Source organism: Camellia sinensis, chromosome 4, assembly GCF_055761805.1.
Source record: "Camellia sinensis isolate YWXY chromosome 4, ASM5576180v1, whole genome shotgun sequence".
NCBI classification, from domain to species: Eukaryota; Viridiplantae; Streptophyta; class Magnoliopsida; order Ericales; family Theaceae; genus Camellia; species Camellia sinensis.
This window is the reverse complement of record NC_138964.1, coordinates 153,053,068-153,114,015: the sequence shown is the minus strand read 5'-3', so window position 1 is coordinate 153,114,015 and position 60,948 is coordinate 153,053,068. Positions and strand designations below refer to the sequence as shown.

The 60,948-nt window shown below is 40.9% G+C and overlaps 2 protein-coding genes across 2 annotated transcripts; both read right to left on the bottom strand.

Annotated features, from left to right (window-relative positions):
- Window positions 1–298: 298 nt before the first annotated feature.
- Window positions 299–31,180, bottom strand: LOC145824139 (uncharacterized). The gene is made up of 5 exons (XM_082923737.1): window positions 30,882–31,180; window positions 1,210–1,679; window positions 962–1,129; window positions 776–839; window positions 299–350 (listed from the first exon to the last, which is right to left on the bottom strand). The coding sequence occupies exons 1-5, from the start codon at window positions 31,178–31,180 to the stop codon at window positions 299–301; spliced, it is 1,053 nt and encodes a 350-aa protein (XP_082779863.1).
- A 1,437-nt stretch (window positions 31,181–32,617) lies between these two features.
- LOC145824138 (uncharacterized) lies at window positions 32,618–33,166 on the bottom strand. The gene has a single exon (XM_082923736.1). It carries the CDS (start codon window positions 33,164–33,166, stop codon window positions 32,618–32,620), a length of 549 nt encoding a protein of 182 aa, XP_082779862.1.
- Window positions 33,167–60,948: the final 27,782 nt, after the last annotated feature.

Below are 60,948 nucleotides of genomic sequence, written 5' to 3'. Positions count from 1 at the left end.
ATCCCTTGCCTTTCTCTCCTTCTTCTTCTCCGCTTCTTCTCCTTACGGCAACGGCCTCTCCCGCAATCGCCGTCTCTACCGTGCAAGCCCTAGTCCGATGAATCTAGTTTCCAATTTCTTCTCCAAGAATGATCATCTGTCTCTCTTTTTTTTTGAACGGCAAAGAAAGAGATTTATTGATGAGAAATAATAAACTATACAACAATAAGAGAGATGAATGCACAGACATCATAGCTAAGTAATATGATCCCAACTAGGTTGGCACCATAGAACAAGCACAATCCTTTGTAGCATCACATCAGGTTGATGAGTAACCAACCAAAACCAACAAAAGACAAGCAAAAACTTCCCTGCCATCAGAAGCAGTAGAAACAACCATACACAAAAAGCCAACTCTTGTAGCCACTAACAGCACTAACATCTACAGTTGTATGTGTACACCATGAGGTAATACATCACTTCTCAGCACACAACAGAGCAGCATTCCATTTCTGATGCATCATTCTTGATTACTAGCAGATGAACAACTGAACAGAGGCACACTCAAGACCATTGTCCACTGCACTCTAGCATATGAGTAGCATAACAGATGAAAAGCACACTAAGGATTGCCCAAGCACTCTAACATATGAACATCCTCCAAAACCACTGTCCTCTGCACTCTAGCAGATTAGCAACCAACAGACAGCAACAAATAGCAGACAACAACATAATGAACTTAGTGAATGCATTAAGGCAGCAACATACAGCCGACAGCAACATTCATCCTCAATACCACTGTCCAGTGAATGCATCAAGACAGGTTATACTCAGCTCCCCTGCCTTAAACAATAATGAACCTGGTGCAAATTAAAAACTACATCATTAATGGAGAACTCTACTTTGGCTGGGGAGGATTTTACCCACAAAGCGATTCTTACTTTGACAACCTCACATAAATCTTCTAAATTTGGTTAAGCACCATTAAAGATGCAGTCATTCCGATGCTTCCAAATGGACCAAAGGACAGCCAAAGGCACAACCTTCCACATCACTTTCTCAAGTTCTTCATCTTGCAAAATGACCACCACTGCAATAGCCCTTCCACTGAGTTTGGCATCACCCACTGAACACCCCACCACTTCATAATCTGAGACCACAGTAGCCAGACAAATGGGCAAAAGAGCAAGATATGGTTGACCGATTCCACCTCATTTTGACAGAAAACACAGCTAACATTGGCAGCCTCATCTAAAATCCCAATTCTTTGGAGATAGCTGGATGTTTTCACCTTGCCTAACCAAGCCAACCACCCAAAGAATTTAACTTTTGGTGGTGCACAGTTGTTCCATACTTCTCTTGCCACTTTCCTATCAGGACCCAATAGTGATTCACATCTTCTATAACCTGAAGCAACAGAATACATCCCAGAGGAATCAGCCCTCCACATCCATATATCGGGCGACATGACCCTCATAGCCGGTGCACTCCTGAGTAAGGTATGTAACCTGTTCACCTCCTCCTCTTCCCAAGCCAACAGAGGTCTCCTAAACTCGAAAAGCCAGTCCTGGATCCCTCCACTACTGGTATAGAAGTCAGCCACTACTCTATCTTTGACATTAGAGAGAGAGAACAGTCTGGGAAATTCATCCTTTAAACACAACTCCCCTGCCCATTTATCCCTCCAGAATTGTGCTCTCCTACCATTCCCCAAAATAATTGCAGAGTTTTCAAGATAGAAATTATGTAATACAGGCTTAGAGATAATTGCAGTAACTATGTCAGACCAAATTTTTGAGCCTCTACCTCTTCCTTCCAAATCTGGCAGCCATCTTCCACCCTGTAGACGTCCCCGAACGCCCCGAGAGGGTGAGTCCCGTTCTGTTCGTATTGGGGTGAACTACAGTTCAGGACTCTCAAATTGTCACGGTTCTAAATCTGAACCAAAGAGTCCAAATCCGGCAAATCGTTTTGAGAAAACAGATTTTGAAAGAAGTGCCAAACATGGACTGCTTTGCCAGATACAGAGTCGCCACCTAAATGTTTTATTTTGGGAAAATTTAGGAAACCCTGACTCGTTGCCTAAGGCCACGTGTCCGTCATCACCAAAGTTGCCTCGGCTCGGGAACTTGGGTACGATTGGGGAAGGTCACTTCGTGAGCACCCCCGCTCGCCCGATCAAAGATCGGCCTCTACTAACCGTGATATCTATTTTTGAAAACATTATGCGTTCTTATTCCGGTTATTAGCCTAGATTTACTATGTGATGCGCACAACATACAAGTATAGACTGGATCGCCTGAATTGGAACAAAATGTTTCATGTTTGTTTATTTGAAATGGTTTGATGGTGCTACTCGCAAGTAGGCTAAGACGTGAATTTGCCACCCTCAGGTGGGCTTAGAAAAACATGATTTCGCCACTATCTAGTGGGCTTAAAACACACATTTTAACGAATTGCTCCAACTCAAATAACCCAACCTTCACCCACAGGCATTCAGACAGTTATATCATATAAGCACATAGCCTCATGGTAAGCATGCTATCATGGCAGTCACTCACACGCATGAAAGGATGCTAAAGCATAAAACTTACCGAGTACTCCAAGTCAAAATAGAAGCTAATTAGAAATCCATGCATGATCCTAATTATACAGAAATGCCTAATGCAACACATGTAAAAATGCAACTATAGCAGGCTCGGCTATTCTAGACATGGCATATGAAATGCTACAGCTAACATGTATTCAACTTGGAATTGAAAATACAATGCAGTTAGTATGATGCGCCGAGCCCGGTGTATGCAAGACAGATGAATGAATGCAAACATGCTATCATACTGTATGCTAATTGAAACATGCCCTAATCTAACCATCATAAGCGGGTAAATAAAAGGGAGAAAGACGTGGGGTTGGAAGACATACATCACACACACGCACGCTTATTACAACATTGCCCTCGCGCAGAGGGTCCGAATAAATAATATACAGTCCCAAATAATTACAGTCCAAATATGTACAAAACCCTAATTAATTAACAAATTAAATTAGGAAAGCAATAAATTGGCATGCAAGCCAGGGACTGCCTCAAATCTGCTCCGGATGACGAATGATGCATGCTCGGGTTGCCTTGGGCGGAGAATCCCTCGCGATACCCCGGTTTGCCTCTGTTTGCAATTATTCTTGGAATGCGTGCCAAACTCTGAAAGGCTGCCGATTTCTGATCTGCTGCAACAGAGAGCAACAAAGGGGCATGGCAAAATATTTTCACATATGTATGCATGACTACTCTTCGGGGAGTGTAGTCCTCGATCCTCGTGCCACCAATCACGCATCTCGATACATGATGGCCGAGGAGTCAAATTGCACGACTAAATATGAAATGAATGTACATATAAACACAACAAGACCTAAACTCCATCATGGATTATCCGGAGTGTCGGTGACTGGAATTGAGACACGTTCCGTCACTCGAAGTACGAAACGTTCATCGTTTCCCGTGTTCAGGCTAACTCCTATCCCAAACACAATGCGATATGCATGACATGCATGAATGTAACTAACATACAACCCAGCATGCACGATGCTATGAAATGGCATACACGATGCACAAGGTAACATGGCATACACAATGCGCTAACATACAACCTAGCATACGCAATGCTATGAAATGAAATAGCATACACAATGCACAATGGGCTTACAACAACATGAGTGGACCTCAGCCACACTCACATCAGTAGCCATGAGATGAAAATGAGACACTCGAAATGCGTGCACACATGCACGCAAACCGATGACCGATCCTAAGGCACAAATGCCACTCTAACAAGGCATGGCAAGGCACGAAATATGGCATACAAGCATGTAATTTCAACACTTAAATGTGATACAAAACAGCCCCGAATCATGGAAACATGACATCCGATGCATGGAATGAAGCCCGAAATACAAAACTAGGCATACGCATTGGCCTATAGCTATACAAAGCATGCATTATTTGATCATGAAGCATGAAGACAGATGCAAGACAGTCCCAAAAAATGCATATTTCCAGTTTATAACCAGTCCCAAAAATGAATGCAAATAGGGCTAATCTATCATGCAAAAATGGCCTCAAAAGAGAGATTAAACACAAAGGGACAGCAGATGGCCCCAAATGGAAAAGATCCCTTCAACAAAGTTGAAGAGGGGCTCAAAATAGGGCACTTTACAGTTTACATCAAGCCACTAAAATAATCACAAAGAAGGCCAAACTATCATGCAAGAAAATGGGTAAAGAGACAAGTGGCAGCTTCTGTTCTCAAACAGAGGAGAGCCCTTCAAAAATGTTGAAGAGGGGCTCAAAACAAGATATTTCACAGTTTATGGAAAGGTCCGAAACAGCTCAAAAATAGGCCTAAAATACTATGCAAAAATTGGCCTAAAAGAGAGATGAAGAAGCAAGTGATAGCTTCTGGCCTCAAACAGAGGAGAGCCCTTCAACACTGTTGAAGAGGGACTCAAAAAAAGTTATTTTACAATTTATAGAAAAGTCGGAAACAGCTCACAAATAGGCCTAAAATACTATGCAAAAATGAGGCCTAAAAGAGAGTTAAAGAGGAAAGTGATAGCTGCTGGCCTCAAACAGAGAAAGACCCTTAATCAAACATGAAAAGGGACTCAAAATATGACTATTTAGAGTTTGGGTCGGAGTCCAAAAATGCAAGCAAGTACGGCTTAGATACAAAGTAAGAAAAGACTAGAAATGGGAAGAAAATGACTCACCCTTGTAGAACCAAACTTCAGCAGCTTTTGGACCAAGGAAAGGTGCTCCTAAACTCTGAAAAACAGCCTCAAGTTGCTGGATGTGGAGTGTGGGTTGATAGGCTATGAGTTGGTGTAGAAATGGTGTAGGAGCAAGGGTATTTTGAGGCTTGGAGTAGAGAGAGAGGGAGGCTTCAAAAGGGCACCCCCCCAGATATAGGGTCTGGGGGAAAACAAAATACACAGCTGGAAGGAACCAGGTGAGGGGATTCGGGCCGACCAGGTTCAGAAGGCTCAGGTGGCCGGCCGGCCACCTCCCCTGGTCGGCCGACCAGGGGTCAAAAGGGTCAATCACAATTACTGGTCGGGCTACCCAGAAAGGTGGCCTCCCATGTGTGCACAACACAACTATGTGGTTGAAACCCAGAAAAAGTGAACCAGGAGAGAGAAAAGACCATTTTTGAGAGGGGGTCAAAAGGGTCAGGAACAATTACTGGTCGGCCACCAACTATTGGTGGCCTCCCAGGTGTGTACAACACAAATATGGGGTTTAGGGTTCAAGAAAGTGGCCCCGGGGTGGTCAACATTGGCTTTTCAGTGAGGAAAACGGGTGTCGGAGGGCGATGAAGGAATAAAGCTGGCTTTTCAAAACAATTGCTGGCCTCCCACCCTCCTACAAGCTTCCTAACTATGAAAATAAGGTCTCCGCCAAAAATGAACCAAAACGGATGCAAAACGGAGGTTCGGGGGACCGAAACGCGCGACCCGGGGCCCCGAAAATGGACTGTTAAGCACCGGAGGTGGCGTTCGACCACGAAGTTGGTCTCTCGGGCCACAGTGTTCCTCAAAAGGGAGGAAATAAGATGTATGCCAAAAACCGGTGCAAACGAGGTGGTTAAGCGGTCCCGAACCGAGGCACACGGCCGTCGGCTCCGAAAAACCGGAAACCGGGCTCCAAACGGGAAAAATGGCCTACGACCACAAAACGTAGTCTACGGCCACTGAGAGATGATCTACGAGACCTCTCCCTCCCTTCGGGAAGAGAAAACAGAGAAAACGGAGCCTGGTTCACAAACCGCAGCAAGGCACGTAATAGTTCGGAAGTCCGGAGGCAAGGCTCGTAGCCGGGACTCTGAAACTTCTGAATGAGCACAATATGCAATATCACCGAGCGCTCAACTGGTGACGTCTGAGTCTTAAGGTCGGTAAAAAATGGGGTGTCTACAGTTGCCCCTCTTTGACAGAACTCGGAAGTCATAAGTGACGGGAGTGAATGTCAAAGCCTAGAGACGACCCATTTTTGACAAGGCCGAAGACTTAGACAAACAGGTAAGACAAACAGAGATGTGCCCGCAGGCAGGGGCAAAATGCAACCGACAATGCAAGAAGCTGAAGGTAACTCAAGGATCATGCAAATGTAGCAAGCTGTAATGAAGCACATATTCACAATGGATGCAACAGTTTTAAGCAAGGATGCAAAGCAATAACTACATTCCATGCAGTTAAGAATGCGGGGAATTATTCAATTCTCGTCACGTCTCACATGGAGAAGATACAATACCTGCGCGGTTTGTCTGGTTGCACCAGCCTCAAATGAACCGTACATACAATATCGTGCCTGCAAAAGAAAAAAACTCGACAAGCACAACATAATTAGCAACACATGTTCAAAGCGATATTGAACGCAGACAATCGCGGCGTCGATAGAAAAGTGCATCGCAATGCGAGGAGTAATGCGCGTGACAACGCGGGTTAAGCCCGAGGATTTTACAACACCTGAGAAACGTGCACAATAGCATGAGTGGTGTGCATGAGAATGCAAGTGATGTGCATAACAATGAAGAAAAACTGTGAATTCGAATGCGAATTTGTCGCAAAACGACGAGCAAAGAAATGCGCATTTTTTGATGAGGGTAACTTAATTGCGACCTCCGGTTTACCTCCCGGAGGGGTCGCAACATGTTCAGAAAGGATACATCTCACTTTTTGATGAGCAATGATGACAGACGCACTGAAAATTGGAGTTGACGTTCCGGCGGCGCGATTTTGCGGCGGAAAGTGCACTTTTCTTGTACTTTTTCAGGTCCCGGGGACTCCAATCCTTCCTAAAATTTGCAGAGAGCTTGGTGGGCACTTGGGGAACACCACCGACCAAGTCTTGTCCTAGGGAGAGGCCACCGACCAGCTTTTTACAAAGGGGGTGGTCGGCCTGCCACAAAAGGTGGTCGGCCGACCACCTAGCCCAAATCCGGGGCAGTTTAGTCTTTTTGCTCCCATTTCTTTAAATACACTCGGCCAAACACTTTTTCCTCACAAATCCAACTCCGAAATCAGTCCCTCTCCCTTCCTAGAGCATTCTCCCTCTCAGATCTGTGCTCTATACGCGTTTTCCAACACTCCACGCAAGTTGTTTTCGCAAAATCTTTCAGTTTTCATCACTTTGGACCGATTAAATTTTGATTTCGGTGCTTCTTTTCTCATTTTCACCACTTGAGGTAAGTTTGTCTCAACATTTGGAAGATTTTCTCAGGGGTTGACTTTTGTTGACTTTTTTATCTTCCGAGAGTTGACTTTTGTTGACTTTTTTCGATTTTGGCTCATTTCGCTCATTTTTGCTCCTTTTTGCAGATTTCCTGAAATGGCCGGTTATTTTCCTCACGGTGGAGGTCCTCCGGGCGCTGGGGATGATTATGATATTATGGCTCTGCCCCCGAGGGTTCGACCTTTCATACCCGAGAGGTACGCCCCTCGGGCACATATCCTTCCGCGGGCTATTTTTTATCACTTCACTGACTTTGACGATCGAGCGCCTGGGGATCTGCTCTTGCGAGAGCCGGAGTCTCACCTTTCTCATGAGGCACGAGAGGTATTTACTTCGCCTTTTTTACATTTCTGCAACGTATTCTGCATTTTTGTATATTTCATGCCTCTTGCTATGCATATCTGCTCCTTTTAGCATGTAGCTTGTTCCGACGCTTAGCCTATGATATAGTATTCTGTTTGCGTTTTGAACGCTTGAATTTCTGATCACGTAGCCCATAACCTGATGGTGAACACACAGCACACATATATGTTGATAGTTGAACACACAGCCCAAACTTTGAATTTCTGAACACGCAGTCCATTATTGAAGTGAACACACAGCCCACTGATTTGTTGAGAGAAGAACACACAGCCCAAACTCTGAATTTCTGAACACGCACCCCAAGTTAAAGTGAACACATAGCCCACTGATTGAGAGTAGAACACACAGCCCAAACTCTGAATTTCTGAACACGCAGCCCAAGTTGAAGTGAACCCACAGCCCACTGATTTGTTGAGAGTAGAACACACAGCCCAAACTCTGAATTTCTGAACACGCAGCCCAAGTTGAAGGTGAACACACAGCCCACTGGTTTTGAAATCTGAACACACAGCCCAAATTGAAGTGAACCCACAGCCCACTGATTTGTTGAGAGTAGAACACACAGCCCAAACTCTGAATTTCTGAACACGCAGCCCAAGTTGAAGGTGAACACACAGCCCACTGGTTTTGAAATCTGAACACACAGCCCAAACTCTGAATTTCTGAACACGCAGCCCATTGTTGAGGTGAACACACAGCCCACTGATTTGTTGAGAGTAGAACACACAGCCCAAACTCTAAATTTCTGAACACGCAGCCCAAGTTGAAGGTAAACACACAGCCTACTGGTTTTAAAATCTGAACACACAGCCCAAATATTTTGATGTTGAACACTCGGCTCGAACTTTGAGGTGAACACACAGCCCACTGGTTTTGAAATCTGAACACACAACCGAAATTCTGATGTCGAACACTCGACTCGAAGTTTGAGGTGAACACAAAGTCCACATGAATTGAGAGTTGAACACGCAGCCCAAACACTTGAATTCTGATTTGATTTGCATATAGCTTATACATTTCATTTGCACGCAGCTTGTATATCTCATTTGCACGCAGCTTGTTTATTTTATTCTAAAACTGAATATATGTATTCACTGTGAATGCAGGTGTCCTCCTGTGTTACACGGGGATACGGCTCCATCGTTGCGAGAGAGTGGTACGCGGAGCTCCTAGAGGCCGTCCGCGATTGGGTTGATCTAGCAGGATTCGGGCCCTTCTGTGCCGGGATATCTCGTTATCCAGCTAGCAGGACGTTGATGGGCGCCCTGGTGGAGAGGTGGTGGGACACCACCAACTCCTTTCATTTCTCATCCGCCGGGGATATGACCATGACCCTTTTTGACTTTGCCGTATTGACTGGCCTTGACGTGGGAGGCTGGGCGATCCCATATGACGAGGACATGGGCCAATGGTGTAGACACCCCATTTTTGACCGTCCTCAAGACTTGGACGTCACCGTTTGAACACTCGGTGATCATCTATGTTTGTGTTCGTTTGGAGTTCCCGGAGGTCTCGGCTATGCGCCTTGCCTCAGGATCTCCGAACTCGACCGTTTAGTGTATGGTTTTGCACCAAACACTTGTGTTTTGCCTTTGAGAGGCAGGGTAGGGCTTGTAGACCATCCCCACCCACCACCGGCAGTGGCTAGAGGCCACCAGCTGGTTTTTGCTGCTACCGGCAATGTATATTGCCGGTCGGCACTATTTGTTGCCGGTCGGCACTTTTTAGTGCCGGTCGGCACTCCTTTTGGCCAAAATGGCATTTTTGGCCGGCCGACTATTGTGCATCTGCTTTTGCAGATATTTTAAGACAGCTGTCTTGCTTTTGCTCCCCTCCATACACGTGTATGGAGGGATCTCCCTCTTATGAAGCTTGTCTTGTAAGCTTTACAAGACAAGAAGCTTCTATAAAGAGAGGGGCTCTCTCTTGTTGCTAAGGTTGGAGAGTTTAGACATTTTAGAGAGAGAAAAACACAGACCAAGCTCTGGTTTTAGGGTTTGAGTTACATACACATCCTATCTCTATATTACTCTTGTGTGTGTTTTAGTCCATACTATTGCACACAAGCACCTAGTGTTTCACCTTCCTCTTGAAACTAAGGTTCTAAGGGCTTGTTCTTGAGGTTCTTGACTGGTTTGGAGCCTAAGGAAGGCCATTGGAGCATCATTGTTGAAGAGGACTTCAAGGGTAAGAATCTTACCCCTTTTTCCCCCATTCTTGCATTGTATTTTTACCTGTCTTAAAATCGTTTTTGAGCTTGGTGTATAATACAAAAAAGTTCTATTTTTTGGCCCTCTTGACTGTTTATTAAGAGTGTTTTGTGGTTTGGAGGTGTTTGACCCCTCCTAGGCCTTGAAAGGCCTCATTTTGTGCTATTTTGTGCTAGTTTCGAGACTTTGGTGTTTGGGCCTCTTCACCACTGAAATCTTGAGGGATTTCAGTGGTAAAGATGGTGCCTTGAAGTCTCCAAAAGGGGAGGGCCACCCCCTTCCCTTGTTGTCCTTGAAATGGACCATTTTTGGCCTATTGAGGGAGCCTATGTTTGAGTGTGTGTTGAGCATGTATAGACTGTTTTTCATGCTTATATTTCCATAATATAACATGATTTTAAATTGGTTTTGGTACACTATGCATGCTTAGCATACCTACCATGTAATGCCATGTTTATGCCTTAATGTGTCTTAGGTTGTGTGCCTTTGTTTCTAGCATGTTTTAGGCTTACATTTGTGAAGATTTTGTGTTTATCTTGACATGTTTTAGGTCTGTCCATAAGTGTTTGGGTTGATCTTGGCATGCTTAGTATAGCCCCTTTGCATTCCGGCTTGTTGGCCTTAAGTGTATGAATGTATAGCATGGCATCTTTGTATTGATTTGGTGATTTGGAACCACCCTACATGCTATTTCAGTCCCATTTTCATGCCTATGTGTTTGCCTTGAATGCTTCTTTAATGCTTTGAAAGCATGTGTAGCATGTTCCATGTTTTGGCCATAGTGCATGCCTTTGAATTGAGCCACTTAGATGCCATCTAGAGGGCCCCTTTTGCATGATCTAGGTCTGCCTTGAACCTATTTTAAGCCCCCTTAGCCTTGTGAGGCTTGGTTGGCTTGGCCATGGTTTAAGCCCCCTTTGACTTGCTTCAAGCACTTAGGCCATTTGTTGTATGTTTGGCTCGAGTTGTTGCTTGGTTTGACACCATCTTAACATGATTTTCAGAGCTTATGTTGCATGCTAATTGTCTATGATTACCTTCTTTCAAATGTGTTTGAGAGTTGTTCAATTTGTGCCTAAGTGTTGGCCCTTAATCATATGTATGTGTGCATGTGTATTTAGTCCCTTGTTTTGGTCATTTTGGCCCTTGTTTTAGGCCTTATTAGAGCTGCCTAAACCATGCTTAAGTCCATCTTGACATCCATTAGCATTGCCTAATGTTTGCTTGTATGCTTGTATAAGTGCCTTGCCATGCCATGTTGCATCCTTAGCTTGCATGCCTAGGTTGCATTGCACCTTGCATGCATGCCTTGTTCCTTGAATTGGTGATAGGAATTGGGCCTTAGTTTGTTTGATTGATTTGCATTTCATTTGACATGAAAGTTGCATACTTGGTTCTTTGGGCCATCATGCATGGAAATGCGTGATTGGTGGTCCGAGAATCGAGACACATGCCCCTTTGAGTCATTACCATGATAAGGGACATGGTTGGTGCATACATGCCTTGAATTGTGCTGCCATGCTTTGCCTTGCCCTCTGTTGCTGTGAGTTGCAGGTTCTGCAGGCTTTCTCTGCCGACCGGCAGTGTAAAGTGCCGACCGGCAATCATTTCTCTGCCGACAGCTGCATTTTGTGCCGGTGGCCACATCCCACTGCCGGTGGCAATTCCATGCAGCCGGTGATGTCTCCCAGCATCCAAGGAAGCAGTCCTGAGGTTTTGGCAGCCTCCAGAGGAGCAGAGCAAAGAAAACAGAGGCAGACTATGCATGGCGGTGCGATTCCGAGCAAGATCCGAGCATGCGCTGCATTTGGCCCTCCCCCGAGGCGGTTTACCGTTTTTTTTTCTTAGCTTAGTTAATTTGTTAATTAATTAGGCAATTTGTAATATTTAATTAGCTTGCGTAGTTAATTAATTTGTATTATTTATTTGGTCCCTTCGAGCGAGGGCAAATCTGTAATAAGTGTGCATGAGTGGTGTGTATGTCTTCCAACCTCACGTCTTTCTTCCCTTTTACTTATCCTCTTTGATGGTTAGTATTAGGGCACGTTTAATTTAGCATACCTTATGCTATGCATGCGTGCATTCATGCATTTGTATTGCATGCATTAGGCTCGGTACATCATGCTAACTGCACTTGTACTTCAATTCAAAAATTGAATATGTGATAGTTGATCGCATTTCATATGCCATGCTTAGGTTAGCCGAGCCTATCTAATTGCATCCTGTATGTGTTGCATTAGGCAATCTAACATGAACTAGGACACGCATGTTTTGCTAACTAGTTTATTATTTTGGCACGGAGTACGATGTAAGTATTTATGTTTTAGCATCCTGCATGCGTGTGAGTGATGCCATGACAGTATGCTTGCCATGCGGCTAAATGCTTATATGATAAACTGTTTGAATGCCTGTGGGTGAAGGTTGGATTGTTTGAGTTGGAAAAACTCATTGAAATCCGTGTTTTAGCCTACTTGCGAGTAGCAAATTCCAAAGCATTTTCAAAACAAGCGGATATGCAATGTTTATTCCCAAATTAGGCAATCTAGTCTATACTTGTTTGCTGTGCGCATAACGTAGTAATTCTAGGCTAATAATCGGAATAAGAACACATAACGTTTTCAAAAACGGATATCATGGTTAGTAGAGGCCGGTCTTCGGACCGGGCGAAAGGGGGTGCTCATAGCTGACCTTCCCCGATCGTACCCAAGCTCCCGAGCCGAGACAACTCCGGTGATGACGGACATGTGGCCTTCGGCACCGAGTCAGGGTTTCCTAAATTCTCCCATTTTAAAATATTTAGGTGGCGACTCTGTATCTGGCAAAGCAGTCCATGTTTGGCATTACTTTTCAAAAATCTGTTTCTCAAAACGATTTGCCGGATTTGGACTCTTTGGTTCAGATTCAGAACCGTGACACAAATCGAGTCCGAACTGTAGTAACCCTAAATGAACAGAACGGGACTCACCCTCCTGGGGCGTTCGGGGGACGTCTACAAGTGGGAGGCCGCTTGGATCTTCTTACTGGGAGCTTGTCCACCAGTCGATCGATCCTCGGGCCGAGTCCTGTACACTTGGTTTTCTTCACATTTCAGGCATACTGAGCCCGAGACTCTGGAGGAGATTACACAGTACGCCCGCCAGTTTCTGATGTTCCTCTTCGGAACCACCCTGTTCTCTGACAGGGGGAACACCGTTGGGCTATATCTGCTGGGTGCCTTGGCAGACCTCACACAGGTTAGTCGGTATGATTGGGGTGGCGCCAGCTTGGCTACCCTTTATTGCTAAATGAGCGCGACCTCCCGCGGACGGGGGAATATAGTTAGCGGCTACTGGAGAGCCTGGGAGGTACCTCCTGCCCTCTTGATTTACATTTCTGCTTTTCATTATCTGTATATTCCACACACGGCACACTTCACATTCTGTACTTACATTCTGCCCTTAGCATTCTGTATTCAGATTCTGCACTCAGCATTCTGTATTCTGATGGCTTTTGCCCTGTTTTCCACAGTTATGGGTCTTCGCGTACTTTCCGACGCTAGCCCCGGAACTGGAGGTGGAGGCGTCCCTTGTGACCCCTTACTCGCTTGTTTTCGAGGGCCAGTACCGGCCGCGGCCTCGGGAGACTCTTCTCTACCTACGACAGTACTTTGACACGGTGCGGTCGTCAGAGGTAATCCAAAACTTCCAATTCCCAATGTTTTCATCTTTGGTTTATTCCGTACATCTACGATTTCTGATCAGCTTGTGCATTGCTTATCCGCAGATTACCTGGCAGCCCTGGTTGCCTTTGGGTGGGGACCTGCGATTTCAGTTTGCCAGAGGATGGGGCTCTTCCCGGTATAAGGTCTTGTTCGAGGGGCCAGTTGGTAGGGCTTGGTTCCTGGGGGAACGCTTCCTTCGTCAGACTATGGGCTTTCCTGAGCCGAGTGTTCCCTCAGCACCTCTGGACGGTATGCGGCTCGCTGATAGGCTTACTCCCCAGGGTGTCATTGACGCTAGGCTGGGCACTGATGCACTGCTGTACATAGAGGACGGGGAGTACGCGACCTACCGTCACACCTACTTGATGCCTTCGTTGACGGGTGTCCGTACTCCCTCGAGGAGGTCCACTGACACACCGTCTTTGAGTCGAGCTCGGGCTGCAGGCGCCCCTTCTACTAGCAGGGCTGGTACATCGAGAGGAGGGGTTGGACTGGTCCCTCCGATTCCTCCGACTCATCATCATGCCGGATGGCCAGACATGCCGACCGAGTTGACAGGATGGCGATACGGGACCTCCTACACGATTCCGATAGAGCCTCCCATGCCTGATCATCGATATGTCATTGATCCCGACTCACCGCCGGTATGCCCCATTGTTTTTTCATCTATCATTCAAACACTTAGACATTCCTTTATTCATTGATGATTATGAGCTTGTATCTGCAGCCACCCAGAGAGTACATGGAGGGGGTGATCAGATTGGTGGCCTCACTCAAGAGCATGGTCTTGCGGAGAGAGGCGCAGCTGTCCGTCATGGGTTTGCAGGTACTCTTTAGTTTTCCCATATTTATCGTACTTCTGACGACGTGTTGACCTTGAACATTTTACTGCTTTGATTGATTGTATGTGTAGAGCACATCTGACACATCACATTCATATACTGTATCTGCATGCATCCTTATTTCATGTAGTTTGCTTGCATCTGTATCTGATACACACATTTTGAGCTGATGTATTCAAATTGCACTCTCTTTTTATTTTTAGATGCCTCCAGTATATCCGCCACAGATCGGGCCATCTCGACCTTCTCGGGGAGCCGGGCCATCTCGGCCTTCTCGCAGGGTCGGGAGAGGGGAGTCATCCCGCAGACGCAGGGCACACATCGTAGAGGAGGAGCCTGATGAGGACGAGGACGAGGAGGAGGCTACAGATCATCAGTCAGAGACCTCTGCCGAAAGAGAGGAGGGTTCCGACCCTGGTTCCGGCAGTGGAGAGGAGGCTGAGGAGGATCCTAAGGATGACAGCTCCGACTCAGATGGTGCTGGTGGTGCAGAGCCTGTTCCGCAGAAGAGGACGAAGAGGGCCTCTTATTCCTGCTCTTGAGAGCGTTGATGTAGCTGTTTCCTGCTTTATCTATCTTTTTTACTAGTAGTTGTAGCACATTTGTACATTATTAGGCAGTTTTATTTTCTGTAAAACTTGTACCTTTGCTGTAAAATGTTGTAACAAAGGAAGCATGATGGAATGAAACAACTTTTTTTTTTTTTTGAAAAAGTGTTGTACTTTATGTTCTCAGCATCGCATCGCATCATTTTGCAAGTAAAGAGATTGAATGGTAAACGTGCATTGTGTATGTGCCAAGTCAGGTAGCGAACCAACACGACAAACTAAACAACCTAAGTTACTAAGAAACAACAAAAACCTCAGCAAGTTTACAACTCGATAAGCAAAACACAACAAAATTGATAAAGAGTAACAACTCAAATGCACAAGACTCGGCGACTCGATTAAACAAGACTCGGTAAACAAAACAGCTCGACCAACAAAACAACAACTCGATAAGCAAAACAACTCGATAAGCAAGATTTAACAACAACTCTATAAACAAAGTGTATTGCGGACGATTTGGGCGACGAAACGCATCCGAAACAGAGAGAAATGGAGGCTTTTGACACTCCCGATGCATGGAAATGCTAGGAACTTTCTTCTGGAGAGTAAAACAGGGCCAAATATGCAGATTGCAGCATGGCTGGCCACTTTTGGGAGCTTGCCGACCAGCTTTTGTATTTGAGGGAGGGAGAGGTGGCCGGTCTACCAGAAAAGGTGGCCGGCCGGCCACTTTGCTCAGGCACCACCAGTTTTTCGACACGTGTCCCTCCGAACAGTGCTTTATCCCCTTTAAAAGTCCTAGCTCCGTGGTTTATTCCTTTCATCTCAGTTTTGCACCAAAATGGAAGCGTTTCTCGTCGAAAATCTCACAGCTTGGATTGCTTCTTTAGACGGCTTGGAAAAGTTAAACTTCCGGGGCTTTGGCTTGAATGCACTATTCACGCTGAGCCGTACTCCACTACACCTTCCTTTCCTTCATGCCGCGGCAAGGTTTTGGAACCCGGTAACACACATCTTTAGCTTCGGCGAGCAAGAGGTATGTCCAACTTTCGAAGATTTTCAAGCTTTGATGGAATCCGAAAGTTGTGAAGAGATCTTGCCTCAGTTTTGCTTTGGTCACGCCCAAGCTTTAGGGCGGATGTGTGGACTTATCACGCATGACGCTCGGTCTCTGACCTGTAATGGGGAACTGGACATCCTCGGATTGGTTTATTGCTTTTTTGACGCCGGTGACCGTGGCGACCATCATTGGCAAGGTTTCCGACAACATGCCCTTTGCTTGTGTATGCTATCTCACTTTCTTCTTGTGTCGGGCTTCGGTGGATCTAGCATTCGCCTGATTGAAGTTGCTCAAGGCTTGAAGGATGGAAAAAGTTGTATTGCGATGACACTGGCTGAGACGCTGATGGGCTTGGATGCTTTCTATCGCCGGGAGACGACCAGATTTGCGGGGAGTCCACTACTGCTGCAGGTAATGTTTCCCACCCAATCTCACATATGTAATGCTCACATCACTCGGCCCTCAGGCTCGGTTTTTCTCACAAAACCCTTGTCTTACTTTTCTCTCATCGTACATCTCTCTATTCTTTATTCTCTCATTTTTCATCCCTCCCTAGGTATGGTTGATGGATAAATTGCAAGTTGTGGACTCTTGCCCAGCCTACTCAGCTCGCGGCTACTTCTTTCGACAACGCCTAGTCGATGCCTTTGATGAGGGATAGTGGTTCGACTGGATGTGCAATTTGTCTGCAGATCGCATCGCCTGGCGCTGCCCTTGGCTCAATCTCCCAGCAATGAGCTATAGTATGTTCCGGCAGACCGGGATCCAGTTGGTTGGTTTGACTCACTGTGTATTCTACTTTCCGTTCCGGTTCCAACGCCAGTTTGGTCATGATCAGACTTGCCCGCCAGAGGGGATAGAGTATCCGGCTGCCTTCCTAGTTCGAGGTGAACAGCTTGCCCGATATGCCACAGCATGGAGGACGAGAGAACTCCTGGCCCCCGCTTCCACTTTCAGTTATACTTTATCTGATGAGTGCTTGGATTGGCTCAATGAAGAGGCACAGATCGGGCCCAGCTTGGCATCAGAGGCTTTGACCAGCTCTGGGAGGGGGCGCAGGGACACCTGACTTGACTATGCCCCGGATTTATTGCTTTATTAGTACTTTCAAGTTTTCTTTATGAATGTAATAAAAAGCAACTTCAATTGTATGCAAGAGCAGGAGAACTCTGTATTGAAATCAATGAAATTGAAGGTTGTGGTACTGAAAATTTTCCGCTTTGGTCCAAAGATGGTCTTAGTTGTAGAAAGATTAATTTGAACAAAGTCAACTTTTTATTAAAACTTTTCAAAACCATTTTCGATATGGATCAGAACTGGACATGCCTGAGATTCGTCACTGAGATGCACAACCCCGGATCCCTGCAACTGGAAAGTTGCCCCTAGTCTGAAGAGCGCTGCGGCACTTCATGGCAACGGAAAGTTGCCCCTAGTCTGAATAGCACTGCATCGGAGATTCGAATGGAAGCTGATAGACAAAGATGACTGAGATGATCAAATGGACAAAGTTGATCGGGAAAAAGTTTATGGCTGAACTTTAGGATGAAGTTGCCTACGTATCCCGAAGATGGGAATCAAGCCTTACGTAGTTCAGGCTTAGGTTCACTCGAGTATTTTCACTCTCCTTTTATGCTCTAATTTTTGCCAAGGCTGCCCTTTGTGGGTTTTCAACCTTGCGAGCTCAGTTTTTATATTTTCCAATTTTTTGTGCTCTAACTTTTGCCTAGGTCGCCCTTTCGGGTTTTCGGTCTAGCGAGCCTCTCAGGGGTAATATTTCTTCAACTTGTCCATGTTGATCGGTTGTGAAAATTCTAGGCCATCTAGGTCCATTAGAACCACAGCTCCACCTGACCAGATAGACTTGATGATATAGGGACCAGTCCAATTGGGTCTGAACTTGCCCCTTGGGTCGTGGACGGGAGCTCGGTTGTCCTTGAGCACCAAATCTCCTTCCTTTAGATTCCTGGACTTAACTTTCTTGTTGAAAGCCCGGGCAATTCTGTGCTGATAGCCTTGAACATGGTACAGTGCTTTCAGTCTTCTCTCATCAAAGAGCATGAGTTCCTCAAACCTGCTCTGCTGCCAATCTGCTTCGGCTATTTGACACTCAGCCAATACTCGCAATGACGGAACCTCAATCTCGATAGGTAGAACGCCCTCCATCCCATAAACTAATGAATACGGAGTCGCTCCGGTAGAAGTTTTAATTGATGTCCTGTAGCCCCACAGAGCAAATGGAAGCTTATCTGGCCAATCCCGGTAGGTTTCCACCATCTTCTGCAGTATGTGTTTGATATTCTTGTTGGCGGCCTCGACTGCTCCGTTGGTTTGCGGTCAGTATGTGGATGACTTATGAAAAGCCACGTTGTATTTCTCCAACAAGTCAATCACTTCCTTCTTAAAGTGGGAACCATTATCTGAAATGACCTCGTTTGGGACCCCGTAGTGGCAGATGATGTTGTTTCTGATAAATTTTGCAACGTGCGACGCCTTTAACACAGCATATGATTGGGCCTCGACCCACTTTGTAAAGTAATCTATCGCGACCAGGATGAACTCATGCCCATTCGACCCTTTTGGAGTGACAGCCCCGATCACGTCGATTCCCCAAACTGAAAATGGCCATGGTGAAGTCATGTTGTACAGCTTCGACGGCGGGATGTTCATGCGATTTGCATGAATCTGACACTTGTGGCATCGCCGGACAAAACCGATACAATCCTCCTCCATGGTAGACCAGTAGTAACCCTGTTTGAGGATCTTCCATGCTAGCATTACTCCGTTCATATGTGCACCGCATTCTCCTCCATGGATGGCCTCCATCAGGCGCTTCGATTCCTCGGCTTCAACACACAGCTTATGCATTCCCAAATGACCTCTCTTACACAGCTTACCCCCACAGATGATGAACTGAACGACCATTCTTCTGATTGCCCTTTTATCCTTGGCATTTAGCCCCGACGGATATGCTTCCTTCTCCAAGAAGTTCCAAATGTCGTAATACCAGGGGTTTTCGTGCTGAACCTCATCTATAGCAGCAATCGACTCATAGGCTGGCGCAAATTTATGGTCAATGACGACTGGACGCATCCGGACTCCAAACGGGATGTCTATCATGGAAGATAGAGTTGCTAAAGAATCTGCGAACCTGTTGTTCTCTCTTGGAAGATGAGCAAAGTTTAGCTTTTCAAATCGAGGAATTAACAAGTCCAAGGTCTGGTGATACATCATTATCTTTTCTTCTTTGACTTTCCAGTCTCCTTTTGCTTGAGACACAACAAGGTTCGAGTCCCCGATGACGTCCAATCGCCTTGCTCCTAGTTCCAGGGCCGCTTCTAGACCGGCAATGCATGCCTCATATTCTGCTTCGTTGTTCGAGACTTTGAACCGGAGTTTGAAGGCTAGAGGGATGCGGGAATTGTCGGGTGCTATCAGCAACACTCCTATCCCATATCCGTACAGATTTGATGCTCCGTCAAAGTACATCGTCCAATACTCGTCGTCGATGTGCAAAATGGCTTCATCTGGGAATAAGTATTCAACTGCTTCACCTCCTTCCACTGGATGATCGGCTAAGAATTCTGCTACTGCTCTTCCCTTGACTGACTTGCGTGCCACATATTTTAGGTCGAATTCGGAGAGCAACAACAACCAACGAGCTAGCCTACCCGTAAGTGCCGATTTCTCGAAAAGATATTTGATGGGATCGAGTCGTGAAACCAACATTACGGAGTGAGCTAACAGGTAGTGCCGCAGCTTCCTGGTAGCCCATACCAAAGCTAAGCAAGCCTTCTCCAATGGCGTATAGCGAGTCTCATACTCTAGCATTTTCTTGCTTAGATAGTAGATGGCTCTCTCCACCTTGTCCTCTGACTCTTGTGCGAGCATACAGCCCATTGTGGTCTCGGTCACTGAAAGGTATAATATCAACGGTTTTCCCGGCTCTAGCGGTGACAACACGGGTGGGTTCTGCAAGTATTCTTTGATCTGTTCAAAAACAGCTTGGCATCGGTCGTCCCATTGGAATTTCTTGCCTTTCTTCAGGAGACCAAAAAGTGATTCACAAGTCAAGGTTAATTTTGAGATAAACCGTCTTATGAATTGCACTTTACCCAGAAAGCCTCGCACCTCCTTTTCAGTCCTTGGTGGTGGCATTTCTAAGATGGCCTTGATTTTTGAAGGGTCGACCTCGATGCCCCTTTATGTAATCAGAAATCCCAACATTTTTCCAGTTGTAACACCGAACGTACACTTCTGAGGATTTAGCCGCAACCAAAATTCTCTGATCCTTTGAAAGAACTTTTGCAAGGTAGTGTAGTGGTCCTCTCTTTCTTTGGACTTGACAATCATGTCGTCCACATACACCTCAACCTCTTTGTGGATCATATCATGCAATATTGTAGTCGCGACCCGTTGATTTGTAGCTCCGGCATTCTTTAACCCAAACGGCATCACTCTGTAGCAGTAAGTCCCCCACTGGGTGGTGAAAGCAGTCTTTTCCTTATCTTCTGGTGCCATCACTATCTGATTGTAACCTGAGAAGCCATCCATGAATGAAAGCAAAGCATGCTCCGCTGTGAAATCCACCAACTTGTCAATATGCGGCAAGGAAAAGTCGTCCTTCGGACTAGCTCTGTTCAAATCCCTGAAATCCACGCACACTTGGATCCTGCCATCTTTCTTCGGCACTGGGACGATGTTGGCCAACCAAGTCGGGTATTCGGATACCAGCAGGAAGCCTGCGTCGATTTGCTTGGTGACCTCTTCCTTAATCTTGAGAGCCCAGTCCGGGCGAATCCTCCTGAGTTTCTGCTTGACGGGTCGGGCCTCGGGGTCAAGAGGGATCCGGTGCTGTACAATCTCATGATCGATTCCAGGCATGTCTTCGTAGGACCACGCAAAAACGTCTTTGAAATCTTTTAATAAAGCGACTAAGCGCTCGCATTTCTCTGAAGACAACGTGGACCCGATCTGGACCAGCCGTGGGTCCTCCTCAGTACCAATATTCATTGTAGTGATTTTATCAACTAGGGGTTTAACAAATCTTTCCTGCTCTCGTTCAATTAAACGTTGCAAAACCGGAGGAACTTCGTCCTCGTCGTTTTCATCAAAATTTTGAAATTCTGAGTTAATGCAATAAATCAAGGGCACAGAAAAGTACTCAGAAACCACAGCTACTTGATTCTCATTAAGCACATCCAAATCGTCCGATTCCTCAGTTACAACAGACTCAAAAGAGAAAGAAAAAGACGACCTGGACAAGACTGTGGTATCCGGGTTATTATCCCCAGGATTACCAGACTCAGACTCAGTTGAGCTGGAACCTGATTCTGACTCACAAGACTCAGTGGAATCAGATTCCGGCTCACTACCTGACTCGGTACTGCTGGACAAAAATCCCTCTTCATACTGCCAAAATGAGAGAGGGTGCGATAGATGCATCCAAAATAGGTTCTGGCGGGCTCGCAGCCGTTCCATTCCCGATCACGCATACCGAGAAGTTATCCCCCAAGCACTCCTGGTCGATCGGAGGATCTGAAAGTAGACACCCCAGTGCTACCCCCATTTCAAGTTCGGTGTCCTCAGACTGCACTTTCTTACTCTGCTCAACCTCAGCTGATGGGTCGGTCTGCTCTTCGGCAACGTCATCCCCGGATAACTGCAGGTCAAAGAAAATCTCAAACCTCGGCACGCGCTTCCTCTTCGCGTTCAGCCACGGCTCTGGGAAGCCGTAAAATGGAAAGTCCTCCCCCTCCCGGACGAAGCGTCCGTTTAGGGTACCCTGAACGGGCCTATGCATCAGCTCAAAAGGCTTCCCGGCCTGCTTTGCTCTGGCTCTTCCAGCCATTTCCTTTCCCTTCCTCACCCAGTCCTGGGCAGATATCCCAAGCCAAAGGTATGAGGGTTGTGTGGCACTTTGGCCAATGCTGCGACGCCCTTCCGACTGCTCTTTCCCAATCCCATCCCGGGGATGTGTTGTAGCTTGTTCATGAGGTATACAGATTGAGCACTGACATACACTCCCTTATTAACAGCCATGATGTTCTGCACAATTCGGGCCTCAGCCAAAGTAAACCCTGATAAGAACAAATCCTCCGTGCCATGTTCAATTTCCAAGACTGGCGTAGACACCTCCGGCGGCGGATGGATTGACAAATTCCCAAAAACAATAGCTACCCCTTTCCCGTGAGGGTACTTCAGCATTTGATGCAAAGTGGAAGAGACTGCCTTGACCTGGTACAACCACGGTCACCCCAAAAGTAGGTTAAAGGTTGCGGGAACGTCCAAGACATGGAATTCAATGTTGTGTTGTCCTGGACCAACCTGGGTCTGAATTTTGACAGTCCCCATCACCTCTCTGCTGGTGTTATCATAGGCTCTGATCACTTGAGTAGTCGGCACGAAGTCCGCGGGCTTCAACCCGATCGCATATGCCGTCCTTGACGGGCATACATTAATGGCGGATCCCGTGTCGATAAGAACCACTGGCACCCACTTGCCTCTACAGTCCACAGAGATGTAAAGAGGTTTGTTATGATTTACGCCCTCAGACGACAGTTCTTTATCTGAAAAGGTTAGTGTCGGGGAACCTCCTCCTGGAAAGACCAGTCCAACCAGCTGCTCTGGTGTGGTATCTATAGAGAGTTTGGCCTTGTCCATAGCAGCTAGGACAGCCTATCTGTGCACTCGTGAAGCCATAAGCAGTTCCCAGATGGAGATGTCTGCTTGTATCTTCTTTAACTGCTTGAGTACAGCCTCCTCTTCAAGCTGTTTCTCCTTCTGTTTCTCAGCTTCTTTATCCTTCCCAGATGCCTCTGGCTGGTCCAGGTGTGGGGGCTTAAAATACCGCCCGCTTCTCGTCATATGGTCGACCTCTCCGACATACCAGGTGTCGTCTGGCTGATGGTTTCCCCAATCCTCATCTGTGTGGGCAAGACATAAATCATCGTCTTCCCACCACATTCCGTCGGCGGCCGACAGACACCTGTCCGGCCCCGGTATGTTTGTACTCTCAGTACTTTCAATCCACATGCCCGCAGCATCTTCTGTTCTTGCATCCACAGCAACCTCGGCCCCTTTATGGGCTTTTGCCTATCTGATTCTCTCAGAATCCCAAAACTTTTCTTGTTCCTCCTGTGTCAGTGTGATTTGTTGTTCAACTTTCCGTGCATCCACAATGTTCAAGTGCTGAGCGAAATTCTTCGTACCGGCGCTCTCCAGCAATGTATTCTGACTTCCGGCCCTTCCGGCCACAATTGATACTCTCACCCCTGCCGGGCCCTGTTCTGGTTGGGCCTCTTCCACCACATCTGGTTGATCATCCAGCCATCCAGTGACCTCTGCCGATTCCTCATAGTCAAACCAGTTGACTGTCGCGCCTCCTGATTCTTGGTCATTGAAAAACTGTAGATTGGCAAAGTCCTCCTCCACAGCCATCAAATCATTTGCCCCTTGCTCAAATCCATCCTCCTGGATCACACACAGCTCTTCCTTTTCTGGCAATTCTATACCCAGCCCAATCTGACCTGTTGACAAGATGTACTCACTCGGATCGTAGGCTTCCCCAGAAAAACTCTCAGACTGTTCAATCCCAGACTCAAGTATTCCATTCTTTTCTGAAGTCTGTCTTGCCCCATCTTCGATGGTCACTACCGTCGGCTCTGGTTGGGTTGTGGAGATGTCCATCATGCACAAAGAGTCGGTGCAGTTAGGAAAGAGCACCTCCGGCTTGGGTAGGTGGGACGGGGTGATATAGATACTAGGATCGTAAGATGCGACCCCAGTTTGGATAAAATTGATTCTATTGGGAGGGGGAGCTTGGTTATGTGGTGGGAGAGGATTGGTTGTGACATTGGGTTTGTCGGGAGGCGCAATCACCTGCTTGTCAATAAGATCCTGGATCTCGTGACGCAATCTAAAACAACGGTCGGTGTCGTGACCGAGTTGTTGGTGATACGCGTAGTATTTTGCTGGGTCATGAGAGGGAGGGAGTGGATTTGGTAGTGGCCTCGGCTCCAGGGGCTTCAAATGCTTTTTCCTGATTAATACCCCCAGAGCTTTAGACAGGGGCATGTATAAGGGTGTGAAGGTTCTTTGGCCTCTGGGTTGGTATTTGGTGGTCTGCGTGTTGCTTCCGGATGCACCGGAGAAGGGTGTAGCTGCCATGGGTCTTGGAAGGGGAGGGGAAATGGTGGTGACCATGCTCACCTCTGAAGCTCTTGCAGTTGCAGCGCCACTCGGGCCTGCATTGTTGTTACGGTTGAAAGTCCTCCTTGGTTGCTCCCTATCTTGGTCGATCAGACCCTGTTTCATTGCATCTTCAATCTGTACCCCCATCTCGTGCAGATCTAAAAAAGTGGGGAAGGGGAGTACAATCATCTTTTGCATCAATTTTGGCTGGAGATTGCGCACAATCATCCTGATCTGGTCTTTATCGGTGGGCCTTAAAGTCATCATCGAGGCCTTCACCCTCCACCGGGTTACGAAATCCGAGAAACTCTCCTTGGGCTCCTGCCTTGTTGTTTCGAGATCACGAGTTGTAATCTCAATTTGGGTGTTGTAAGAGTATTGCGCAACAAAGGCTTCAGCCATTTCATCCCAACTCCGCTTGACATCATCCTCCAACTTTGCATACCAGATAGCGTCCACACCCGACAGGGTCCGGCCGAATAGCGAAAGCTTCTGGGGTCTGGTGAGGCCCATTGGCCGTAGTATATCTGAGAATAGCCGGAGGTGGACCATGGGATCCCCAGACCCATCGAAGCGATCGATCTGCGGCATTTTAAATCTATTCGGCAACGTTACAGCCACGTCGGTATATCCGTCCTCGATATCCGGGATAGCTTTTACCCCTTGGGATTTTTTGAATAGCTTCTTGAGCTTGCTCAATTTCAGTGCTGTATGGTCTACCTCGAACTCGAAGGGAGAGTCCGGTTGATTGACAGGCGTAAGCGCCTTAGATAGCTGGGGCAGAATTGGGGGCGGAGCTGGCCCCGTTGGTATGTCCGTATTTGCCTGGACATTTGGTGCCTCCTCGGGTGCCGGGATTCCCGGTGGGGGAGGGACCGAGTGTGAAGCGGATACTCCGTTTTGTTGTTGTAGCCTGGCAATTAATTCTACTTGCTGGGCCATGATCTCGACCTGTTGTTTGGCAAACTCATCCCGGCAAACAACGTCCTGCTGTATGGCTCTCATGGCCTCTTGCATCTGACGCATCATTTCCTCAACTCCTGTCGGTACCGCCATACTGCCCTGATTTGTCTGAACTATTGGCAGGTCTATTTCTATAGCAACAATCTAGATCTCAATCTGTCTGTCCACTGATGGGGTAATCCACAACTCTGGCAACCTCTACTCGGATACACTGCGTTTTCTTGGCCTTCGTCTGATAACTGGGGGTAGAGAGTTAAACACTGGCTGTCCGTCAACCAGATCCTCGGATTGATTGAGTCGGCGACCTCTGGTCCAGGGTGCTTGGGGAATATCTACTTGGTCGGAAGCAATTGTGCTAAAACTGCCCTAGTAAAAGATAAATAAAGCAATAAGGAAATAAATAAACAGATAAACGGACAGCATAACAGCTTAAAGTAAATGCGCAACACACAGCCGGGCATAACAACACACAGTCGGTAAGCTGAACACACGCTGTCCTCAATCACTGATCACTATCCCAGAATCACTGTCCCCAAAGACTGAATCTCATACCCGCAGATAACTGATTCTCAAATACTGATTGATGCCCGCAAGCCTGATGCCCCAAACTCTCAAACTGATACATGCAACCCCTGTAGAGACACACTCTGACAGCACATAACAGATAATTGAGAGCCAAAACACCCCTATGTTGGGGGATGGTTTCCCTGTCCTATTTTGTCAGGAGCTAGGGTTTCACTACGCACGCAGCGGTTTCAAACAACCTATAAACGAGTAAGCAACCTGTTCTAGTTTGAAATGGTCACTATGGATCCGAATATGCAGTAGGTCGAATGGTCAAAAAGGGTGCCCCGGTAAAACCGGGATTTGTGTTCCCATACTGGCAGAGCCCATAACCGGTCAGCCTTATGGTCATGCTTGACAAGACAAGCCTCCGGCAAACCGTTCAGGAATAGAAGATGGCAAACACGGTGTCCTAGGCGCACCAATGCAAATGCAATGCAAAGAAACACACAAGTGTAGTCAAAAATAGATATCATGAGTTCGAGTCAAGTTCTCCAAAATCCCCAGCAGAGTTGTCAGAAACTGTAGATGTCCCCGAACGCCCCGAGAGGGTGAGTCCCGTTCTGTTCGTATTGGGGTGAACTACAGTTCAGGACTCTCAAATTGTCACGGTTCTAAATCTGAACCAAAGAGTCCAAATCCGGCAAATCGTTTTGAGAAAACAGATTTTGAAAGAAGTGTCAAATATGGATTGCTTTTCCAGATACAGAGTCGCCACCTAAATGTTTTATTTTGGGAAAATTTAGGAAACCCTGACTCGTTGCCTAAGGCCGCGTGTCCGTCATCACCAAAGTTGCCTCGGCTCGGGAACTTGGGTACGATTGGGGAAGGTCACTTCGTGAGCACCCCCGCTCGCCCGATCAAAGATCGGCCTCTACTAACCGTGATATCTATTTTTGAAAACATTATGCGTTCTTATTCCGGTTATTAGCCTAGATTTACTATGTGATGCGCACAGCATACAAGTATAGACTGGATCGCCTGAATTGGAACAAAACGTTTCATGTTTGTTTATTTGAAAATGGTTTGATGGTGCTACCCGCAAGTAGGCTAAGACGTGGATTTGCCACCCTCAGGTGGGCTTAGAAAAACATGATTTCGCCACTATCTAGTGAGCTTAAAACACACATTTTAACGAATTGCTCCAACTCAAATAACCCAACCTTCACCCACAGGCATTCAGACAGTTATATCATATAAGCACATAGCCTCATGGTAAGCATGCTATCATGGCAGTCACTCACACGCATGCAAGGATGCTAAAGCATAAAACTTACCGAGTACTCCAAGCCAAAACAGAAGCTAATTAGAAATCCATGCATGATCCTAATTATACAGAAATGCCTAATGCAACACATGCAAAAATGTAACTATAGCAGGCTCGACTATTCTAGACATGGCATATGAAATGCTACAGCTAACATGTATTCAACTTGGAATTGAAAATACAATGCAGTTAGTATGATGCGCCAAGCCCGGTGTATGCAAGACAGATGAATGAATGCAAACATGCTATCATACTGTATGCTAATTGAAACATGCCCTAATCTAACCATCATAAGTGGGTAAATAAAAGGGAGAAAGACGTGGGGTTGGAAGACATACATCACACACATACACACTTATTACAACATTGCCCTCGCGCAGAGGGTCCGAATAAATAATATACAGTCCCAAATAATTACAGTCCAAATATGTACAAAACCCTAATTAATTAACAAATTAAATTAGGAAAGCAATAAATTGGCATGCAAGCCAGGAACTGCCTCAAATCTGCTCCGGATGACGAATGATGCATGCTCGGGTTGCCTTGGGCGGAGAATCCCTCGCGATGCCCCGGTTTGCCTCTGTTTGCAATTATTCTTGGAATGCGTGCCAAACTCTGAAAGGCTGCCGATTTCTGATCTGCTGCAACAGAGAGCAACAAAGGGGCATGGCAAAGTATTTTCACATATGTATGCATGACTACTCTTCGGGGAGTGTAGTCCTCGATCCTCGTGCCACCAATCACGCATCTCGATGCATGATGGCCAAGGAGTCGAATTGCACGACTCAATATGAAATGAATGCACATATAAACACAACAAGACCTAAACTCCATCATGGATTATCCGGAGTGTCGGTGACTGGGAATTGAGACACGTTCCGTCACTCGAAGTACGAAACGTTCTTTGTTTCCCGTGTTCGGGCTAACTCCTATCCCAAACACAATGCGATATGCATGACATGCATGAATGTAACTAATATACAACCCAGCATGCACGATGCTATGAAATGACATACACGATGCACGAGGTAATATGGCATACACAATGCGCTAACATACAACCTAGCATACGCAATGCTATGAAATGAAATGGCATACACAATGCACAATGGGCTTACAACAACATGAGTGGACCTCAGCCACACTCACATTAGTAGCCATGAGATGAAAATGAGACACTCGAAATGCGTGCACACATGCACGCAAACCGAGGACCGATCCTAAGGCACAAATGCCACTCTAACAAGGCATGGCAAGGCACGAAATATGGCATACAAGCATGTAATTTCAGCACTGAAATGTGATACAAAACAGCCCCGAATCATGGAAACATGGCATCTGATGCATGGAATGAAGCCCGAAATACAAAACTAGGCATACGCATTAGCCTATAGCTATACAAAGCATGCATTATTTGATCATGAAGCATGAAGACAGATGCAAGAAAGTCCCAAAACATGCATATTTCCAGTTTATAACCAGTCCCAAAAATGAATGCAAATAGGGCTAATCTATCATGCAAAAATGGCCTCAAAAGAGAGATTAAACACAAAGGGACAGAAGCTGGCCCCAAATGGAAAAGAGCCCTTCAACAAAGTTGAAGAGGGGCTCAAAACAGGGCACTTTATAGTTTACATCAAGCCACTAAAATAATCACAAATAAGGCCGAACTATCATGCAAGAAAAGGCCTAAAAGAGGGGTAAAGAGACAAGTGGTAGCTTCTGTTCTCAAACAGAGGAGAGCCCTTCAACAATGTTGAATAGGGGCTCAAAACAAGATATTTCACAGTTTATGGCAAGGTCCGAAACAGCTCACAAATAGGCCTAAAATACTATGCAAAAATTGGCCTAAAAGAGAGATGAAGAAGCAAGTGATAGCTTCTGGCCTCAAACAGAGGAGATCCCTTCAACAATGTTGAAGAGGGGCTCAAAAAAAGTTATTTTACAGTTTATAGAAAAGTCCGAAACAGCTCACAAATAGGCCTAAAATACTATGCAAAAATGAGGCCTAAAAGAGAGTTAAAGAGGCAAGTGATAGCTGCTGGCCTCAAACAGAGAAAGACCCTTAATCAAACATGAAAAGGGACTCAAAATATGACTATTTATAGTTTGGGTCGGAGTCCAAAAATGCAAGCAAGTACGGCTTAGATACAAAGCAAGAAAAGACTAGAAAATGGAAGAAAATGACTCACCCTTGTAGAACCAAACTTCAGCAGCTTTTGGACCAAGGAAAGGTGCTCCTAAACTCTGAAAAACAGCCTCAAGTTGTTGGATGTGGAGTGTGGGTTGATAGGCTATGAGTTGGTGTAGAAATGGTATAGGAGCAAGGGTATTTTGAGGCTTGAAGTAGAGAGAGAGGGAGGCTTCAATGCAAGAGCTCCAATGGATTTTTTCTAACCCTTAAAAATGCAGCTGAGGGGCTGGTTATATAGGCAAAGGAATGGAGGAAAAAGGGGGGAAGACAAATTCAAATTTCCCCTCAAAAGGGCACCCCCCCGGATATAGGGTCTGGGGGAAAACAAAATACACAGCTGGAAGGAACCAGGTGAGGGGATTCTAGCCGACCAGGTTCAGAAGGCTCAGGTGGCCGACCGGCCACCTCCTCTGGTCGGCCGACCAGGGGTCAAAAGGGTCAATCACAATTACTGGTCGGCCTACCCAGAAAGGTGGCCTCCCATGTGTGCACAACACAACTATGTGGTTGAAACCCAGAAAAAGTGAACCAGGAGAGAGAAAAGACCATTTTTTAGAGGGGGTCAAAAGGGTCAGGAACAATTACTGATCAGCCACCAACTATTGGTGGCCTCCCAGGTGTGTACAACACAAATATGGGGTTTAGGATTCAAGAAAGTGACCCCGGGGTGGTCAACATTGGCTTTTAAGTGAGGAAAACGGGCGTCGGAGGGCGATGAAGGAATAAAGCTGGCTTTTCGGAACAATTGCTGGCCTCCCACCCTCCTACAAGCTTCCTAACTATGAAAATAAGGTCTCCGCCAAAAATGAACCAAAACGGATGCAAAACGGAGGTTCGGGGGACCGAAACGCGTGGCCCGGGGCCCCGAAAATGGGCTGTTAAGCACCGAAGGTGGCGTTCGACCACGAAGTTGGTCTCTCGGGCCATAGTGTTCCTCAAAAGGGAGGAAATAAGATGTTTACCAAAAACCGGAGCAAACAGAGGTGGTTAAGCGGTCCCGAACCGAGGCACACGGCCATCGGCTCCGAAAAACCAAAAACGAGGCTCCAAACGGGAAAAATGGCCTACGACCACAAAACGTAGCCTACGGCCACTGAGAGATGATCTACAAGACCTCTCCCTCCCTTCAGGAAGAGAAAACAGAGAAAACAAAGCCTGGCTCTCAAACCGAGGCAAGGCATGAAAGAGTCCGGAAGTCCGGAGGCAAGGCTCGCAGCCGGGACTCTGAAACTTCTGAATGAGCACAATATGCAATATTACCGAGCGCTCAACTGGTGACGTCTGAGTCTTAAGGTCGGTCAAAAATGGGGTGTCTACACACCCCCCATGTTATATTTTGAGCATATGACTTCCTTCCATAGCGAGTGATTTTCCACCCCAAACCTCCACCACCATTTCAGTAGGAGGCACTTATTCATATCAGTGATTCTTCTGATTCCCAAACCTCCCAAAGTTTTGCTCTTGGTAATATTCTCCCAACTAACCATGTGAACTTTCCTTCTTAAATCTGATCCCCCCCAAACAAACTTAGCTTGAATTTTGTTAATTTCCTTTGCCACCCCCTCGGGTATTTTGAACAATGATAGATAATAAGTAGGCACGTTGCTCATAACGGATTTAATTAACGTTAGCCTCCCAGCAAACGATAGCAACCTTCTCTTCCATGTGGATAATTTTTGCTTAAATTTGTCCAAAACTGGCTTCCAAGTGCTTAACCTGCTAGGATTAGCTCCTAGAGGTAACCCAAGGTACTTTAAAGGCAAATTTTGGTGAACACAATTTAATTTAGCTGCAAAACTTTGCATTAGACCCTCTTCTACTCCAATGGCAGCAATCACACTCTTATGACAGTTAATTTTCAGCGCCAAAAGAATTTCAAAGCACCTGAGAATTCTTTTAATGGTCACCACTTCCACCCACTCAGCTTCACAAAATATAATTGTATCATCGGCGAATTGTAGATGCGTAACTCTTACCCCATTATTACCAGTGACAACTCCTTGGATTAAACCCATTTCCTTGGCTCTCTCAAACAAAATATTCAACCCCTCAGCCACTATATTGAATAGAAAATGTGACAGTGGATCGCCTTGCCGTAAACCTCATTGTGGACAAAATTCCTCGGTTGGAGAACCATTTACCAAGACCGACACCTTTGTGGAGGTAACACAGGTTTTCAACCATTTCACCCATCTATTTCCAAATCCAAAGTTGGATAACATACTGAATAAGAATTCCCAATTTACCGAATCATATGCCTTCTCAAAGTCTAGTTTCAAAACCAAACCTTTCCTATTAAATTTTCTTTACCCATCCACTATCTCGTTTGCAATAAGGACCCCATCAAGAATATTCCTTCCCCCCAGGAATGCAGATTGGGCCTCACTAATTACCTGCGGCATCACTTGTTTCATCCTGTGTGACAAAACTTTGGCTAGGATTTTATACAAGGAGCCAATAAGACTTATGGGCCTATATTCACTCAAGTGTGATGGGCTGTCCACTTTTGGGATTAGAACAATAAAAGAGCTATTTAAACCAGAAACCAATGTGGCATTCTGATGGAACTCTCTAAAGAAGAGCATTACCTCAGCTTTAACTATTCCCCAACATTTCTTAAAGAAAGCCAAATTAAAGCCATCAGGCCCAGGAGCTTTATTGCCTTCACAGCTCTTGATAGCATTCCTAACTTCCTCCTCGGTAAACTCTGCTTCTAACATATCCACTGCATGTCTTCCACCAATATTCTTGAACTGCCAAGCTAAGTGAGGCCTAACAACCCACGTTTCAGAGAAGAGATTCCTAAAGTGAGTCATCACCACATGTCTGACCTCCATAGGTTCCTCAACCATTACACCATTTATCATCACTGAACACAGAGAGTTCCTGCTATTTCTGTTACAAGCCATTATGTGAAAATACCTTGTGTTCCTATCTCCCTTTAAGGCCCAGTCCATTCTTGATTTTTGTAACCATGACAATTCTAGCATTTTATTCAATCTCCAAACTTCCCCCATTATTTCCCTTCTTCGAGCTTGTTCATTCCCCAGGAGTGCTCTTTCTTCAGCAATTAGTTCAATAGAATGGGCTTCCTCTTCAGCAGCTTTGATTTTAAATTCAATCTTCCCAAACACTTCAATATTCCACACTTTTAATTTTTGTTTCAAGGCTTTAAGCTTCTTAAGACATCTGTACCCAGCCCAACCTAACACCTGAGATTCTGACCAAGATTCCTCTACTAAGGGAATAAACTTGGGATGGAGAGCCCAAGCATTCAGAAACCTAAAAGGTCTAGGTCTCCAATCTCTTTCGTCCTCCATCAAAATTATAGGACAGTGGTCAGATAGTATCCTAGGAAGTCCCCATAACTTGAAATTGAAATTTTGTAGCCACTCATGATTAAGTAAAAATCTGTCGATTCTGTTCCATTTCTCTCTAATTTGTGAGTTACACTAGGTAAATTTCCTACCAAGCATTGGTAAATCAATCATTTCTAGTTGGTCAATCATGGTATTAAACTCCCTCATTCCTCTGTCTCTTCGAGAACACCCAATTCTTTCTGAGTTGGTCCTTATTTCGTTGAAATCGCCCCCCATACACCATGGCCCCAAAAAAGTATTCTTTAACCGAACAAAATCATCCCATAATTCTTTCCTCTTAGCCACCTCCGATGGACCATATACATTAACAATCACATAGTTAAAGGAGGAAAAGAGAGTACCTGACAACAGGATGAAATTACGGTTGCCACAGCAAGAATTTAATTGGAACACCCCTGGATTCCAAATACATAGCCCACCTGCTCTGCCTTCTGCATCCACTGCCATAAACTCAAAATTATCTTCGTACCAGATGGATTTTACTACTTTAGGAGTTATTGTCGAGCTCTTTGTCTCTTGGATCAATACTAAACTGATTTTCCTTCCAGCCAGCCTTTTTTTAATTTTTCTCATTTTCTCAGGCCTGCCAAGGCCTCTAACATTCCAAGATTGTATCTTCATTGCAAGAATTGTTTAGCACCCAAACTCCCAGAACTGAAAATTCATTTAGCTTCACCTCCCCTACACCCCACTTTCCTTCTATCGTTGGCCTCTAGTTCCTCTAGCTTGCTAATTATCTCCTCTTCCTTACCATCACAGGCTATCCCCAACACTCTACCAATCTGAAGTGATGCTTCTGTCTCTGATAATCTCAAGCATCCTCTACTAGACTTACTTGCCATAGATAGAGAAATAGCAGCTATTGCTGACCTGAACACTGCCCCTTTCCCTAGATTCATTGGTGGCTTCACAAATTTCTTTCCCACTGCTTTCTTCCCCTTCTGAGAAAATTTATGGCTTCTATTTTCTACTCCTGACTCCATATATTTCCTTCGTATATAAGTTGTATTCACCCTTCTACTCACTGAGTTGGGCTGCTCCTCACCAATAATAGGTTCAGGAGGTGATTGGTTGTTAGACACCCTCCTAAACTCAAAATTGGATTGCCCCACTCCATTAGTAGATTTAGTGATAGAGTTGCTACTATTATCAGCCCAAATAAGTGGAGCTTCAGCCCTTTGGGCCGACCCAATCCTACATGTTTCAAAATGGGCCCTGTTTAAATTCATTTCCAGCTTAATTCCTGGTTGCTTCCCAGTAGACCCACTCGTGCTTCTTATGAACCCAGATGTGACCACTTCATCATCAACTCTACAGCTACCCTCCTTGCGTGCGCCACCCTCTCTGACACTCCTTTACAGAGCTTCTTTTCAGCGCCCTCCTTACGTGAGGTGCCTTCCCCTGACGCTCCCTCCATCATGTCTGTCTCCTCCACCACCGAAACCACCCTTAAGCTGGCATCCTTCTCCAAGTCATTCGTGTTAACTTGTGCATCCACCCTAACTCCTTCTTCCACGTCACAGTCTTTAGCCACCTTATCACCCATATGGACTTCCACATCATCCTCTCATAGCAGTGACGATGCTCGTCTCTCCACATAGTACTACTCACCACTGTTACACCTCTTTCTACGGTGGTGCTGTCAGATTACTTGCTACTAGATCTCACACTTTGTGTGTTAATTCACTGAGATATGTTCTCAGATTGGCAATGAAAATGTCGATTCACTGAGATCTATTGTGTTTTGGACAAATATATGTATGTATGTATGTTAGCATTTGTTGTCTAGTTGTATTTAGACTTATATGACTGATACATATATATATATATATATATATCTATGAGTGTGTCCAGGTTCTCTCTATATCTAAATATATACAACAATACTCATACACACATCGAAATATATATATATATATATATGTGTGTGTGTGTGTGTGTGTGTTTGGCTCTGGGAGAGTTCATTTTGTGCATTTTTGTTTATCCATTTCAATTCTATTGTGTTTTTCATGGATCTCTCTTTTATTTGGAAATTTCAAAAAAAAAAAAATGATTGATTGACAAAATCAAATATATGTACATACCGGATGTTCTTAGCCATCTCCAAAGAGAAGTTCCTTTGTTAATTTTTATGCATATTTGCTTGGTGGATAGTGTTTATGGGACTGATTCAGGGTTTCAGGTGTCGACAGAGGCTTTGGAGCTAATTAATTAGTTTGAGGTAGCGAGTCCGACTCCGGTGTTGACAGAGGCTGGGAATTGGGTTTTGTACGTGGCTAGGTAGTAGAGAAAGTGTGAGCATTGATTGTAACCAGTATCTCAATTAATTGATGTAGGGTTTGAAGTGAAAAGACGAGTGTGCCCCTCAGTAATTGCTAGATGGAGCACATGAGAGGCACGTGATGACTTTCTATCCATAATTTCAAATGGGCGTCAATTATTAGATGAATTTGATACACCTCGTTTAATTTAGGGGCAAAATAGATCAAATTAAAATGATAGGGACCAAAATGACAAACGGGATAAATTATAGGGACTATTTGTGTAATTTTTCCTTATTTTATTTTATCCTTGTAATGGGACTCTTGTATTGACGTAGTACTTGCCAAAGTCAAAATTTTATTACTTAGATAGTAGAGTTAGATTATCACAGTAGACCGACGCTACTTCATTAACTCAAGAGTGAGATCTTTTCTCACTGGCATTTAAATACCACTACAAAATTTTAAAATTTTAGAGCCAGAAAGTAAGGGACGAAATCACCTTTTATTGACAAAATAATTTAATTGTCAAAAGTATTGTTATATTTTTAATGATGAAATTGAACAATTTGTGATCAAGTACTATCATCTTGACTTATAATTACAAGAATGTCACTATTGCATAACATTCTTAAAGTGTTTTATGTATAAATTTTCTATTGATAATGCATTTTTCATCTATTAATCATGTTGTATGCCAAAAGTATGAGTTTTCATCTTTCAAATCTCGTCCTCTCAGACCTGAAGTGACGAGTTCTGGAAGACCTGGATTGAGTATCGCCTGTCCTGAGGCTTCTGCTCTCTCCTTGCGAGGGTGTGGTATTCCTACTACGATTTTCTGAGTGGCGAGGGGGCGTCTTGTTTTTGCGCCCCTCTCCTGTCGCCACTTCTTTTCTCTTCATCTGGCACTTCAAGGCCTCCATGTCCGCCGCCATCTTCCTTATTAATTCATCTTGCTCCTTCACGCGGTCTTCCAGAGCTTGAGGATCAATCCTCCGTCTTTGCCTGTCAGGACTTTGCGAACGAGAGTGACGGGGGCTGTTAGTCCGCCTCCCCCTCGTATCCCTCCTGGTATTGTGTCGTTGGGGCTCCAAATCTGCCATGGGAGGGATAGAAGGTAGTCCTTCACGTCTTGCACCCCCATCTGGTGTTTGCCCGTCGATGGCGGACTGCGGTAAATCTTCATTGTGCGCCATTGTTTCTAAAGAGGAGAAGTTTAATCAAGAGGTTTTGTTCTATCTGTTTTTCCCACAGACGGCGCCAATTGTACGGGAAAGAAATAAACCTTCTCGTATAATCCTGTTGATCAAGTCTGCGCTCCTCTGTACGTCGTCGCTTTATCACCTGAAAACACAAACGTGAGCTAGCCGGCGGGTATGTTCCGGAAACCTCTCCGATGCCTAAGTCAGCAAGCTTGACAAATAGACAAAAGCTCTGTGTATTCAGAAAACAAAGTTGTGTGTTACCTCTCCAAAGGTGATGTTTGTGAGCTTTTATAGGTTTCGTATGGCACAATCCTAGTAGGACTTCTACTCTTCCATGCAGAGTCCTCCTAGGATTCATACTCCTGAAAGATAATGCTTATCCTTTAACACCCCCCTCACTGCTTAAACCAAGTGAGATGGTTTTTACCATGGCCGAACTCCAACATGACCGAAGTAATCATGGCTATGCTGAGCCGCAGAGTAAGCCGAACTATCCTTAGTTCGGTTCTTCCTTTCGCTACACCTTATCTTGGTTCTCTTATGTACGAACCATGGTGTGTTTAGACCGAGCTACCGAGTTGTAACAACCCTCATGCTGCTTACCGACTAATGACTGATTAACTGCTAATTACTGTTAGCCGAGACTGATTATGACTGATAATTGAACTGAATAAACTACGGAACTGGCTGACTGAAATTGGAAACCGAATTGATTGAGTATATGTTAGTTAAATTGCATTCTATCTGTTTGACTATATGATTATCTGTTCATGCTTATATGTTTAGACTGTAAGTTGAAGGCCTTATCGGCGGCCGAATCCAAAATTGATTGGTGTTTTATGATCAGCATAATTTATGTAATTTTATGGTATATTCATTGAAAAAGTGATTCGGTATGATTAAATTAGATTAAAATGAGTTAAATTGCAATAGTTGCCTTATTTACCTTATTGCCATTGTTAGTGGGCCTTTTATTATGACATGTTAGAGCCTTTTTATGCTTGAAACAAACATTTTGCTCAGCTCATTCCTTGCTTTTGCCGACTAGAGAGAGAGAGATTAGGGAGAGAGTTAGATTCCACCTCATTTGGCTTGGTTTTGCTTGGAAATTGAAGAAATTGAAGTATAGATTTCATAATTGAGCTTCCTTGCCTATAATACGAGACTTAGGTAAGAGAGTTCAACCTTTATTGATGTATTTGAGCTTGATTCTTGCATGGTTTATGTCAAAATTGAAAGTTGAGCCTTGTATTAGTTCTAGCATGTTGAATTGGAGCCTAGTTCATGCATGCATGCCTTTATTTTGAAGTTTTGAAGTTGTCTTTCATAAAATTGTACATGCATGCTCATATTTTTACAAGAGACCATGAACTCATCATGTTTTTGAAAGATTTGGCTCACTAGAGCATGAAATTGAAGCTTTGAATTGGTTTCAATTCAGGCATGTTTGCATGTTCTCCATATTCATGAAATTGGTTTGCAATTGGGTTTGAATTAAACACCCTTGGGCTTTGATTTCTCAAATTGAGTTTTGAATCATGTTTAACTATGAGTTTATAAGAGTTTTCCAGAAAATGGGCCCAAGAGGATCGGTTTTGATGCATTTAAGCTTGAGTTTGATCTTGGAGGTGCAATATGGAATTTTCAGATTTTGCACTCCCGCTCGAGCGGGGAAAGTGACGCTCGAGCGTGGAATCCGAGCATCCAGTATCTCTGCACTATTTTACAGTCCGCTCGAGCGGATTATTGGGCGCTCGAGTGGAGTCATGTGTCTCAAGCTCGAGCGGGCGTCGAGCATCCGTCGAGCGGAGATTTCACCCATCCAGTACTTTTACAGTACGCTCGAGCGGGATATTTGACGCTCGAGCGTGTACCCTTGTTGCATGTCCGCTCGAGCGGGTAAACCTGCGCTCGAGCGGGACTCTGTTTTCCGAAAATGTTTTCTAAGTGCATCTTTGCATCCTCATGTCATCCTAGGCATTCTTAGGCCTAGTTTTAGACATCTTAATGAGGATATAGATGTAGAACACACCGAGGCAAATTTAGGGATTTAATTATTACCTTTCCCATCTGTGAAACTTAGAGTGTGTTCAATCTGTTAACTGTATAGGGTTGGCATTTCGAGGAGACGCTCTAGCCTACTGTAGCCCAGAACTCTGTGAGTAACAATTGTGTAAAGATATGTTCAACTGATTATCTTTGAATACTAAACTGAACTATTTACTGAACTGGTATTACTAAATGAATGTATGTCCTTTATTTCTGAACTGTACTGTGGCATCCTTAGCACCTACTGTTTACTGTTACTGTTACAGAGATCTCTGTCGGTTCCCTAGTGGAACCACTACTGTTTACTGATTGATGGCCATCATTACTGTTCGGTCTTTTAAGACCTACTGTTACTGTTATGCTAATGGATGTACCACATATGACTGTTTACTGTACTGAGCAACTGAAATATTGATTGAAATGAACTGTTTTCATTACTGTAAGGACATTCATTCTAAACCCCTTTACGCTTTATGTTATTCACTGGGCTTTAGCTCACTGCTCATATATATATGTAGGTGTACAGGCACCAGACCGCGGCTAGGAGCGTCGGGGTTACTCCAGTTTTGTCAAACCAGCCTTTGTGCCTCACTGCGAGGTTCCGAGTTGCCATGCTATGGCCTTGGGGTGTTTTGTTTTTCCCCTGTCTGTCTCCATACTGTTTGGATTATTGTATAGACTGTCAGCTACTAACTGTACCGTTATCAAGGGATTAAGTCCCTGCACTGTGTGACTGTAAATTTTGTATAGACTGTACTGTTTGTATATGTGAATGCATGAAAAATCTTTTTGGCATACAGACTGTCACAGCTCATTGGGCATTGTTTATTTACTGTATTGGCTTCCGCCAGGCCCTGTACTCTGTTTTACTGGACTACTGTTCTGCAGGCCTTCGGTAATCTCGGATTATTGGCCGATTACGGTGCTAAACCCATAGGGCCGGGTTTGAATCTGTTAACTGTATAGGGTTGGCATTTCGAGGAGACGCTCTAGCCTACTGTAGCCTAGAACTCTGTGAGTAACAATTGTGTAAAGATATGTTCAACTGATTATCTTTGAATACTGAACTGAACTGTTTACTGAACTGGTATTACTAAATGAATGTATGTCCTTTATTTCTGAACTGTACTGTGGCATCCTTAGCACCTATTGTTTACTGTTACTGTTACAGAGATCTCTGTCGGTTCCCTAGTGGAACCACTACTGTTTACTGATTGATGGCCATCATTACTGTTCGGTCTTTTAAGACCTACTGTTACTGTTATGCTAATGGATGTACCACATATGACTGTTTACTGTACCGAGCAACTGAAATACTGATTGAAATGAACTGTTTTCATTACTGTAAGGACATTCATTCTAAACCCCTTTACGCTTTATGTTATTCACTGGGCTTTAGCTCACTGCTCATATATATATGTAGGTGTACAGGCACCAGACCGCGGCTAGGAGCGTCAGGGTTACTCCAGTTTTGTTAAACCAGCCTTTGTGCCTCACTGCGAGGTTCCGAGTTGCCATGCTATGGCCTTGGGGTGTTTTGTTTTTCCCCCGTCTGTCTCCATACTGTTTGGATTACTGTATAGACTGTCAGCTACTAACTGTACCGTTATCAAGGGATTAAGTCCCTGCACTGTGTGACTGTAAATTTTGTATAGACTGTACTGTTTGTATATGTGAATGCATGAAAATTTTTTTTGGCATACAGACTGTCGCAGCTCATTGGGCATTGTTTATTTACTGTATTGGCTTCCGCCAGGCCCTGTACTCTGTTTTACTGGACTACTGTTTTGCAGGCCTTCGGTAATCTCGGATTACTGGCCGGTTATGGTGCTAAACCCATAGGGCCGGGTTTGGGTCGTGACACGAGTAGCAAGGTTTTGACCGTTCTAACCACAATACGCCATGACCGGACTAACTCTGAGACCGGCCTAACTCCAAGTCGCTTCCGGACCGGAGTAACATTATATTTATCTCGGGCCGGAGTAATTCTGTACCTCTCTTGGGCTGGAGTAACTTTACGGCCTTTTTACTCAGCCCTTCGTATTGTGGGCCATAATGACCATCTCCCAGCTCGGCCCAATTTTTACAAAAATTACCCTCTCACTTGATATTGATAGTAAAGCAACCGACTAGACTAGTTCGATTAGTTACTCAAGCAATTGAAAGGTAAAGGGATTCACCATTGCTAAAAATAAAAAAATATTATGTTTTTATTTTATTTTATGGACAAATTACATAAATAGTCTCTGTAGTTTACCCCGTGTCGTTTTGGTCCATGTCATTTCAATTTACTCAATTTTACTCTTGAATTTAACGAGTTGTGTCAAAATCGCCCAATAATTGACGCCCGTTTGAAATTATGGATAGAAAGCCATCACGTGCCTCTCACATGCTCCCTCTAACAATTACTAAGAGGCACACTCGTCTTTTCACTTCAAATCCACCGCCAGATCCCTTGCCTTTCTCTCATTCTTCTTCTCTGCTTCTCCTCCTTACGGCAGCGGCCTCTCCCGCAATCGCCGTCTCTACCGTGCAAGCCCTAGTCCGATGAATCTAGTTTCCAATTTCTTCTCCAAGAATGATCATCTGTCTCTCTTCTCATAGCAGTGACGATGCTCGTCTCTCCATGTGGTACTACTCACCACTGTTACACCTCCTTCTACGGCGGTGCTGTCAGATTTTTGCTACTAGATCTCACACTTTGTGTGTTAATTCACTGAGATATATTCTCAGATTGGCAATGAAAATGTCGATTCACTGAGATCTGTTGTGTTTTGGACAAATATATGTATGTATGTATGTTAGCATTTGTTGTCTAGTTGTATTTAGACTTATATGACTGATACATATATATGTGTGTATGTGTGTGTGTGTGTGTGTGTGTGTGTGTGTGTGTGTGTGTGTGTGTGTTTGGCTCTGGAAGAGTTCATTTTGTGCATTTTTGTTTATTCATTTCAATTTTATTGTGTTTTTCATGGATCTCTCTTTTATTTGGAAATTTCAAAAAAAAAAAAATTGATTGATTGACAAAATCAAATTTATGTACATACCAGATGTTCTTAGTCATCTCCAAAGAGAAGTTTCTTTGTTAATTTTTATGCATATTTGCTTGGTGGATAGTGTTTATGGGACTGATTCAGGGTTTTGGGTGTCGACAGAGGCTTTGGAGCTAATTAATTAGTTTGAGGCAGCGAATCCGACTCCAGTGTTGACAGAGGCCACTAGTGTTCTTGATGGGAACTGGGTTTTGTACGTGGCTAGGTAGTAGAGAAAGTGTGAGCATTGATTGTAACCAGTATCTCAATTAATTGATGTAGGGTTTGAAGTGAAAAAACGAGTGTGCCCCTCAGTAATTGCTAGATGAAGCACATGAGAGGCACGTGATGACTTTCTATCCATAATTTCAAATGAGCGTCAATTATTAGATGAATTTGATACACCTCGTTTAATTCAGGGGCAAAATAGATTAAATTAAAATGATAGGAACCAAAATGACAAACGGGATAAACTATAAGGACTATTTGTGTAATTTTCCCTTACTTTATTTTATCCTCGTAATGGGACTCTTGTATTGACGTAGTACTTGCCAAAGTCAAAATTTTATTAGTTAGATAGTAGAGTTAGATTATCACAGTAGACCGACGCTACTTCATTAACTCAAGAGTGAGATCTTATCTCACTAGCATCTCACTAGCATTTAAATACCACTACAAAATTTTAAAATTTTAGAGCCAGAAAGTTAGGGACGAAATCACCTTTTATTCACAAAATAATTTAATTGTCAAAAGTATTGTTATATTTTTAATGATGAAATTGAACAATTTGTGATCAAGTACTATCATCTTGACTTATAATTACAAGAATGTCACTATCACATAACATTCTTAAAGTGTTTTATGTATAAATTTTCTATTGATAATTCATTTTTCATCTGTTAATCATGTTGTATGCCAAAAGTATGAGTTTTTTTTTTTTTTTTTTTTTTCTTCCTTCTTTTTTCATCCTTTTCTTATATAGTTAAATTTTAAGCTCAGGTTTGATTTGCAAATCAAGAGATGGGATAAAATTATTTCATTTTGGGATAAAAATTATCTTGTGTTTAGTTCACATTGTAGGGGCTATTTTTTCTCCGCATATGCAAAATTATGTCATCTTAGGGCATGAGACAACTTATTTCAAAATAAGAGTTTCGCTGCAAAATAACTAAAATATCTTACTTGAAATAATCCATCTTAACACAAGTTATCCTAAAATAATTTATATCACCATTCCATATGCAATCCAGACATGACTTAAGAGAGATGACTTGACCTCCAGGGTCTTCCCAACCGAACTTGACCAATAGTTTCAGAGAAGTGATACTATTTTTTCATTGCCATAAATTTTCTATAATAATTATATTGTGTTTTTTTATCATTATAAGAGACCTCGGCAAAATATATAATTTAACCGTTCAAGTTAAAATCAAAACAAAATGATATTAAAATCACATACCCTAAAACGATATATAGTTGTATTTTATCTTTAATCTATTTTTGGAGAAAGACTTTTGATTTAAACTTTTTCTTTACTTTTCTTTTTTATTTATTTATTTATTTTTATTGTGAAACTTCTAATATATTTCTCCATTTTTGTACAAATTGAAATTATTGGAAATTATGTCAATGGTCTTCATTTCCAATATGTGATATATTGGATTCAATCATTGACATCACAAGTGAAGTCATCAATCATTGACTTGAAATGCTTTTTTTTTTTTCAGGGTTGATCTGAAAAGCTCAGCTTGATATACGGCAGTAACAGCCCACAATTGGAAGATACAAAGAAAAACAAGAAACAAGAAGAGGAAGAAATAGTCAGAGCATAGCAAAGTCGTCTTATACAATCAATCATACACAAATTATATATATATGTATAAATATTATATATGTCACCCAATTTTCAGTATATTATATGTCACCCAATTTTCAGTATATTATTATTGTATCATCGTCTATGTAGTCATTTATGATTAATTTATTATTAAAAAATTAATAAAAAAACAATAATATCTTACCATATATACCGGTGATATAAAATGATAAAAAAAGAAGAAGAAGATAATATATAACACTCTTTGTATTACATATTTAGAAAAATTATTAAAAATGTAAATTTATAGACTAATTATTTTGAGTATAACTCACATTTGTTAGACTATAAGGTTATGTTTGGATAATGAATTTAAGTAGACATTTCAAAAGGAAAAAAGAAACTGTAGGTAAAATGTAATTATATTTCATTCACATTTACTTACTCTTTCACTTTCTCTTTTCAAATTCCTATTTAAATTCATGAACTAAATATAGCCTAAATTAACACCGTACTCTTCATTTTCGAGATAAAAATCTAACAAGCATGGAAAATGTACATAAAATATAGGGCAAATTACATATACACCCCTCGAGGTTTGGCTAAATTACAGATGCCCCCCTGAGGTTTGAAAAATTACGAATTCCCCCCTGAATGCTATATTTGCATAAGAAATTAGGGGGTAATTTGTTATGAAATATAAACCTCAGGGGGCAAATTGTTATGAAAATACAAACCTCAGGGGGCGGGATGTAATTTCTGAAACCTCAGGGGGGTATCTGTAATTTAGCCAAACCTCGAGGGGTGTATATGTAATTTGCCCTAAAATATATTATGTGGATGAAAGTAAATTTTAAATGTGATTCACATTACATTCAAAATAATTTTTAACTACACAATACATTCTTCATTTATTTTTTATATTTTGTTTATGTATAATTAGCATTATTACTGATTATATACCCTTGTGGTTTTGGTCGGACTTAGGGTCACTGTTGTGCCTTTGGCACAGCAGTGATTGTTGTGCTTCATTTTGTAGTGCATTATGGATTTATTTTTATAATCTGAACCGTTCATGTTGTAGGGTTTGTTCAGTATTTCATGCCTACCAAAAATCATATTAATCGGATATCAATAACTATATGATTGATAAAAAAAAAAAATAAACAAGAAGTTTTTCTTTTGAAAAATAGTATAAAAATATGCAATTCGATCATATAGTTATTCATATCCGATTAATATGATTTTTGGCAGGCATGAAGTACTCAACGAATCTTACAAAATTAACGGTTCAGATCATAAAAATAAGCACATAATGCATCTCAAAATGAGACACAACAGTGACCCTAATTCCACCATCATGGGAAGGTGGGCATTAAAATTTGTAAAACTTTGGTCAAATTCAAAAAGGAGAGACATCCACTTGGAGGTGGGAGATGGACGACCTCCATTCTTTCATACTGCAACACTTTCGTGTTCCACACCCTTTCGAAATTTAGGACTTGTTTGGTACCGGTTTAATAAGTGAAGCTTAGTTTGGACAAAATTTACTCCACTCCTGTTAAAATGAAAAAATTATTAGTAAGGATTTTTTTTTTTTTTTTACCTTGCATTTTTGTACATGAAAATAAAATTTGTAATGAAATTTATTTTGAATCAATTTTAAATGATTTTTAAAATAAAAAAGAACCCAAAGTTTCATTTTATTATCATACAGTTAAAAAGTAGAATTAAACTTTTTTTGTTCATATTTTGGTAAGGTTGAATAAGTTTTGTTTTTCATGAAAAAATTAGTGTATAATCTTAATATATTTTTCTTGGCTGAGACTTTTAAAATATGTTTATATTTTGTTGAAAATATAGGGATTCCATTGGTTAATGAAAATATTTTTCTCCTGATTTGCCCCCCCCCCCCAAGTTGCAATCTTGATTCTGCCTTGTAATTTTTTACATTATTTGCATTGGGTTCTTGGAGTCGAATCGCGATAAAGTAATTTTTTCTAAATTCTCTAATCTTAGCGTAGATGGTCTACCTTTAACTAGATAAGGAAAAAAAAAATAATTGAAATGTGCGTAAATTGACCTAAATATTCTGACTGTTCAACTAAAATATATATAGGTAGTACATTTATATGCTTTCTCCCTTTTAAAGGTAATTTTTGTATGCAAGAAGACGCGTCTTTTGATTTGATTTAAATTCTAATTTCTAAGCAACAACAGGAGTGGGTCTAAATTCCAACACGAAGTCAATTACTACAACATGATATGGACAAAAGCATATATATATATATATATATGTTGTTGAATAAAAAAAATGCAAATATATTAAGGGGTTGTTTAGGATGACTTAAATAAGTGTACTTTTTGTCTTTTTACGAAAAGATGTACAGAAAAGTAGAGAGGTGATGTGATGGAAAAAAGATAAAAAAATAAAAAGATAAATTATTTTAAAGTTGCCAAACTTGACCTAAATAATCTTTACAAATATCTAAGAGACAATTTACAAGATAAAAGAGTCATGCATATCATAGCTAGCTACTATGTCAAATGTACCGGTAAAACACGCTAGCAAACATGCATGCACACATGTAAACTATGCACATCTATAAAATTTTTAATAATAAGAGTCGTGGAACCTCTAAAATCTTATACAAAATTTTATAACTTTTTGAATTTTAAATAATTAAAAAAATTTCTATTAGTTAGCTCTCATTTAATTATAACAAGAAAATTTCATAAATTACGATTTTTAAAAGGAAAGTATGCTCAATTATTTCAAAATATTTAAATTTATGTGCCACCACTACAAGAAAAAGCAGAATTGGCGACTAAAAGTAGAATTTTCGTCGTTGAAAGTAGCAGAATTGACTACTAAAATAGTTTAGTAGCCAAAAGTATAGTTATTGGTGACTAAAACTCAGTTTAGTCATCGATTATATGGGTTTTAGCGACTAAAAGAATTTTAGGAGCCAAAAGTGAAGGTTTTTGGCGACTAAAAAATTTAGTAGCTAAAAGTATAGGTTTTGGTGACTAAAAAATAGTTTGGTCGCCGATTATACGTGTTTTACCGATAAAATTAAATTTTGTAGCCAAAAGTGAAGCTTTTTGGCTACTAAAAAAATTTAGTAGCTAAAAGTCTACAATTGGCGACTAAAATTCAGTTTAGTCTCCAAAAGTTAAGGTTTTTGACGACTAAAATTCAGTTTAGTCTCCAAAAGTGGAGGTTTTAGGCTGGAATTAATTCTTTTAGCGACTAAAAAATAATTAGTACCCAAAAGTATAGAATTGGCGACTAAAAATCAAATTTAGTCGCCAAAAGTGGTCTCCTATTTTTTTTAGTAAATAATTTATTTTTTACATAAATTATATTGAATAAAAATAATTATGTTTATATATATAATTTTATATTAATACGGATTAATATACTATATAAATAATATATGTTGCATATATAATTATGTGGTGTTGTAGAGGCATAGTGGAGAGAGTGTGTACCTTAAGGTTTAGAATGTGGGAGGTTGGTGGTTCGAATCTCAACGGAAGAAGAAAAGTCCTTTTTTTTTTTTTTTTTTTCACGGAATGAGCTTTGGTGACTAAAATTATTGGTCGCTAAAAGTTTTTCTTTTGGCGACTAAAAGGTTTGGTCGGCGATTCATTGACTATTGGCGACTAAAAGATTAGTCGGTAAATGTATAATTTTAAAAAGTGTAATTGACTATTGGCGACCAAAACTTTGGTCGCTAAAGACCTGCTTTTTGCCGACTAAAACTTTTTTAGTCGCCAATACCTTCCCCGACCGTGTTTTCGCGACAGAACCAGTGATTGAAAAATTTAATCGGGGAAACAAAAAAGTTGACTTTTGGCGACTAAAAATTTAGTCGCCAAAGGTGCTTTTTCTTGTAGTGCACTAAATATGGAAGCAATCCATTAAAATCTAATTATTGTTAATTTTTCAATGAAGCAATTCACTAAAATCTAATTATATTTATTTTTTAAATAATTAAAAAAGTTATATTCGTTAACTCTAATTTAACCATAACAATAAAACTCTAATTATTCCATAAATTACGGCTTCTGTTAGGAAAGTATGCTCAATTATTTCAAAATTTGAATTTATGTGCCACTAAATATGGAAGCAATTCACTAAAATTTAATTGTAATAATATAAAAAAAATTATAATTATTTCATAGTTTATGAATATTAAAAAATATATATATATACTTTTTAAATTCAAAATTTAATATTATGTGCCAATAAATATGATAAACAATTCAATAGCATTTAAAATTTATAGAAACCTTTCAAGTGGTCATGTCATTGTTGCATAACTAAGGGGGAATTACATGCAAGTGAGAGAAAGAAAAAAAATAAATAAATAAAATAAAATTACCAACACATGGGGATGCAAGTGACACTTGCACCCCTACAGTTTTTTATTTGCACCACACTACAGACATACTTACACCCCTCATGTGTTTGTAATTTTTTTCTATCTCCTACTTATACGTAATTCCCCCTATAACTAATACATAAACTTTTTTCAAAATTTATAATGATACTTCTTTCAAAATTCAATACGGTAAGCTTTCAAAATTGCATTTTAAAAAAAACTAAAATTATTATTTTTCTATTTATTTCCAAACCCGAAGAATAAATTTCTTGATCAATTTTTAGTTATTTATGACAAAATTATAAAAACTTCTATTGGGTAACTCTTTTTTAACAATAAAAATATAACTATCTAAGTATTTATAAATTTTAGAAGGAAAGTATACAAACGAATTCAAAATTCAAAAGTGTGACATCCAATGATTTAAAAAATATATATATATATATATGTTGTGTATCACAAATTATGAGAAGCAATTCACATCTCCTATAAATGTTCTCTCTTGCACTCACTGAATTCAAGTCAAATTAGAGTTGGTGTTCATAAAGTGTTATAACTGTTGGTGATGAGAGTAATTGGATAGAATTCACTTAACAATTTTTTCAATGTAAGTTTATGTTTTTTATAAAGATCAATTTTTAATCTTTAATCTCCCGCAACCTTATTTCTATTATGCATCTAAAAATTATATTAATTTCTAAAAATTTATGTATGCTTATTTCATGTAAGTGTATTTTTACAAAATAAATTTTCAATATCCTCAATCGTGGTAATGGTTTAAAATTCATGTTTATCAAGTGCATAAATGTGAATGATGGAGGCTATGGAGAAGATGTGCATGCTTATTCGCAATAATTTTCTTCTTCTCTACAGAATGTATATAGGTATAATATTTATATATTTAGGTTTTATAATTTTCATGATTTCATATTTCAAAATTTCTACAAGATTTGTTTTTAATTTTTTAAAATTTATAATTGGTGCTTTTTTCCTTAAATAATGTTATATTATGTATTAGATTTTACAGTGGCGATACAGACCCCCTCAGATTCCCACCCCCACCACTGCCACACACATGTAGGGGTTGGTGAGTGGGGGGGAAATTTTTTTTTTGACCAATGAAAGGCAGAGAAGGTCGTGGGAGTTGCTTCCAAAAGGGGGTCTAAGTCTTTTTTGTAGATTTTATTATGTGCCACAACTATAATCATTAGTCTTATACGTGTATATTTGTTTCTCTATCTCTCATAATTTTTTCACTGTCTTTTCATTATCTCACCTTTTTGAAAATTATTGATTAGTTGTGAGACATTACATAGTTATGTTTAAGATCAATCATAAATCTCCATAGCCCTTTATGTTCTGTAATTACTTAATTACCTAATACAAAATTATGAGCCTTACCTCTTTCACCAATCAATGTATGTGAAGCACCACGTGACGTTATCCTTGAACCAATCAATAACTTCTCCACTTTTCTAGGTTAAGGTCTAAGTTACATAATCTTAATACTGATCGTGAACATAGTGCGCTAATACATGAATAATTTTCCTAAATAAATATTTGTCAAAATTTTAAATGAGAAAATTATGCTTAAAAACAAGTTGATGATTAAATTTAGAGCATATTTGATAAACTTAATTATTGATTTTATTGCTAAAAGTTTTAATAAAGTATAAAATTTTCTAATTACATAAATTTATTCATAAATACTAAATGTGAAAAATGCTAGGAGTATTTGAAAATATTAAATTTATTCATATATATTAAACCCTAAATATTAAATTTATTCACAAATATTAAATTTTCAGAATTTTTTAATAAAAATATTTTTATTAATAAGGTTATGTCATATATATTTATAAGGGTGAAATACTAATAAATTTCAACATGTGAACTTATAAACAGTTTAATCATTTCTTTTTTTCTTTTTTTCTTTTTTTTTATGAACTCAAAAGTCCCATTAAAGTGAAAATTACACAAAAGGAAAGTCACTTACATGGTTGGGTTTAATTTTTGAGAGATAAAAGTGGGTTCTCTAAATGTAAAATTACAAATTTTAACAATCCGCATTATAGAGGCTTTGGATTTTCCCTTATTCTTGAACAAATTTCACATTACGAAAAAGAACGTAACATTCTAATAACGTAACACATTAAAACACTCATTAATATATTTTTTTCAAACGTAACAATATAACACTTCAAAAAAACTCCTTAGTGTACTTTTTTTAAACGTAACACTCTAATGTAACATACTCCAATGTAACACACACAAAAATTTCTTAATGTACTTTTCCAAACGTAACGCTACAATTAATGTAATCTCAAATGTAACACTCCAATCAATGTAATCTTAAACATAATACTCCAATGTAATACACACAAAAACACTAAAAATTCCTTAGTATACTTTTTCCAAACGTAACACTCAAAATTTGAAATTATACATTTGCCCAAAACTTATTAATGAATTTTTGTATTTCTTTTGGAATGGTTTGAAAAATCTCACATCCTTTTTTTGAAAGTGTTACATTAAAGTGTTATACTTGAAAAAAGTATACTAAGAAATGTTTTTGAAGTGTTATATTAGAATGTTACGTTGAGAAAAATACATTATGAAATTTTTTTGGAGTGTTACATCGGAGTGTTGTAACAACCCCAACCTGTGATTAACTACTAATTCATGATTAAATTTTCCTAATAAGGAATTAAGGTGAAATTCTAAATTAATTGCATGTGTGTTGCATTTTTTATGTTTATATTTATTCATGGTAGGAATATCTGTCTGTATTTTTGTTTTGTTTTGCGAATTAAAGGCCTTACAGCCACAGAATATGAAATTGACTTAATTTACGTGTTACTTGAGATTTTTAGAAAATTATGGTAGGTTAAATTGAAATTCGATTTGGAACGAAATAATTAGAATAATTGATGCTCATTTGATTAGTGGTAAGCCTAATTAATTAAATTACCTAATCAAGCCTATATAAGGCTTATACATCACTTTAGTCACCTCCTCTTCATCATTTGAGCCTACACAAAAACGTGAGAGAGGGAGAATTAGAGTGAGAGACTTGTCTTTAAGGAAGAAAAGAAGAATTGTAGTGAATTGAAGGGTTTGGACTTAGAGACTCAAGGATTAAGCCTTTAGCTCTCACTTTGGAAGGCCTAGGTAAGAATTCAATCCTTAGATTATAAAAATTATGATATCAAGGACATGAACTATAGTGAATTAAGTTGTGTAAAGCAAGAATTGAGCTATAATTGATGCATTTAAGCTATACCATGCATGCATGCACTTTCATCACATTTTTGAGTTTGAATTTCAAGTATTTCTCTCATGCATGTCCTTAGTTCACCTTGGGTTTGGAAAGTCATCAAGTTTAATATCATTTTACCTTAATTGATCCTGTTTTGAAAGCTTTGAAGTCAAGAAATTACATGCATGTGATGTTTTCAACATTTCAAACTTGAGTTTGCACAATTGACATGCTTTTGGACTTTGATTTGTGAAATGATTTTGAATTCCCAATGTTTTCCAAGTTTACACATGTTTCCTTAAGTTTTTGGCCCAAAAGAATATGATTTATTGGTTTGAATTCGAGTTTTGAGCTTGGGAGCAAATATGGAAATTTCAGAATTCTGCTTCTCCGCTTAAGAGACAAAACCTGCGCTCGAGCAACCACTCTTTATATTGCACTCCCGATCGAGCGAGAGGAAGTTGGCTCGAGCATAAAATGCATGCCCCCAGAAGTTTACCAGTTTTGCAGACCGCTCGAGCGACCGTCGAGTAGAAAATTCACACAACCAGTACTTTTGCAGAGTTTACAGACCGCTCGAGCGACCGAAGTTACGCTCGAGCAACCACCCTTATATCTGAACCTCTGCTCGAGCGAAGGAAATTAAGCTCGATCGAGGTCCTTGTTTTCAGCAAATTTGACTAAGTGTTTTGAAACACATTTTGACATCCTCATTACATCTTAGGCATTCTTAAGCCTTAATTAAGACATAATAACGAGGATAAGACTTAAAAACACACTAAGAACGAAACGTAATGAGTTAAGTATTTTCCAAGTGTGTGTATCTGTTATGTTGTGTAGGTCACGTGCCGTAACCTATTTGATTTGTCTGCTCTGTCTATCTGCTTCTAGAACCATATGTGAGTAATAATTTTGTAAAGCTATGTTCAATTTATAAGTATTTTCTGAATGATATAAGATGATTTGTTTTTTGAAATATTATTTTCTGTATGAATGAATAGTTGTCCAATGTTTTTGAAATGTACTTGTGGCATTATTAGTTTTAGATGACATTTGTTATCTGTTTTGTTATATCCTAATTATGGGCCAACTGTACGTCTACGTCTCATGAGTCAACTGTTATGGATTCTTTTGTTATGTCCCAATTTTGGGCCAATTGTACGTCTCATGAGCCAACTGTACCATCTCCGTGCACGTGAGGCAATTGTCTGCCTATATGGCCGTCCCTTTACGGGTCAACGAATGATTTCTAAACATGATTATGAATGTTCATGTTCCACGTCTGTCTGCTAGTGCTAAACATGTTCATGGGCACCTTTATGAGCCAATTGTCTGTCTACTAGTGCTAATAAATTACCACATATGATTAACTGCAAATTTTGATTATGAGTATGAGTATGAGTTTTTAATCTATTTCTGTCATGAACTCTGATTTCTGAACATGATTATGATTCTGTTTCTGTTAACTACTGAATTCTGATTTCTGTAACTGTTATGGACAGCGTTTATTAAACCCTTTACCTTATTATTATTCACTGGGCTCCCGCTCACTGTATTATTTATATATGAAGGTGACCAGGCTCATTGATGATCACCTGGAGTTCTGTTTTGCCGGCCAGCCTTTATGCCTCCCGATGAGGTTTCGGAAATAGTCTAGTGGTCATGTTTTGTGAACTATGTTTTAAACCTTGTTTTCTTTTGTGAATTTCGAACAAGCTTTTGTTTATTTATATATTGGGCTAAGTTCCATTTTGACTTTATCTGTATAAGTGGGTGACATAAGACTACTGTAATTATGACATCATGTGTATGTATATAAAGTTTGAAATTTCTGTCCCATGAATGTCTACACAACTCAATGGACTATGTATGTTTTACATATCTGCTTCTGCTAGCCCCTTAATTATATGTTATTCTGTATAGAAACCTTTGGTAATCCAAGGATTACTGACCGGTTACGACGCTAAACCTATATGGGCAGGTTTGGGTCGTGACAAGTGTTCTGTTTGAAAATTACATTGAAGTGTTATAATTTGAAATTATACATTTGCCCAAAGTTTATTAAGGAGATTTTGTACTCTTTTTGAAATGTTTGAAGAATCTTACATCTTTTTAGAATGTTTGAAGAATCTCATATTTTAAGTTATTTTTGTACTCTTTTTGAAATGTTTGAAAAATCTTACATTTCAAGTCATTCCAAATAAAAAACATTCTCATACAAAAATTCATCCCAAATTTGATTATCATATGTTGTGTATCTTACCTTTCTAGTACCAAAAAAAATAAAATAAATAAATAAAATAGATAAATAAAAAGAAGAAGAAGAAGAAGAAGAAATAGGAAATATAATAGAAATATGGGTTTAACAGTAAATTCAATTTTTAAATAATATATTAAATTTACATTTCCAAAATCAATGGAACTAATTGGTCCATAAAAAAATCCTTGGTATTAAACGGATCACCATTTCTTAATATGGGATTTATAGGCAAACTTTCCTATTTATAATGTATCATGTTCTTTTTTTTTTTTTTTTTAAGTTTATGATTAACTCTTAAAAATTTATAAAATCCCTATTTGAAATGTGGATTATGCATAAATCTATCAACAAATGATAAAACAATTATAAATTCACATGTTATGCATACATGACCATTTATTTGAACTATGTTAACTATAGGTCAAGTAGTTATTATGGTTCAAATTACGCACCGTATACATATCGAGGTTTAGGTATTAGCCATTAAAATGGTCTAAAACATTTTCAATCAAATACACAATAAAAAACTTTTGCCTATAATCTAGAGTTAAGTTGTTTTATATACAAATTTAGTTTAATTTATGGGGGTTTTATTGATAAATCCTATTTAAGAGTGTTCTAAACCAAGAAGTCCTTGAAGGAAATTTATTTGAGTTATGCTAGGGACCCAAATATTCTACCAAATCTCTCACATGGGTGTGGGACACACGCACATGTGGATTTGTGTGAGTTCCATCCCATGTGAGAGGTTTGATAGAACATTTGGTAAAATAATTGGGATACATAACATTTCTCAATTTATAACTCACTTAGTCCCATGTATTTATACCTTTATTTCATAAGGTCGTTTTTCTTGATTTACACTATTTTCTTAGACTCTTATACCCTTATATTTAATGTTGATATGCATTAACTACACACCACTATTTAATATTGATATACATTACACATAAAAAATTAAATATGGTTATTTATTGATTGTTATTATATTTTGGTTGTTCCTATGCATTCAAATATTGACTGTACATGATGGCGTGAATGTCTACATTAGAGGACGTAAATGTGAATGTTCACATCAGATGACGTGAATGTTCACACTAAAACATATGAATGTCAATATAAATGTTAATGTTCATAATGTTAATATCTATATTCCAGAATTCATGTGAAATGTTAATATCTATATTCCAGATTTCATGTGAACATTCATGTTATTTAGGAAGGCAACCCAAGAGGGGGGTGAATTGGGTAATTTAAAATTTGATTCGAAAATAAATTTGCAAAGACTAAGTGATTAAAAGCAGATGATAATAAATGAATGCACAGAAAATAAAAAGGAAATGAAATAAGAGATTGACACAAGGATTTATAGTGATTCGGCTCACCGGCCTACGTCCACTCCTCAACACACCTTCTTGAGAATTTCTTGACTATGAATAGATGCACTACCAAGCTTCACCTAACTTGTGGATTTTACAAGGGCTTACTTCAATCTGTTGAGGACCTCTAAACTAAATGCCTCACTTTATAAGTGTGTCACTCAGAAAATAATTAACATGAATAAGAGGTACAACTGTCATCTTTTACAAATATTCCCTCACAAAAGATGAATATGAAAATGTAAGCTCTCAAGTAATTTAAGACTCACTCAGATATGAAAATGGAAATACAAATAGAGTATAATAAAAGCTCTTGATTGCTCTTGAATGCTCTAGGCTTGTTATATTGAAGAAGTGTATTTAATGAGCAAGGAGACCTCCATATTTATAATATTAATGGTTTCTAGATGTTAGAGAGAGAGAAGAATTGAATCTCGTATCCGTTGGAGAAGATCATGAAGGATTTGCTCCAACTTTGTTTGATCAGAACAAGAAGAAGGCAGACTGTAAGCATGTCTTAGTAAGAGAGTATTCATTAAATGCATAAGCTTTTTATTTAATGCTCAACCTCATAAGTCAACTTCTTGGAGAAGATATAGTGCCAGGGGATCTGCTCAGTGGTCAGAAAATATGACGCATTCTATACAAAAATCTGAAAAAGTGGCTGAGAAATGATCTGTAATAGTCTGGATCTAATTTGGCAGGTGGAATTTTTTAAACCCAGAGTTATAGGTGTCGACCCCTACAGATTGGGTGTCGACCCTTTGCTTCTCTCTCTCTTCTTTGCGTTGAGTCAAAAATGTCTCTGGTGTCGACCCTTGCTGCTGAAATGCATACTGAAATTTAGTGTCGACCCTTGTGCTTCTTGGTATCAATCCTTGCTCCTGAATTTGCATTCTGAAATTTAGTGTCGACCCTTGCTATCTTGGTGTTAATCTTTGCAGCTAGAATACTTGTGCATTTTGAGCTTCATTCTGGTGTCGACCCTTGCCATCTTGATGTCGACCCTGAGACTTGCTTTAAGTATAGATAGAGTTTTGCAACCAAGTTTTGATGCTCATGTTTTGAGGGCCCAAAAATGATTGAAAAATAATACTTTAGAATCATATAACTTTTAGAACCATGAAACACAGTTTTTATTTTGAAAACAAAAGAAGTTCAAAATATTTGTTAATGATCAAAATCAATAGAATTTTAAAGATAAATAACCTTGGGGTAACAATCTCCCCCCTTTTTGATGATGACAAATATTTAAAATTTTCAAAGTATAAGTGAAAGCATTAAGAAGAGTTACTTAAAAAAATTTTGTATAATAAAGGATTTGAAAAATGAGATCAAAAACTCTCCCTATAAAAAGGGCTTCATGGCCATATCAAAGATGATGAGAAATAACAATACAATAAAACAATCTTGATATAGATCAAGCTCCCCCTGTCATTATGCACTGAAACCATCATTAGTAAAATCAATTTCTTCAATTTATTTTCATTGAATGAAATCACAAGTATATAAAGCAGATTCCATAATGCTTGAAGTATAAATATTCACAACACATCACAAGCATTCATAACCAATCGCAAGTAATAACAAAATGTTTTCATACCATAATATATTTGTGTTTCCAAAATAATTATCAAGAACTTCAGTTTCTCAAATGTTTGTGTGTCCAAAAATAATTATTTTTAAGCATCCATATCTAAATCCTCATCTAAGCTTTCTAAGCATCCACATCTAATAATTGTTCCTAAGCATCCACACCTAAATAAGTATCCAAGTACAAGTAAGACAACTTAAGTAAAAACAGCTACAGCAACTACAACTTCCTCCCCCTTTGTCATCAACAAAAAGAGAGGGGTCAGAGCATCAACGAAAGGGAGGATAAGAGCGAGGCCAATGCAGGGCGGCTTTGTGCCAACCTTGAGCAAACCACAGCATAAACTTGTGGATTTGTTCATCCAAATCATCGTCCCAGCACTGTTGAAAGATTTGATGAAATTCTTCGTTGGAGTCCTTGATCCTGTAAACGGCGATCGCCATACTTTCTACACTTTCTTTAGCAACTGCAATGACTTGGGCTTGTTGCAACTTCATTCGATCAATGTCTTTTTGCATTTCAGTTTGCTAAGAAACAAGCTGTAGAACCAGGGCTATAGCGATCCCGGTTTTGACACGACATTTGTTATATTCCAGACTTAGGTTTCGTGGTTTAATATTGTTATCCATGTCTTGTTTTCCCTCATTTGTCTTTGGGTTTGAGTATTGGAATGTCTTGGGCATGTTCGGAGCAGGTCAGTGGCTAGTTGTTCAAGTTATTGTTGTCTAAAAAGCTACTTCTTCACTCGAGCGATACTTTTTGCGCTAGAGCGAGCCTTGTAAATGTGCATCTTCGCTCAGGCGAGGTTTCTTACGCTCGAGCGAGATTTGAGAGTTCTCAGTATTTTTTTTTCAGATGCAGAATTTCTGGGAAAGTGAAGTTCTTCGCTCGAGCAAGACTTTTTGCGCTTGAGCGAGTGTGTGCGTTTGTAAAACTTCTGAAGGTATGTATTCTGTGCTTGAGTGACGCTTCTTGCACTCGAGCGAGGTCACTTATTGTGTCTCGTCACTTGAGCGATAACTCCTTCGCTCGAGCGAGCCTCGCATATATCAGTTCGTAGTAGCTCATTTTTACATAGAAATTTTATATCTTTTCACCCAAAAACCTTGAATCGGCTCCTTCTCTCTCTAAGACTTGACTTTTTTTCTAAAAATGCTCCAAGATCTAAGCACCTCTACCCTACTTCCTTTGATAAAAAGGTGGAGTATCTTGTGGGCTTCTATTTGATCCGAACAAAGTTGAGTTTGGGCATTCTTGAAGTTCTTCCTTTTCTCTTTTGGGCTTCTACTCTTGAGGTAGGGATATTCTACATCTTAATATGATTTTTAACCTATATATTTGTTATTATGTATAAATCATGAGATTTGGGAGTGATTTGGGTAAACTAGGGTTTGGGCTCAAATTAAAAAGATGGGTTTTCTACGTTGGGTTCCATAAATGAATATGGGGTGTTGAATATGAGATTATCTTGGGTTAATATGGTGAAATTCGGCCTTGGGGTTGACATTTGGAAAAGGGAAAAATTTTCCCTAATTCGTGTTAAATAATTCTTTTGTATAAATAATGAAATTGGTATGAGAAATGTGAAATTGAGAGGATATATAAATGAATGATGTAGTTGGATTGGTTAATCACTCACCTATGAAAATTTGATAAATTATCTGTTATATAGATTGTATATTTATTTAGAAATATCTGTATTGGGCTATCGGTGGAGAATAGTTATGATTGTTGTAGAAATTGCATGAGGATTAGGAGAATTGAAACTAATCATTTAACTATGTCATTGAATATGACAGTGTGTTGAGACATTGAATATGTGTGAGTGAATGTCATTGAACATGATGGTGTCTTTGAATACATTGTATATGTATAATGTTTTGGGAGGAGAAAGATGATGTACTTTATGTTTTTGGAGGAAATAGGGGATGGACTCTATTAAAAATTAAGTTGGTCGGAGTGTCTAGGGTGAAGTCCCGAAATCTTATGTATACATGGGTGCCGATCCCGCGGACGAAATTTCCGTAAAATGGCAAGATTAAAGTGTCTATATGTTTGTTGTGTTGATTGAAAACCATTGGGTTGTAGCCTCAATTAGGTTATTCAGAGAATTATAAACATGGCCTATGAATTGAAATGACATGAACTAGTTTGGAATGAATAAATGGAAATAGATCTAGATATAAATGTTAATATCATGTAACCATGTGAAGAAGATGTGTTTTGGTCATAAGTATTGAATACATGTACTTGACACTTATATCTTAGTTAAACCTCATATATTGTGTTAGTTTATCTCTGCTGGGCTATGGCTCACCCTACTTGGGAAACCATTTTCAGGTACTGGTAATATGCTTCCTCCAAAGACATAGCTTGGAAGGATGTAGGAGTTGAAGGCTCTATTTTTTCTGTTATTTTTGTGTTTACTTGTTTATTCAAGCAGAGGGCTTTACATGTATAGAGCTTACGACTCTCTTTTGTTGTAACCAAGTATTATCTTGGAAAGATATAAGCCCATAGGGCATTTATTTTGTTATTATTAACTGTATTACATGCTGTAAATTCAGAATGAACGTTTATGAATGTATAATGCATGTAATATCCTTTTGTAATATAAACTCTGATGAATGAAAGTATGTTATTTCCATTATGTTCATAAATCTTATAGAATGGATTATTTGTATTATTTCTGGAGGCGTTTTAACTTGGTATCAGAGCGTACTGGGTTTGAATACTTTGGGTACGTGAGAAGTGGTTAGTACCACAGTGGGTTTGTCTCGCTTGTTAAAGACTTAAGTATGGATGATATGTTCTTATATGATAACATGCTTACGTGATTATATGGGTATGGAATTTAGTTCCTACGATGTTGATTGGATCTAAGGGTTTCTAGAAGTTCTATTAGAAGAGCACTTGATCACTACTGTTTCTAATTGAAACTCTAGCAACGCCGCAGGACAATCACTATCTAGGAAGGAAATTCGTATGTGTCTATGTGATTATGTGCTTTTGTGGAGTGAGTTACAGTTGTCCATCGTATTAGGACGTAAGTGAATTAGCTTCGACACAATTGTAAATATGCTAACGTTTTTTGTTACCTTTATTAGGATGTCAGGACGTGGGCGTGGTGGTGGTAGGCGTGGTAGGCGCGAGATGTCTATACTGGATGAAATTCTGGCACAGGAGAACGGAGTTGGTCAGGCCAATGTGGCCGAACCAGTTGGTCAACAGGCCATGGGCATCTAAGCCCGCCAGATGGCCAGAGCATTACGGGAATCCATGAACATTCTTAGGGTTGAGAATCAAGTCCAGGCCCAAGTAACTAAGGCAGGGCTGTCTTTTCTGAAGAGAGAGTTCTTCCGGTCAAATCCGGACATGTTTTTGGGTGACCTTAAGGAGCCATTGAAGGCTGATGAGTGGCTGGAACAGATGGTGAAAACTTTTGAGATGCTTGGCATCGAAGACGAAGGTTTGAAAGTGACCTTGGCGTCCTTCCAGTTGCAGGGAGACACGGGTCAGTAGTGAAAATATGCGCGGGGGCGCATTAGAGGAACTTGAGAGGCTTTTATCAACGCCTTCCAAGATAAGTACTTACTTGCTACATCAGGGAGAAGTTGAGAGATCAATTTTCTCAGCTTAAGCAGTTGAACACACCAGTGGCTGAGTTTGAGGCCACGTTCACTAGTTTGTCGAGGTTTGCACCAGAGTTAGTAGTGACAGAGGAGCGCCAGTGTTCGGAGTTCGAGAAGAAATTGCGGACCGAGCTCATGTTTAGAGTGGTCGGATCCATGATTAGGGACTATGGGCGCCTTGTGGACGCTGCAGCCTATCTTGAGACTATCATGCATGCAGAGGAGAAGAGGATAAGGGGCTCTAGGAGGAGTCAGGATGGACAGGGGGACAGTAAGAGGCAGAGGGGTTCTTATCCCCAGCAGTCCCAGGGGCACATTCGAGGTCTACCTTTCCAGTGCCGAGTTCGGGTTCTGGGAGAGGTGGTCAGGGCGACATCACTTGTTTCAAGTGTGGCTAGTTGGACCACAAGTCTCCAGCTTGCCCATAGAGGGGAGGAGGGCAGCGAGCAGCTTCATCTTCGACTCATTCTCAGGGCCAAAGTTAGGAGAGAGGCCAGCCGCTCATTTGTTATTAGTGTGGGCAGTCAGGGCACCTGAAGAGATTTTGCCCACAGTTGGGTGGCACACCTGGTGCGTCTGACTCAAGACAAACACAGAGTCACTAGCCAGCACAGTAAGTGCAGGCCTCGAGGGCCAATCAGAGAGCCTCTTCGGCTCAGCTAGTACAGCAATCTTACGCTCCGAGGGGTGAGTAGGTAGATTAGAGGCCAACAGGGAGCGTGTATGCTGTTACCACGCCAGACCTTGTACCGGCTCCATCTGTTGTGAGAGGTACCTTCTTGTTTTGAAATTCAGTTGCTAGTGGGTTGATTGATATGGGTGTATCACATTCCTTTATTTCTTCTGTATTTGCATCGGTTTTAGGGTTAAAGTTGGCACAGTTAGCATCTCCTATTTGTGTAGAGTCACCTATTGGTGGTAAGATGATTTTGAAACTGGGGTGTCAGGGCTGTAACATAGAGGTCGTTGGCCGTCGACTTCCATTTGCATTTGTTTTGCTTGATATGACTAGCTTTGATATTATTTTGGGTATGGACTGGTTATTGTCATACCGGGCTATTATAGATTGCTACCGTCAGACGGTTACTATATGTACCTCGAGCGGTGATTACTTTTATTTCTTGGAAAACCTAGTGGATAGGGTCTTATCACCAGTATGTGATCCTCATGGGCGAAGTGAACTTAGTTGTCTCTTTACTAGCTTCTAGAGTAGTGAGTGTGGTGAAGTTCAAGTGGAGTTACCAAGAGTGGTTTGTGAGTACTCAGATGTCTTTCCTGAGGATCTTACTAGTTTACCACCTCACTGAAAGATCGAGTTCTCTATTGATTTAGTGCCTGAGACGGCACCGATTTCTATGGCACCGTATCAGTTTGAGCCTGCTGAGTTGAGTGAGTTGAAGATTCAACTCCAGGGATTACTAGATAAGGGTTTTATCCACCCTAGTACTTCACCTTGGGAAGCACCGGCCCTCTTTGCCAAAAAGAAATATGAAGCCTTGCGACTTTGTATCGATTACCGGAA

Coding starts and splice junctions, on each gene's coding strand:
- LOC145824138 (XM_082923736.1), bottom strand. CDS start 33,166: ATGAAGATACAATCTTGGAATGTTAGAGGCCTTGGCAGGCCTGAGAAA.
- LOC145824139 (XM_082923737.1), bottom strand. CDS start 31,180: ATGGGTTTAATCCAAGGAGTTGTCACTGGTAATAATGGGGTAAGAGTT. Junction 1,680..30,881: donor CTAGGAGCTAATCCTAGCAG/GTTAAGCACTTG, acceptor GGGGAATGGTAG/GAGAGCACAATTCTGGAGGG. Junction 840..961: donor GAATGACTGCATCTTTAATG/GTGCTTAACCAA, acceptor AATTTGCACCAG/GTTCATTATTGTTTAAGGCA.